The 62500-nt window shown below is 47.2% G+C and overlaps 1 protein-coding gene, 1 long non-coding RNA gene and 1 other non-coding gene across 3 annotated transcripts; all 3 read right to left on the bottom strand.

Moving 5' to 3' along the window:
* Positions 1 to 28108: 28108 nt before the first annotated feature.
* On the bottom strand, positions 28109 to 32199 carry LOC112588497 (uncharacterized). Its single transcript, XR_003112889.1, has 3 exons — positions 32117 to 32199; positions 28492 to 30594; positions 28109 to 28418 (listed from the first exon to the last, which is right to left on the bottom strand). It is a non-coding gene; the product is annotated as an uncharacterized LOC112588497 (long non-coding RNA).
* Positions 32200 to 36788: 4589 nt separating this feature from the next.
* su(f) (cleavage stimulation factor subunit su(f)) lies at positions 36789 to 42404 on the bottom strand. Its single transcript, XM_011148626.3, has 13 exons — positions 41993 to 42404; positions 41635 to 41826; positions 41429 to 41461; positions 39589 to 39686; positions 39185 to 39338; positions 38825 to 39058; positions 38336 to 38719; positions 38014 to 38260; positions 37863 to 37932; positions 37653 to 37749; positions 37308 to 37566; positions 37092 to 37226; positions 36789 to 37003 (listed from the first exon to the last, which is right to left on the bottom strand). The coding sequence occupies exons 1-13, from the start codon at positions 42014 to 42016 to the stop codon at positions 36789 to 36791; spliced, it is 2142 nt and encodes a 713-aa protein (XP_011146928.1). The 5' UTR covers positions 42017 to 42404.
* Positions 42405 to 43440: 1036 nt separating this feature from the next.
* TRNAN-GUU (transfer RNA asparagine (anticodon GUU)) lies at positions 43441 to 43514 on the bottom strand. The gene has a single exon. It is a non-coding gene; the product is annotated as a tRNA-Asn (tRNA).
* Between the last annotated feature and the right edge of the window lie 18986 nt (positions 43515 to 62500).

Below are 62500 nucleotides of genomic sequence, written 5' to 3'. Positions count from 1 at the left end.
CAGCTGGGAAAAAATAATAGCAAGCGATGGCAAATACTTTGACTAGTGTACTTTTTCATGTTTTTTCATACTAAAGTCTTTTTTTTGGAAGAAAAGAACGGACCGAATTAATTCACCCACCTAATAACATTCACTACGTGTGTGAATAATGGCGAGCGCGAGTTAGCTCGAAGGAACGAAGGAATTTCGCTGAAAGGCGAAGGACGAGTTACTCGTTAAGCGATCGTGTCCGGCTAGATATCGATTGGAGAAACCGACGCGAGACACCTCAAGTCCGGCTCTGACCACTCGCCGTGATCTCAAGGCCGGATTGTGACTCGCGCTAGAAATAGGGGAGAGAAACGCGACTCGCAAGGGGGATGAAAGTTATTGGAGCACGATCAGTTAGAAAATCAGATATGCCGTAGTTTCGCTCCCCGGAGGAAGTGGCTCGGCCGGATGTTTACTTGAAACTCCAACCGCATCGAGCTCACGGCTAAGTGAAGTAAGGTGGGCCGGAAGCTTCTTAAGTAAAACCATCTCTCCATCCTCCCCCGTCGCGGGTGCGCGGACCGCGGAATCAGATCAATCCACTCTTCCCCTCATAAGTTCCACGACGGCGTCTCGGAGATTGTGAGATTTGTTTTCACGTCGTACTTCACGCCCGGATGAGAATATTGAAAATTATTCCCGGTAGTTCCTCGCGCGCGCGCCTCCTCCGCCTCGTGAAGGTCGTTCCTTTTCGTTAAGCTGCGCCGTCGATTCCAATCGCGGAAATCGGCAGCTGTCCGTAAAAAAAGTTCCGTACTTCCCAAGCGCGAGCGAGCGAGCGAACGAACAATCGTCATCCTTCAATTGTTCTCACAACGTCGCGTGTGTTTCCGACAAGTTGTTGACAGTCGATCGCGAGGGCTGATTGCTGTTCAGCGCGAAAATCTTCGCTGCTCGTCGTGTCGTCACACCGCCGCCGCGCCTTCGCTCTTCGTACATCTTGAGAACGTTCGTTCTCTCACGCGCTCTCGCCCTTCAAACGCCGCAGCCGGCGAGCTATTAACGACCGCCAGATTCTGAGCGCTTCGCGCATGTTGCAACGTTTCATAAAAAGGAAGAAAAGTAGCCGACATTTATTTCCGCGCACGGTAAACGCGCAGTATTCGGACGTACGCGGAAGTATGCGAAACATTCTTCGGTTGCTGCGAAGCGGCAGTATCAACTAACATAAACGGGGTTGCTTCGTCAACCCCACCCCGCCCCGCCGCGCGCGCCGCGTCTCCTAACCTTAAATACACGTTGCGCACCCGCGCGTTACTTCTTTCGCGCGTGAGTGGAAGTCGCTAAATTTCTAAGCAGGCGTCCAAGGCGTCGAAAGAGCTTTGTGCCCCCGCCCCCCCCCCCGAGGGGTTTTTCCCCCGCTGTCGATGGGTGCGACGCGCGCGCGCGCGCGGTCTGTAAAATTGAACGCTTCAATTTTACAGGCTACTTGTTATTTGGCCGAGGGAGGAAGAGGGCGCGAGGCGACGGTGGGAGCGAGCTGCGGGGCGCAATATCGAATCTATTGGTCGGCTTCCAACTCGAGGAGTTTTTACTGTTTGCGCGAAATCCGAGACTGCCGATTACCTTCGCATTGGACCGCGTCCAACTTCCCATTCTCGCCGATTTAAGTCTGTCCCCTCGCCCTCGCTTCTGCCGATGTGCTCATCTGCTCGTGTTTTTCTGTCCGCTTCGCGAGTCCTCCGCGTCCTCTCCCGCCGCGCCGAGCCCGCCCCGGAGGGAGATCTATAACCCAGTTTACATCCGCGCTATGAACGTACGCGTCGCTTGTGCAAACCGCGACGCGTGTATATTCCACGGATGCACAAGCGCGCTTCGGCTCCGGAAGACGACGCGATCGGAGATATAAGAGCCGGGAATTTCCGCCAAATTCTGATTAAGCTGATCGAGACGGGCGACTGACTCGATTGGCAAAATCGCCAACATTACGGATCGTCGTTGTCGCGATGAGAGAACTCGCGCTGCCGGTAAATGTGCCGATGAATTGTCGATTAATTTCTCGACGGGGTGTCGCGTGAATGAACCTCGCGAGAAGTGAATCGTACGCTCGTTCTCTCATCGCGCTTCGGACTCTAGAGAGAGAGAGAGAGAGAGAGAGAGAGAGAGAGAGAGAGAGAGAGAACCGGTTCTCCGATTCTTACTCTGAATACACACTCGAGGGCTGAATGACGCCACGAGAACGCTTCGCTCGTACATTACATTTCGTAAGCTTCGTCCCATTCATCCCGAATAAGGCGTCCTTGAAGGAATAAGGAATAAAGGAATAAGGATGCAATATGCAGCCCAGTTTATTCCGGCTTTACGTTAGGGCGCTGTTACGTGTCCCGCTGTGCTGTGACATATGGCGACGCACACACGCCGCCTGTAATTCGTATTACCCGCGGCCGCCGCGCCGCCATATTTCGACTTTCTCTCTCGCGGTGCGGCTCTAGTAAATTTTTCATTACTCTCTGACACATTCTACATACGAGGAAATGACGGACGCGTTCACGTATGAAATTGAAACGCGTCTGCCGATCGGCGGACGCTCCGATCCGATCCTCTCCGTCGCCGCCGCCGCCGCCGCCACCTCCACCAGGAGCCATCGCGAACGTGTCATCGTGATATTCGCCTCCAACGTGAAAAAAAATTTGATGGAGCTGCTAGCGTCGTTTCATTATTTCCTCTGGTATCGGAAATACGTGGCCAGGTCTGTGGTCAGATCGTTTTCGATTTGCCCTCTCGCCGGTTCTCCCTCTCTCTCATTCTCTCTCTCTCTCTCTCTCTCTCTCTCTCTCTCTCTCTCTCTCTCTCTCTCTCTCTCTTCCGTCTCTACTTGAGGCGTCTCTTCGGCATTTTCAAAAGGAAGAAAGAAAAAGGAGCGCGTTCGCCTTCTTACTTTGATGAGCGCAGCCGAGCGGCGGATAGCCACGAGCGGATTTTTCGAGAGTCCTGTCGGTCCTGACCTTCCCCGTACGCCGACGAGATTCTCCCTTCATCCAATTTCCCCAACGATCTCTCGTTCTCCAGGCTAGGACCGCTTTCTTTGAATCTCCCCGCGTAAGGTAATGGGAACGTTAAAGGAACAGCTCGTAGCTCCGTGACATTTCGGTCTCGACAGCGGGATAGGGACGCAAATTGGCATGTGAGAAACGTATCACCGTTTTATTAATCCCGTCGCTTTTAACCCCGTCAAAAGAGTCGCTCCGTATGAGCGCGCGGGCTCTGCCTCTGAGATTAGATCGCGAGCCGCGTCCGCCAGTTGTAATTATTACTGTTTGCGCATGGTTTGTAGCGCTCTCTCTCTCTCTCTCTCTCTCTCTCTCTCTCTCTCTCTCTTCCTCTCTCGCGTATCACGTAATTATAATCGCGGATTGTGAGAAAAGCCGCAGTAATTATTCGGGTAATAGCGCATTACAGGCGGCGTGTCTGCGCGCGAGCTGTGAGAACAAACGTCGAGTGCAAAGTATTATTCAAATAATTATTATCGAGAGTCGCGCGTTACCTTGATCACACATTCACACGTTGAAAGCATTTATAGCGCACGCGCGCTCATTTTAAACAAGGGTGTTATTGTTCCAAGGCTGGCTCGCAGAGTCGCGAAAGCGCGAGCGCGCGCGGAACGATATAATAAATAGGCGATGAGGTTTTTCGCGGTTGTTGCGAAAAGTGCGCGGGACTTAGGCGGGCCGGTCGCGCGCTTTTCAATTATTCATATTCAATTATAACTTTCCGCCGTCGATTTGTGCCTGCATAATAAATCCGGCGATCGGCTTAATTACGAACCTAGCTACGGGGTATACATGAGGCGTGGCGCGGCATTGTGTGCCATTCCGCATACAGCCGGGGAAAAGATTCACTCCGTACAAATACGGCTGAAGACCTCAGGGGATGCTCGTTCGCTCGCTCGGCGAGCGAGCACCCTCCTCGCTGCGCTTTTCATGTTAATTAAAGGAGGCAAATAATATTTACAAACACACACTTGCCGCGATTTTTATACCGTTCCGCGCGCGCGCGCGCGCCGAGCTCTCCTCCTCTTTCAAAGAACTTTCGAACTCCTCGAGGGATCGTATTAAAAAAGGGAAAAAACAGATGCAGAGAGAGAGAGAGAGAGAGAGAGAGAGAGAGGGGCGGAAAGGAAGATACGACTGCGAGCGTTCTGCGTTAAATACATCTTGAAAACGAGACGAGCGCTTCTCCGCATCCGCGTCCGAGAGTCTAATTAGTTTCGCGTGAAGATTCTTAACTTTCGAAATACGCGTCCGATGTAAAAACACGATACCTTTCGTCTCATGCGCGAAGTATAACCAGCCGAGATAAAAAGGGAGATATCAAACAGGATCCCGAGGGAGGCCGGGGGAGTAAGACATCGGTAATATATTGCGGATCGAAGTGCCGGCGGAGCGGCCGGAGAACGTTCTCGGCGTGACAACGAGGAGAATGTAGTGTGTATCAATTTATCCGGCTTTCCGCGAATCGACTTAATTTACTATGCTCACGGACGGTAAAGGAAATGGGAGGAAAAAACACGGGAGGAGGAGAGAGAGAGAGAGAGAAAGAGAGACGGAGAGAGAACACATAGACACACACACACACACACACGCGCGCAGCCGTATCGGAGGGGCAACAGATTTCATGGCGCTGTATTTCAGAAATTTCCTAACGTTTCCTATCCCTCTCGGAAACTGAAACACTTCGGACGTGCTGCGTACGGCTCGTTTGAGAAAACAGCGATCGCGCAAGCACGAAAGGTAAGCGCGTTTCTATTTTATCCCCCGCCCTGTATCTCGTATATCTAGTCCCGAGACAGAGGAATGATGAACACTGAGGAAGTGTACCGTCCGGCAATAAGGCCGGCGCGAACGAGGTCTTAGAAATAATTCCGGGGTCGGGGCAGTTAATTGAACGCTAGCTAAACAATTCCGGTTACGTCATCGATAACGCCTCGGACGTGTGAACGTTTAATTACAGAGAGATCACGCGGATCAAGTCGAAAGGGACGGGGGGCGGGGAGAGACAGAGAGAGAGAGAGAGAGAGAGAGAGAGAGAAAGAGGGGGAGAGAGAGAGAGAGAGGGAGAGAACGACGGTGCGCGCGGCGGTCAATTTTCCATCGCGGTATCGAAACGCTCCGCTCCGAAGTCCCTTCTTTATTTAATCGAATCAGGTTTCGTTTGCTGTACGCGTTGAATTATTTTGATGCGCGCTCATTCGCTAAATATAATTTCGTGATATAACCTCTTTTTGTTTTCCCACTTTAATTCCCCATACTTAACGAGCTTTCGATCACGAGTTCGATCAGTTACATCAGTGTTCAATTAACCTCTCCGTGTCCGCGCGTTTGTCCACGAATATCTATCTCTCTTGCCTTCTGTCTCGCTCTCACCCTTCCCTTCACCTCTCCCCCTGCCTCCCTTTCTCACTGCCACTAAAATATTGACACAATTTAGTAAATATCTCGCGCACCGAGTATCGTTTTTTGCAACAACGTTGCACGAAATCATTTATCAAGGCGCGCATTTTTCACGGATAATCCGCCATTGCGACGCGGGCTGATTCGTAGCATTCTAGGAAAACATCGCGCGCGCGGAATTTGGCGGAGATTTTAAGATCTCTGGCAAACAGAGGCGAGTCGACGGTTTCTCCGGGTCACGGCAGCGCCGCGTGGTTATCGAGCCAAAACGGAAGGAAAATTTGACGTTAGTCGGCGAATCGTATCGATCCCGTGTGAAAACTTGCTCGGTACCGCAGTATCGAGATTCAGCCATCTGGCACGAAGAGCTCGTGGCTCGTTCGCGCAAGTCATATTTCCTCTCTCATTTTTGCATCTTTTGCGCGATCGCGATCAGAACGCGTTGTTTCGTCCCGATATAGCAGTCTCGATACAATCCCGCGCGATGCGCGAAAGTCCATCATTCGAATCGTGCAACACGTTGCAGTTGTCACCTCACGACACGACACGGTCGTCTGTTCATAATTTTAGCGAGAGGCCGCGCATCTCTCTCACAGACAGCGACGGAAAACCTTTGTACAGACGTACGTCTGTACAAAGTCCAATGACGAACTTAACTCGATCGTAGATATCGACTGTCACGCGGCAGACGACGTCCTCAATTAGACTCGCGACAGCCGATCGCTCGTTAATGACATCCGACGGCGATAAATGAAAAATAACAGGTTTCAGCGTCGCGAGTTGACGTTCAAAGGGGCGGCTTGTCGCGGCAGCTTTCGAAACGGCAGCGCAGCGGCCGTTCGTATCAGTGTCGCGCGCGACAAATTTCGGCGAAACGGCGCTTGACGCGCGCGCGGCTGTCAAAATTCGAGGAGCCGATACTCGGCTCGTAAAAGACGCGGCGCGCGTCGACGTGCAGCTCTGTTTACACGGGGCTCACGCGCACGCCAGTATTCGGCCAATTTAGCGCGGGCCTCAGCTGAAGTTTCTCCTTTACGAGCTGGAATTTCTTTCGCGTGTTTATGGCCCGGCAAATAAGGGACGGAATTAGACGACCCCGGAGAGAGAGACCCTTTCCGCGCGCGGTGCGGACGCGGACGCGGGCGCGAGCGCGCCGGCGACGCCGTAATGGAATAAGTCAAGTCGCGCACCGGCCGCCCCCCCTTCCCCGCCGGGGGCCCGAAAGTGAGGAGGTGTTGCACGTACGCGCAGGTGTGCGTGCACGCGCTCCGGAGGTACTCCGAAGCGCGTTGCCGCGGTGTTTCGCGGCAAATTAGCTATTCCGTTGTCGGGCTTGCTCGCGGTGAAATTTCCCGCTTTTTATGCGTCGCGCTTGTATTTCTTCCGCTTTTTGTGTATTTTTCTCTTATTCCTGTCGAGAGGCGCGAAGCGTAGGAAATTCGGCGGCGTTTGAGGGCACGTTCGCGACGCCCTTCCGGCGCGCTCACGCGCGCTCGCGCATTCGACGAGAAGAAAATTTCTCTCCCAGTCGTCTATTTTAATTTAGCTTCCTACGGGGCTTTTTACTCAGCCCACAGCGCTTTTTAAGTCTCTCCCGGTTTCTCCAGTTGAATGTCAGCTTGCTTCATAAGTCGGGAGTATAATGCGTGCGTGTGTGTGTGTGTGTGTGTATGTATCATGTTCCTTCATTTACGCATAAATCTCAAAGCGTCGTTTAATTAATTATCTTCCGCTAAAACATTTCTGTTTCCGGGCGGAGCTTCCGTCATCCCCCCGATTTTCCCTGCCGATATCATCCGGCGGATCGAAAACGGCTCCTCTGGTCGGTAATCGTGTCGTGTTACCAGCCGCGTCGTTTGTACCGCGTCGTGCAGTTACATGCATTGCTAATAATATCGGATCCGCCACGAACATGACTGAACCGCCACGTGATCGACGCGACGCGACGCGACGCGACGAGTGTAATCCATACGTTTTCCCAAACATCATCCACCGTTTACGCAGTTTATCTCGCTGATACACCTATTTCGGCCGCGGACACGGATCGGAGTTTACGCACGCCGGGCATTATTGCTATTCCGCGGACGGACGAGCTCGAATTGTGTTAATACCGCGCCGATGAATAATTCGACAACTTATATTGCTCGTTACCGCTAATTAGCGCTCCATTCGCCGGAAGGTATTCACTCAAGACCGCGTACGTAGTCCGCTTAGTTTATTTAATACACACCCCCACGAGCGGAAACTCCATCTATCTTCTCTCCCCTGCTCTGTCCTATGCCCCCGCTTCCGCCTCCATGCCACCCTTTTGCCGCGGTTTGAATGCCCCAAAGTGAAAACGCGCGCGCCCGCTATCCCTTTCCGCAACGCAACGCAGCGCAACGCTCCTGCGAATGCCCACGTGAATTTATCGCAACCAATTATGGCGGTCAGTCAGACGCGGCTATTGGACAAATAACGTCATAACGAGACACGTGTTAAACGGGAAAGCTAATTAAGGAGCTCGACTTCGCGACGGGGTATGGGCGAAGCCGAAGCGAGCTCGCAACAACGGTGGATCCGTGAGACGTTTTGTTTACGTATTTATCGCGAGTGATAACGAGTGGAAACGGAACCGTTCCTAAATGTTCCTCTCGGAACACAAGAGCCCTTCCCCGAGTCTCATTAAAATTGGAAAAATTATTTCATCTGGAGAAACAACTTTCTGCCTTAACGTCGGGCAAGCGTTTCAGCCGAAAACGAGAAAAGTGCGATTTCACTGAATGGATTTTCGAGCATTTCGAAATTTCGCGCTAGCACTCTCCGTCGTGAATAAGTGGACTTGAGCGACGTGTTATTAGTTGGAACGAAGTTTTCCGCTGCTGCACTATTTTGCTGACGCGCAATTTTGTGCAATCAGAGTAATTTTCACTCGTGAAAAAATTGATATCGAAGAAGGGAGCGGACGAAGGGTGGATTAGTGCCTGCAGATGACCGCTGAAGAGAGTACCGCGCGAGATGACACCCGTCGACCGTGACGGATGAATTTAGCGCGATGACAAGAGAGCGCCGGAACGATGTCTCGATCGAAGGAAACACATGTTGCATCAAATGTAAATGGATAAACCAAAGTCCTTGTATTCCGGCAGTCGAAAGCATAGCTTTTCTTTGGAAACTATAGCGAACCATGTTCATTGCAAAATAATTCCAAACGGCGAGGCGAGTTTCGAGCCGCGCGAGCATTGCATCTCACGCGTCGCCAGCGAGCCTGCGTTTGTATTTCGGTTATTCGCGAGGAAAATATTCACGCGGCTTTGCAAACACGCATGGAGCGTGCAAACATCGAGGAAGCTTACCCCTATCCTCCTCGTACATTCAATCGCCACGATCGGCCGATGGAGGAGTTTCACCAGCAACATTCTCGAAAGTTTGCGGACGCACCGCTGTCGTACTCTTCGCGGGCGCGCGAAAAATCTCCGCGTCGCGCCGGCGATTAGCTTCTCGCCGCGACGATGAGGTCCTTCGCTGCGCGATCGCGAGTCGGGCCGCCGGATTCAAACTCCCGAAGCTCCCCGCCTCGGCGGCGCGTCTGAACGAGATAAAGGCCGAGCCCCGTGACGGTCATTGTCTCTCGCGATGTGGTCTCCTTTTTTGTTTTCCTCCTGATTCAATTGTATATTTTACGCGCATGGAGGCGCATCGGAGGAGGAGACGGCGGCGGCGGTGGCTGCGGCTGCGACTGCGACTGCGGCTGCGGCTGCGGCTGCGGCTGCGGCTGCGGCTGCGGCGCCACGACGCTCGTAGCTGTGTCGCTTTTCATTTTTCAACCGCCGGTGCCCGGCGCTTTTTACGTTTCCTACGCTTTTGTACCGTGAGTAATTAAAACATTTTGGCCGGAATCCACGGGCGGAGGTCCTTTGAGGTTTAAACGCGCCAGAAAATTCATCCTTCTCCCGCATTTGCGCGCCGTGCGCGCGCGTCTGCCGTGCGGATACAAAACGGCGCGCGGTCGTAATGGAGAACGCCGCCGCCGCCGCCGCCGCCGCCGCCTCCTCCGACGCATCGCTCGACGAGCTCCGCGTGTCACGTATTCGCCTCGTGAACCTTTGCAAGGTCCGCGGCGAGCTCTCGGCCCTCCCTCGTTTGGCGCAGCTCGCGAGCTGCGTCGTGAAAGCGCGTCTCTTTGATCCGCGGGTGATCGTTACGATCTTCTAACTTGCGCCCGGATTGCGTCTCGCTCGCATTCACGTGCCGCACAAAGGATCTTCCTCCCCGGTTAGGCGAGTTGGTCACGTATATTCCGTGCGTTGGAAATTTGACGTGCGAGCCGCGTTGCCGAGTTTTCGGTCAGGGCAGCGAAGTCAGGGATATCGTTTACGGGAGAGCGAACGAAGCACTTTGATTTCGGCGGAGGAAGAACGCAACGGAGGAACGTCGCTGCCGCGACTCTGCGCTCTTTCGCGCACGAACGGGGGTGGACCCTCCCTTTCTTTAGCGCGAACTTCGTTCTGTCTCGGAGAAGAGGTTGATTCGAGGGACGTATGAGCAGATTTTTTTCCGCGCTCCTGTTGTTAAGCAATCCCATAAATGAGCGTTGAGTCTAATTAGACCGCGAATCGAAAGAGACCGCGGGGAAGTCCATTTATCTGGAATCTAAGTGGAAGATAAACTTTTGTTATTCGAATATACCGCGAAAGTTTCGGAAATTCCGCGAGCAGCCCGCGAAAGCGGAAATTTCGCGAAAGCGGAATTTACATTGGCAAAATTTTAATTCAAAGAAGCGCTCGGAAAGGATAATGCTTAATGAAGTTTCCGCCCAGGGCAAATCGATTCCAAATTGCTCAAAGTGTCCGCGGATGAAAGGCAACGAGGTGATTTCTGCTGAGCGGCTTGTATCTCCCTTTCTTTTCTTTGCTTCCTTTCTTTCATCGTCAAGGTTGCAACGATCCCTTTATTATATATTACGTCCGTCCGCTTGCTCGGCCCGGCCGCTCGCTCCTTTATAGTCATTCCTTTGCACGCTAATAAGATGTGTACACAATGTAATTTATGGCCTCTGATATCGTGTCATTCAAGAACAACACCCGCGTAATAAACCGGACGCGCGGTGGACATGTTATAAAGTTAAAAGTAAAGCGCGCTGTCTCCTGACAGGATCATAACTGCTCGCGCCTCCGTGAGAGGGAGGGGCTGCGTCCGCGCATTCTTCTTCTTTCTTTCCGCGCTTGTTTCACAGATAAACCTCGTATACATATATTCATTTTTCATAATCTAATGCACGCGCCGAGATGGATGCGGATTATCGCGTTTAAGCAGTTGGGCTTTGTCGCCGCGCGACAGGAGAGGGAAAATTATCTCGGCAACGGGAAAATCAGGAACGATGCAGCATTGGCCGCCGTCGACAATCGCCGTCGGTTCCGACCTCGTAAAAAATCGCGGTAATTCTGGTGAACACACGCGCTAACTGCGCGATGTCCCGCAAAAACGCCGTCGTAAATTCGTCCGTTCCCGCTGCGACTCAATTTGCCCCGAAAGTCATCTCAATCGTCACTCGCGACCCCAGCCCCTCGTGGAAAAGGACGAATTTTCAGTCATCTCGCTCGTCGTCTCGCGCTCCTGCTACGCAGGGATACGGCTGCCGGGAGAGGGGGGGGTCCATTACAACCCTCGAGAGTGCGGCGCTCTCGAGTTAATACTCCCAAGCGCACTACGCCCGGGACCGTGGGGGCGAGGGAAGAGGAAGTCGCGGGGCAGGGGCAGGGGCAGGGGCAGGGGGAGGGGAAGAGGGAGAGAACGCGCGGTTGTACGGAGTGAATTTCTCATTGAACGTAACTAGCGTTTCGATATTGCGAAATTAAAACGCTCCCCCTCGATCAATGTTTGAGGAGCCAATGCGCGATAACGAGAGGAGAGGGGCTAAGCGCTCTCTGTGTACCTTGTAAATTTTATTTGCCCTTTCGTTTCGCGCGGGGCGCAATCGCGCCCGTTCGCCCGAACGGCGCGGCGGAGGCGGAGACGGAGGCGGAGGCGGGCGTTGTGTTTTCGCGTGATTCACGCGGTCTGTCACGTAGCAGGAAGGAATGAAACGTGGCCGTCAGGACTAATTAAAGATTCCTCCGATTCTCTCTGCCGAGGCGAGCGCCTTTAATTCTTCCCCGGCGACGGCGGCGACCGGGCGCCGGCGGCGCGGTGGTTGCGCAGCGAGAGAGGTATCTTCCTCCTCGCGCAAGAACAACAAAACGCCCGCTGATTAATAGCGCCGTCTCTCGCTCGCGCTTCCCCCGCGCTGGCGCGACTTTGCTTCCTTCGCCGTTATCGGGCTCCGGCGAAACTATTTATCATAGCGCGCTTCCGCCTGCTATCAATTCCGCTGACCGCGGCTGTAACTGCCGCGTGTTTCGGGCCTCTCTTAATTCCTCGCGCGGGATTCCGCCGGACGAGCGTGCGAGAGCCGAGCCGAGCCGAGCCGAGCCTAACTCGGCATCGCGCGAACGCTTCCACCGGGTGCGATAAAGTCGCGTCCGCCCCAATCCGGGAGAGCGTCCCGGTAATTCGAGAAACGTGCTCTCGGCGAGACGCTCCACTCATTTTTCGGACCGCCCTTGGGAATTCTGTGTATTTTCTTGGCGCGTTCGCGCAATGAGCGCGAGAGTCTACTTACCCGTGCATTTTCTTCTTACAGGGAAGACGTAAATGCGAGGGGGGGAGAGAGAGAGAGAGAGAGAGAGAGGGAGAGAAGGAGGGAGGGAGGGAGAAACAAATGTCAGTGTTATATTGTTCCGCTTGCAAAACCCGATCGATCGCTCGACGAAATCGCGGTCGACGCGTTCCCGATCTCTCCGCGGGGCGATTTCTCCGGCGAGTGGTGAAATTTAAACGCTTATTCAAAGTTATTGTAATGGAATGGCGCGCATTTATTCAACGTTGCTGTAACACACCTCGATTTTGCGAAAAGTACACATCCGATATGTTGCCTCATTTCGGATTAAAATATGAAAACCGGATGCGTCGCGCCGTTGCCCTTCCCCCGCCTCATTAAATTTCAATGCGCTCTCGCCCTTCCTCTCCTCCCTCACGAGTGCGAGGAACGCACTTGTTTTTCGCTGTTGATTTGATCGGCACACAATTTGGTAATATTGTTGCGCAATTCAACGCGGCTTTCCGCGAATAACTCGCCGAATCCCGCGCTTCCGCGCAAACGGCGCGAAGGGTAGAGGGTGCCTTTTGGAATTCGTCGGGTCGCGCGGAATTCTTCATCGCGAAGATTACACTGATGCGGCTGTCATGTGCACACTAACTTGCCTTTTCAATCGAGCAACGTTCAATCGTACGTCGACGCGCCGACATCTCGAAGAAATCAATAAATCCGAATTCGAGCGGGGAGCAAAGCGATTGTGACGCGCCGGTGCCATCTCCATCTGGGGAGTAACAATGCACCGCGCCATTTTCATTATTAACGATCGGACTAATGAGACAAGAGCAATCTCGGGCGCCTGAAATATCTTCTAAATAAATATAAAATCCGATAAGTGGTGCGCATGAAGTCTGACCACGCGCGCGCGCGCGCGCAAAACAACCCCGGCTGAGTTACAGAAACGCTCGCTGATAAGATAAAATGCGGATAAAAAATTTAACGCGCGATAAAAAATTTATTTACCCTGTCGCTTAATCTAGTTCTATATCTGGCTGACGAAACCAGTGAAAAATAGCATCAGAACATCGCGGATATAAATGACGGCAAGAGAAAGAGCAAGAGCGGTTCTTCGTTTATAGGGATACTGCGAGAACTGCCTTGGGGAATAATTATAGCCGCAATCTCTACGAGCCAAATTGCCCGTCTAATTTTTACTTGTCTCCGTAAAATAACTATCCGCAAGAACCCCTCCCCCCCTCTCTCTCTCTCTCCCTCCCAAACGCAAGCAACACTTCGACGCATACCTAGGAATGCGACGATTTCTCAAAATATCGATAACGATATTATCATCGTCATTTAGAACCATCAATATCGATAATTTTGAAAAATATCGATATCCATATAAAAAAATGTATACATACAGGCGTATGCATATAAAGGGTATACACGAAAAATAAAAAAGAATCTTTCAAAAATGTTTATCTTCATATAATTTATTGTCATGTTCTTATTAGAAAATATATAATAAACCGCAGTCGTTTGACGGAGATCACCGCGTACATGGGAGCAGGAGATCTATCACGGTTCAACGGATCGAGGTGAAAATGATAAAAGTGAGCGAATTTACCATAAACATCGACCAATTACATAATATATATTCTAGCGAATTCACTTTTGTAATTTTCATCTCGGTCGTAGAACCGTAATAGGCCCCCGTAATAGCTCTGTGACTGAAAAATACGAAATATCAATAAAATTCATATCCATATATCGACTTTATCGGAGATAAAAAAATATCGATAAACATTCGATACTTGTCTCCCGATGTATCGACATTTCGATATTATCGATTTGTCGTTGCATATCCCTTCGAAAGGACAGCTGAATATCGTCGCGTAAAGCGACCGCGGACAGTCGGTAGACGCGCGACGGCGCGCGGCAATTTTTGCCGAGCGCGCACCTTGCTCCGCTCCGCGGGCTAACGCGCGCGAATTCGAGCTCAATCGACGAGGCCCTCGAACGCGACGAGACAATTCAGCCGCAATTTGCGCGGTGCGCATCAAATTCCAAGCTGACCGTGTCCCGCGACAGTTGAGAATTTCCGCGGACGCGTGACCGGCATCGCGATACGCTCTACAAGCTGGTCGCGGTGCAAATTGGAATTCCTTGAGGGTCCTTATGCAGCGATCGATATCCTTCTCCCCCTCCCTGCCCCTTCCCCTCCTCTCCGTCACCTCCTACCGGCGAGAAGTTGGGATCAAACCCCGCGCGCCGCGGGAAAAACGTCGCTGCACAAAGCTCTTCTTAGCGTCGTCCGCCGCCTGAGGAGTCTAAACATATCGAGACGGCCGGCCGCTCGCTCGTTTACACGCGTGTATATAATATACGGTATGCGCATAACATATGGATTTATCGCACACGCACACGTGTGTGTGTGTGTGTGCACACGGGCGACGTATGCCAGCCGGACTGGCCGGAGCCACTCGAGCCCGTATCGACGATCGTCGACGTCGGACGGTCGGACGTCGGTCAAGTGGATGCATCGGTTGCAATCGCTCCGATTCGCTTCTCAATGGCATTCGGCCGGCGATCGCAGCAGTGTGCTGCCGCGGATGGGACGACGGAAGTGGTCCTCTTAACCTTCTTTTTGCCACGTGTGTCGAGGCCGAGGTCGTTTCGACTCACTCGGCGGAGCTGGCCGCGCGAAGGGAGGACTTCTCGGCTGTGATTACCTCGTGCGGCGAAATACGTAATTGGCCGCCATTGGGCCGCCGGGTGGCTCGAACTTGCGGGCGTGCGGCATGTCGACGCGTCCGTGTCCAATTCGAAGTCGCCGGAGGAAAACTTGCGATATTGCCGGCCTGCCTAACCGCGCGCGGGGGCGGGGAGGTCCTTTGATATTCGACGCGCATTCCTCGCGAAGCGAAGCTTGCGGCTCGAAATTCTGCGCCGGGGCTAATTCGGCTCCACTCGAAATTGTGCAAACGAACGGTAAGATCGACGGCTCACGTGTATTCGCGCGTCGCAGAGCTATGCTCCTCGCGCGCACAGCGGTTTGGTTCGACGTTCACCGGCTGCTAAAATAGACCGACCAATCTGGAGCGCGGCGTGTATATTCCCGTGTTATTTACAAGCCGAAATGGATTTTCCAGGCGCAGCGCGCCATATTTTGCACAGAATGGGCTGTAGATTGGGCTATTCATCGCGAATCCGAAACTGCCATGTGCGGTCATTAGAGCTTTCTTTTTTGCCTTCACGGGGATATCCGCCGAATATCCGCGACTGCGAGGACGACGGAAATATTTCGCCATATGGGTCGTACACGTGTCCGCGACTTTCCTTCCAGTCGCGTCATTACGTTGTCTGTCATTACGCCGGCGCGGACGAATCTGCAAATAGGACGGCACTGCGCGACGACATCGGCTAATCAATCGCGAAATAGAAGCTTCGGTCCGATAAAACGATGCTAAAGCTCGCGCGCGCGAGCTGGTTTTCGCGCAAATCTCCTTGCATAAGTTTACACCGATACCTGATTTAAATTCATAGCACTTGAAAGCTGGCTTACACCGCTTTCAAAGTATAAACGGCTTATACAGGAAAGTAAGAGAGGAAGGGAGGGAGGGAGGGAAAAAGAGAGAGAGTAAAATTGGATACGTAGCTAGAGCGGTTTAGTCTCGCGGAAAGAGAAAGAAGTGTCGTAGTATATCGTTGAAATTTAATAAGTTGAAAGAAAAACGCACTGCCAAAGTCGGTCAAGCGATATCCAAAGTTTAGCCGACAGCCACACTTGGCGGTTTCTCATCTCGTGAGAGCCGGTGGGTCGATTAGACTCTCGATCTTTCTTTTATCCGTACATCTTTCCCTGCACCTTAAACGAATCTCACTACAGCTCACTCCATTTTCATCGTAAATAGGGCGACCAGAAGCGAAGAAAATTAAGATCCTTTTATCCTCGATCAAACAACTGTAGAAATTAATATAAAAGTAACACGAAGTCATTTCAGATTTGCCACTGATTTGTCACACGTGTAAGTGTCGCCATTCTTTTCACTCGTATCATCGTCGATGTCTCACGAATATTCTTTTCTTCACTCGGTGACGTGACGTAAATTTAATTAGGCATTTATCGCCATATTTACGTGATATTTCAGTAAAACATGCTCCAACGTTTATTTTATTATTAGTTTATCAACACGGTTTCTTAAATTTTCGTCTCACGCACAAACACGTTAAAAGAAAAGTTTCTTTTAACAAAAATACAAAACAAGTTCCTAATCAGATATCTCGCAAACGGTACGACGAAGACTATTGAAATTCCCGTTTTATAGCAACTTTAACATCTCAACAGAAATTAATCTCTTACTCGCCCGTATAGAAAATGTTTTAGAATCTATTTGGGTTCTATCCCGATTTCCCAAAATATGTTTGGGTTCTAACTGGGAAATATATACAGATTCTAGTTAGAAGTGTAATGTTTTAAAAATGCGATTCTAAATGGGAAACACAAACAGATTCTGTTTGGTTACTCCCAACGTTTTCCCAAAAATGTTTCTGGTTTTCATTTTACATTCTATGATAAGAATGAGATGTACAATACCTTAAATATTTACACTTTACATATATATACATACACACGTATGCTTGTAAAATGTAAATATTTAAAGCATAAATACTTGAAGCAATGTTTCGTGAGAAGTTTTTATAAAATAAATGAATATTTAAAACCATATATATTTTTTATTGTAAATATTAATATATAATAATTATCTCTTATATATACAACAATAATGCATATACATAACCGAATTAATAATATGATATATATATATATATATTAATATACATATATATATATATATCGTATATATATATATTAATTCGATTTTTCGAAATAACTCAAATTGCTTGCGAGAGAAATAATTATGAAAAAATATTAATAGAAGGCTTTCAAGCTAAAAAAGTAAAGAATATATATAAATATCCGACAAACTCATCTAATTTACACATGTACGAATTAATCAAATTAAAAATATAAAAATGTATTCTATACATTGTATAAAACGAAAATGTATTATATTACGTCCGAATACGGAACAATTTAAGACCAAAAATTGTATTATCCCTATTGCATTAATAAAAAAGGGTTGGAATTTACACGTTATTTCTGTTCCGATTCTAGATAGAGAACCCATTTTTGGGACAAGAATGGGATTTCCAAGTGGTATCGTGGTATGGGATAAGCTATTTCGGGACAAATTTGGATATTCTAGTTGGAATCTAAACTGTATCTGGGAAAATCCAAAGAAATTTCTATACGGGCGGTCAATCGTCGGTACCTTCTTGAGACGATCGACTTCCGCAACGCCGTTTCGTCGGTGGGTGTTTGCGCCACGGGGTTAGTTTTTGCGCGATTACCTATGCATTGGCCGCGAACACGCGCTACATAACCATGTGCGTGAGTTCGCGCAAGCATGCCATTATCATCCCGCATAACGCACGCGTTGCCGCCGGCGGTAAACTCCGGTCCGACGGCCATCGCGTCGACTCGCATCTCGCTCTCGCGAGGTTCCCGTTTCCCTATCTATCCATCTCCCCGTGCTCGTCCAAAGCCGAGTCGAGCTGGTTGCCGGTCGCCGGCTCGCCGCCGGTGCCTCAAACAAATTACGCCCAAGCCCGTATAACATGCGCGCTACGCGCGCATCCCGCTCGTAATTTCGACGACGTCCTCGTGCGCCCGCGCGCACCTCGTCCGCGAGGGCGGCGAGGATCTGCACGACGTTGCGAATTCGGTGCGTAAATATTGCACCGCCCGGGCGGCTACAAATGAGTGCGCGCCTGGCGGAGACGCGCCATCGCTCGCTCGCTCGCTCTCGCGCGCGCGCGCGCGCGCGCGAGAGCTGCGTCAGTAATTTGACGGAATATGCGCAATTACGGCGGCTAATTAATATTAACGGCGCACGTATCGGCCTAATTAGAATTAGACGAGGTCTGTGTAATTAACACTATTGTTTCCCGACGCATTGTACGAATCATCGCGCGCGTTCGTGCGACTTGCCGCGTGCACGCGCCCGCCCAGACGGGGCCCGTTGCTCTCGCATGATCGTTCGATTATGTTAGTCTACGGCGAATAAGCGAAACGTTCTCATCGGGCTTGCGCCGGCATTGCTCTTGCCACGGCCTCTCGATAATCGCGGAGAATCCAAAGAAAGGAGAGACGACGAGACTCGTTACGAGACGAAATTTTTCTCTGCGCGTTATCAGTTACAACGACGTGATTCTTGTTTGCCCTTCACGATGACGACGGTCGAATCATTCTGCAAAAATACTCGCGCATCGGCCGCCCCGTTAGACGCGCTCGCACGCGGCAAGAACTCGCGCGCGTGTTTATTCATTTCCGCTGCATACGATATACATGTAACGAGCGAGTAAATAAAGGATTAATTTTGCAACTCTGATGAATTCCGCCGCGATCTGGAAAGCGGATTTCGGCTCGTGTGATTACTCGTGTATCGCCTTTCTACATCAACGCGTGTAAATTTATTGCAGCAGCCGCGCGCCAGCAGCTCGCGCATAACGAAATCAGACTTAATGGTGAATGCCGTGACTATTCGCGCGCGCGGATTGCCTGCCTGCAACAGTCTCGCGAAAACGGATTGCGTTAATTCCTGGAGATCTAACAATCCGAGAGAAACTCTAGTCTTGTAATCTCCCCTTCCAAAGTGAACTCTGTATCTGTCAAAAAAGTAGCCGGGCTCCTCGAAAATCGCTTTTCACCGTGGACAGGGTTTTTCGCTCCAAACCGACGAAGACAAGAGATATTTCCCATCGCGATAATTCAATTCCGCTGATTGATCCTCGTCCCGAAGCGGAGCGAATTCTCCTTCGTCAGACGCGCGGCAGTCTCAGCTTCGCGACGGTTTTCGTCTCAAGTCGCTACGATCTCTGCAAGTGAAAATATCGGCAATTCTATCGAGTCGCGCTCTCGATCGTTTCTCGGCACCGCCGCGCGACGCTCGCTCGATTTAAATCGCACGTGTTTACATCGAGACGTGACCTACCCTCACTCCCGCTCTGCCAACTAGGTCGTTCGGTCCTATCCCCACTCCCGCGCACTCAGCTGACCGCTCGACATGCGGTCGTTGACACGGACTGAGGAATAGAGAGACGGTGCGCATAAAAGTATTATTTGGACGAGAGGGATGTAAACTCATAGACATGCGGGGGGAATTGCTTGCCGCCATATTGGTTTCATACCAATTCACACATAGACACGTGTCTGTAAAATGTTGTGACTATGAGGTTAGGTGTAGGTAAAATTATGAAAGTTAATATTTTATAGCAAGTTATAGTGTATAGTGTGCCAGGGTGTCCAATAACAAAGTATATAAGATAAGATATCTAAATATTTAAATAATTACAAATTAGAAATTCTAAAACATTTTGAAATGTTTAAAGATTCATTACATCGTCATTTATTATATTTTTAATTGTTAAAACGTACTAAATAAAAATGTTGAATGTAAAGTGTGTGCAATACATATAATGTGATTTTTCATAATTTTATGAGCGATATTTTTATGTAAGTTTTATATTTAAGATCGTCTTAAATTTATCCTCAGATACTTCCTAGCTAATAAAACTATCCGTACAGCGTCTAAAAATGAACTTAAGGCAATTATATTAAAATATAAGATTCGACTAATTTTGTTAATTGTTACGTCCACGTAACTTTAAATAACGTTATCTTTAAACAACTTTTATAAATTCGATCATAAAATTAATTCAACAATAACATTTAGACCGGATATTTTGGCTACTCGATCCTCACTCTAGACGTGATAAATACGACACCGAATGCTTCTTCACCGGAGAAGACTAAAAGAACAATAGATAGATAATAAATACCATGACCACGATTATTGATTATTACTCTTACGTCGTGCGAAACACCTTACCCCTTCTTCTATCAAGGTGATAAGAACTCGCGTGGGAGTGTCTCATCACTTGTATATAAAAGGGCAACGCGGATGACAGCGAGCGTCTTTAGCTCTTAGCTTTTAAATAGGACACACAATTCTTGCGCACAAGGGTGACACTTGGGAAATATTTGGGCACTTCAAACTCTTATACCTGACGAAATTCTTTTCAATTCTTGGCAATATTCGAATCTCAGTTTATTAGTAACTTGTCATTCATGCTCAAAATCATCTTTGATACTTTACATCAATTGTTCGTTGTAAAATTTAATTGCCATCTATATTTCGTTCTAATTTAATTGCCATTCACACTAGTTACCATTGAATTCATATACAAGCCTCTCTCGGTTGTATTCCAGTACGGTTGTATAGCCAGTAAATAAAGGTTTGTTTGAAGATACAGTTTCGCCCAGTGTCACATAACCGAACCTCTCCACTCTGACTCCTATCCCCTATTCATTCGTACGTCAATCGTTGATCAGTACGTAACGCTCCTAAAGTCCGCTAACCAAAAAGCCTAAACGTAAGTAAATCAGTTGGTTAAATTTACTCATTTCTCTCTTCATTCTCTTTCACACCCATACATCACACACACACACACACACGTTTGTCGATCCCAGAGTAAATTGGTTTAATCCATTGACCCAAAGACGACAATTCATAAACATTCACGATCAAGACGTGACATAATTGGCAGCGACGAGCATGAGGGGTTTCGATTATTTGACTATTTGTAATACCAGGGATGGGATGCGACTTGGGAGACAAATCACCGCGTATGTCAATCCAAAGGATAATTATATATTGATTATTATTATTCTTCCACGAAGAATCGTCCTTCAGGAAAATCCTTTATCGCGCTAAACGATCGAATCGAATCCGGCTGTTAGAGGCCTTATTGTCTTAACTCAATGGTAGTAACACATCGATCAATAAGTCCCGGGACTAACCAACAAATGGCGCCTCTAATAACAAATCCATACCATTCTCAGCTATAGTACCAACCTTTAGAAGTTACGTGTCAAGTTTTCATGACATTTCGACATTGTGTCATTGAGTTACAGTGGTTTTAGTGACGCTACACCGTGTCACAAGTCGATGATAACGATGGCCAAATTGCATGAGTTGAACTTCGAATTGCTTCCGCACCCACCGTATTCTCCAGATCTGGCCCCCCCAGCGATTATTGGCTGTTCGCAGATCTCAAAGAAAAAAAGATGCTCCAGGGAAAGAGATTTGGCTCCAATGAAGAAGTGATTGCCGAAACTAACGCCTATTTTGAAACCAAAGATCGTTCTACGCGGCTGGCATAGAAAAGTTAGGAAAGCGTTGGAATGAATGTATCGCTCTTGAAGGAGACTACGTTGATGAATAAAGAAGAATTTTGGCAAGCAAATGTTGTTTTAGTAATTAGTCCCGGGACTTATTGATCGATGTGTTAGTTCATCAGTAGAGAGCCTTTTTAAATCGGACATTCGTTATTTGCGCTGCTTTTTTCATTGTTGAGAACAAGCGTGAGCAAACATCGCGATGGATTTAATTCAGGGAGATTCCTTTCACGATGCGTCCTCTTTCGTTCGCAGCAGATTTTTCCTGTCGTTATGGTTATCATCGTCCCCCGACGATGAACATCTAATTAGTACCTTTCAGCGTTCAACAAGCACGTTGCTATAGTGATCTCGAAAGCGAGCGTGAATACATGACGGACTAATTTCGAGATTTCTTCATCTGTCTTGTTTCAGCTTCAAAGTTGTCCACGGCTGGGAACATTTAATTAATGTTCAGCGACGTGTATCATTCTATACTTCTGTGTAAAAATATCCATTTCGCACTAGACGCATCAGACGGAGAACAGAAACTCCGCGCAATGTCCCTCATTCGCACGTTCTTTCGCTTTCGCCACGTGAATGTAGCGCGCGGCGGGAAAGGGATCCGCCGTTGACGGTAGTAATTAAAATTCAGCCGGAGATGTCTAAAAAAAAAGTATATTAATTCGGCGAAAGAATCGCGCGTATCTCAGAGAAGCGCGACGTTAAATCGCGCGCGCGCGCGCAGTAGTTAAAGGCGATGAGCGGGAGTGCAAGTTTATAGAGACAAATAGACGGCCGCCCAGTTAGCCGAGTATCAGGCTCGTCCGCGCGACGGGTAACAAAGAGATATCGGTATTATAACTCCTTAAAATCAGCAAAGAGAGTCGGGGGCGGAGGAGAGAGGGGGGGGGCGGCGATAGACGAGAGAGCTCGCGCGGCACAGCGCTGTTTTTTCTTCGTTAAAGCCTTCGTCGCGCGCGCGCGGTTACAGCACGCCGTCGCGTCCAATTGCGCCCCGTAAATCCTGCCAGCCCGACTAATATCATCATCTCTTCAATGCGCCGTTATTATTCCATAAAGTAAGTCGCGCCGCTATCCGCCGGTCATTTCCTTCTGCCTTTCGCGTGTTAATACATTAGCCGTCGTCGTCCCGGGGTGCAATTTTCCCGCGCGAATGAGCATCCCTCACGTAGGATAACGTGGCAATCTCGCATAAATATCCGCTGGAAGTTTATTACGTCGATAATGCATACCGAGGGAATAAAGTGGAACCGCGAGGAAGGGCTGAGAGAGTGCCGAGCTCTCTCTCTCTTTCTCTCCCTCTCTACTCTGTTCCTCTCGTTCTCTTCCTCTCTATTCCTTTCATTCTCTCCGAGCGAGTATCGCATGTATATCTCCGGCGCCTCTCCTCGGTCGAGCATTTTTCTGACTCGAGCTGCCGTCGACGACGACGACGACGGCGACGACGGCGACGACGATCATCTGAGGGCTCGCCCAGCCTGCAGCGGCGACGGGCGCAATCCGTTCATTTTACGAAACGCCATTATCGCGCGGGACGAGCGCGCGGTTCAGATAGCCATTGTGAGGATAACGATGCCGCCTCCGGATGACGAGTGCTATTGAATCACTCCGCCAATACAGCCGCGTTATCGCGCTCATAGATCTGTCGGCCCGCGCGCCGCGCCGGTGTCCCGGTAATACGAGTAATACAATAAATTGCCGGCGATACGAGCTGGGGGATGACGATAAACCGGCGGCATGTTCAATTAAAACTCCAGAGAGCTCTATTTACGAGGTAAAATTCATTTTAGGCGGCGCTTTATAGGGCACGCTTTGCAGAACGCGGTTTACGCGCTCTAGCGCGCGCGCGGGCATATAGGGCCCCTCGCGCGATGAGGCGCTCTAAACTTGGCAAGATTACGCGTAAATGCGCCGGCTGTGTTATTGATTCGCGCTCGACGGTCTCCGACTGACTGAGAAAAATACGAAAGCCTAGATAGTACGTCGCTTCATGTTGTGCTTGGCTCGGTCGCACGTTGTTGGGAGCGAACTTTCTCGATGTCGCTTCGCGACTTTTGCTTCATATGTACGTATTATTACAATTACGTCGTAATGTGTCGTGTGAGTATGAACGTGGAAAACTGAGACCTAGATCATGCGTCGCGATACGAAATTTCAGCAGCGAATGCATACTAGGAAAAAAGTTTAGTATCTCTAACAAAACTGTTCAGTCGAGGCATTTTTCAATAGCAATCAAATATCTTGTTTTATATAACAAAACATTTAGTTAGTCTCAACTAAATATATTTTTTCTATTTTGTTCTCTGGACCAAATGATCTTGTTCTCAGACTTCATATATAAAAATTAAGCATTTCAGTTATTCATCCATAAAATCCATAAAAATTACATAATAACGAAATATTATTTTACATAAACTAAAATAATGCCCGATGGATACTATTTTGTCCTCCTGTGCACTAAAATTTACATTTTGTGTATTAAGAAAAAATTATAGCATTTTTAACGAAATTCATATAGTTGAAGCTTTTTGGTTGCTATAACAAAAGTATTACGTTATACACGAACAAACCGTAATACAAACAAGATATTTGTTTACAGGAAGTAAGCAGTTTTGTTGGGCATATTTTAACCAAATTATTTCGTTGTTACAACAAAGTTTTGGTTCGTGCAACAATACATTTTTCCTAGTGTGCGTCGCGACGAAATAAACGTCGTTAATCGCCGATCAAAGTTATTGCGCCGAGGAGCCCAGAGTCGTCCTCACGCGCCTCGCGCAATTCGCGAAGTCGCAATGCCGACGCGTGCGTCGCGTCGGGGAGCGCCTCTCGCCGCCCGGCCGGGAATTCCAAAGTTCGACGAGACGAAGACGATCACGATCGCGATCGCGTTGTTAGTCTTGTCGTTACCGATGCGAGGAAGAAATTACTCTCGTGAGCTATCTCGGAGCGGTCCCGGGCGCACTCTCCTCTACCCGAGTACGAGAGTTATGCGTTAGCGTTCTATGAAAGGCCGAGTACGAGCTGCCGGGGGCAGCCTGCTTTCGGCTCTTGTCATTTGTCTTCCTCCGAGATAGAAGCAAAGTTCCAAAGACCGCCCCAAGTTGCGTCCCGGGCGGATAGGGGCCGACGTCACCCTAAATTTTCACGCTTGCGGAATTAATGGCGGCGTCAGTTTGTAAAATCTTCGTTAACGTCGCGGGAAGTCGCGGCACGATGTACGTTCCGATAGTTTAAATCGAGTAGGTCGAGGTAGACAGCGAGCCAGAAAGAGAGAGAGAGAGCGGGAGAGAGGGGAAGAGAGAGAGAGAGAGAGAATGAGCAGGTAAGAGTGAAGGCAAGAGGGAGAGGGCAGAAAACCGGTCGTACGTAATGGTGAGATAGATCCTAATTCACCCGTCGGAGTCGCGAAAGCGGAGAAAAATCATCGGCGGCACGTTGCTTTTATTTGCGAACTTTCAGCCGGACGGTCGCGATCTTGCAGTCAGCTACGAGATAACTCTTATTTGACAGTCGATGTATTTATCACCGCGTCAGGGATGAATCGTTAAGTCGGAAGGAACCGCTTTAAGTTTTAAGTGGCGTGTCCGCTAGTCGCACATGTAACGAGGCTTCCGTCGTCTTGTTAGAAGCTTTAGAATTGAAATTGACATCTGGTGTTTTGGAATTGTTTCATTATACTTCGAGATAAATTCCATTCGGTTGATAAATATAGAAAAATGGGACAGACGATCGATGTCGGGAGCGAAAAGAATCAGATTAGTTAGACTAAATATTCGAGCAGAGAAAAGAATGGATAAAGAGGAGCAGTAGATAAAAAGAGAGAAGGGGAATAGAATAACAAGCGAAATGAGACAGCGAGATACAATGTAACGATCAATTTTAGCTTGCAACGACACGTGACACATTTCGATAACGAAATGCCCGCGATTCGTAAAGCAGAACGACGTTGCTTGTGGAATTTTCTGCGCGAATGTTTACGGTAATGTGGACGTTCGTTATATCTCCGTCGACAATGTTTGCGAGCCAAACAAGACAAGTTATACCTGTCTAAACGTGCACATATGCGTCACGGTATCTCTGGAAAGATTAAGCGCGAGTTCACAACCGACCGTTTAAGCGCGTACCCAACCGCGCAGGGTTATCGTCTTTAATTCCCTCCGTCGTGTCTCCGTAAATTTAATACTCAACTAAAAACACAGCCCCGTCTGCTCTTCCGTCTTCGATGAAATATGGACGCGGAATACGCGCGTTCGGCGCTTTTAACGATCCGCTTCAGCCCGCGCGCAATCCCGAAGAGCTACTCCCGACTCGCGAAAATCGCGGGTTCGAAATACACCGCGGGAGTGTCCCGCGAGCGAATCCCGCGAATTGTCATCGCGTCGCGGACGCGGCCTCCACGACGACGCGCCTGTGGTGCGATTCTATAATTCGTTATTGGAGTTTTTAACGGTGCTTTCGTTATCGTTGCGCAGCTTTTGTATATATACCGTAGAAAAGCTGCGCGAGGATAACGAAATTGCCGTTAACTTCAATAACGAGTTAAAGAATCGCTGGCTACTGGCCCCCCCTTTGCGTCGTCGATCGCTCGCGACTCGACGGTTCCGACTGCAAGGAGAAGGAGGAGGAGGAGGAGGAGGAGGACGAATAAAAAGTCGTAATTGTCGAGCGTCGTGAGAGCGACCTGCCTGCCGACGACCGCCGGCGCTGAAATTTTTGTCTCCGGGTGTAAGGCGCAGAATTACATTTCCCCGTGCGCCACGAAATGCAAAAAGGGCAGCTGCGACCTCCCCCCCCCCCCCGCTGAGCGATTTACTCGCGCGATGAAAAGGGAGTGTTTCGCGATCGAGCGCGTCAGGAGCGCGCGGCATAATGACGTGGGCGAGAGAGCGCTGGCGGATGATGATTCGAGAATTCTGTAACGCTCGCGCCGATTACGCGCCGCGCGCTGCCTGTGGAAGAGCAACACGTTAATTGCGGAGGGCGACGGGTCTCCTTTTCCCCGCCGCGCCGGCTTGATGCCGGCGATGTCATGCGAAATCGCGGCTTGCGGGACTCGTGGAATGCGCATAAATCAAATCGAAACGAGAAGCCCGCGGCGGATCGCTGCACGTTGTGACACGCGTTTGGCTCGTTAAGAAATCGTTAGTGACTCGGTAACAAAACTGCGGGAGCACCGTGAACACGTAATATCTCTCCCGGGCGATCTTAATCGCTGGGCTATTTTTGTAACGTTTGTTCCGCGATATTACGTAGCAACTTACGTTGTCAATTTTACGAGCACGCGATGCTCGTAAAATCCGCCGGAGTTGAAAGCTAAGGTCAGAATAAAATTCTCATCCCCGGGAGAAATCGAAATATTAATTTCGTTGTCTCATTGAGGGAATATCCAATATTATAAGGAATAATAATGAATGAATAATAACGATGAAACATCAATTATCGAGATTACTTTCGTCGCGATCGTCTCGGTGGGGCGCGCGGCAACCGCTTGGCGTTTTACACGACTTTTTAACGACTTGGACGCGAGTCCGCCGGCGAATTCACAGCGTGCGTGCTAATCTTTCATAATTAATTTATCGAGACTCGCGAGATTCTCCCAGTCGCTGTGGCCACTCCTCCTCCCCCCCCCCCGCGGTGGAGGGAGATCCGGCGGATGCGCGTTTAAGCGCCGTGCCGGCGCGTTATTAAAGCGGCGCAGAAACACCTGGATCCACGAGTTTGCAGGTGGCTGCGAGGATCTTCTCCCTTCGCCGTCGGTCGGGGTCGCCCTTCGGAAACGCGTGCGGCGTTACCGCGACGAAAAGCGGGCAAGTATCGCGCCGGGTAATAAAAATAGTCGACCGATTTTCCCCTTTCGCCATCGTGTCGTGACCGAAACGCGATCGATTAACCCTTATGTACACACCCGAGTACCCGGGTGCCCACCTCGTCATATTTTTCCTTATAACTTGAATAAAAATTGAATCTCGACCTGAGTCTTCAAATCCCCATTATTTAACTCTTTTAACACATCGATCAATAAGTCCCGGGACTAACTACTAAAACAACATTTGCTTGCCAAAATTCTTCTTTATTCATCAACGTAGTCTCCTTCAAGAGCGATACATTCATTCCAACGCTTTCCTAACTTTTCTATGCCAGCCGCGTAGAACGATCTTTGGTTTCAAAATAGGCGTTAGTTTCGGCAATCACTTCTTCATTGGAGCCAAATCTCTTTCCCTGGAGCATCTTTTTTTCTTTGAGATCTGCGAACAGCCAATAATCGCTGAGGGGGCCAGATCTGGAGAATACGGTGGGTGCGGAAGCAATTCGAAGTTCAACTCATGCAATTTGGCCATCGTTACCATCGACTTGTGACACGGTGTAGCGTCACTAAAACCACTGTAACTCAATGACACAATGTCGGAATGTCATGAAAACTTGACACGTAACTTCTAAAGGTTGGTACTATAGCTGAGAATGGTATGGATTTGTTATTAGAGGCGCCATTTGTTGGTTAGTCCCGGGACTTATTGATCGATGTGTTAGAAGCTAAAAATACACTGGTAAATTTTTTTCAAATTTTTTGAACCTAAACCAAAAATGACGTTAAAGTACATGTGCTTAGCGGGCACACCCGGGTACCCACTAGATGAAAAACGATGTTTTGACTCTTGGAATTAATTAATATCATTGATAAATATTTCATTGAGGTAACAGAGGTTAATAAATAAACAATTACAATAATTTTCAAGGTAAATTAGAATGTATTTACATTTATTTAGCGCAATCAATACATTTAATTGTCGATACACAGTGTTCATCGCAAACAGGCTTTTCGCAAACTGAACAACATTTTCGCGTTTTCCTGCGTCTTTTGATCGTTTCTTTGTAGCAAACATGACAAGAACCTGTAATTTTTTTTCCTACCAGTACTGTCTCGAGGTTGAGTTTGTTCTTCAGAAACAGCGGAAGGAGCAAGCTGTAGCCCGTGTCACGTCGTGAATCGTGAATGTATATGTGTTTATCCTTTTTTGAGGTCAATAGATTTAACTAATTTACCTCGGGACGGACTGGTTTGTGTGAATTAGATTTTAAACTGGAATGAAGAAGGATCTTTAGGATTTAATCTAAGGAGACGAATATTTAAATATCGAATCTTTAATTTTTACCTTTTACAGTTGAGAGTCAATTGATCAGAGTGTTAAGAGTGTTTTCTCTGTGTGTTTGAGTCGTGAAGTGATTTGATGCAAGAATGAATGAATGAATGAATGAATGAATGAATGAATGAATGAATGAGTCAATGAGTCTATGACTGAATCGCTCCACTGGTTTGCGCGTCGCCTTTTATAAGCAGGTGAGATAAGGTGGTGAGATACCCCCGCGCGAGTTCTTGTCATCTTATTAGTAGTAGGGGAAAGATGTTTCTCATGATATAAGAGTGATAATCAATAATCGCGGTTATGGTATTTATTATCTATCCATTGTTCTTTTAATCTTCTCCGATGAAGAAGCATTCGGTGTCATATTTATTACGTCTAGACCGAGGATCAAGTGGCCAAAATATCCGGTCTAAACGTTATTGTTGAAATAAACGTTATTGTTGAATTTATGATCGAATTTAGAAATGTTGTTTAAAGTTACGTGGACGTAACACCCGATCACGCTCTCAATCACAATTTTTGTATTGTAGTTCACAGAACGACCTTCAATTAAAGGTTTTGCCAGTTCCTCACTCAGTTGACGCAAGAAAGTACGTCGCTGATTAATTTTCTTTTGGATCATTTTGTTGTTCTCATAATAAATTATATATGAAGCAAGAGCGCCTACGTCTAAGATATTGAAAAACACAGCAAGAGGCCATCTCTCAGTGCGCCTGTGTGTGATATATCGCCTTACCATTTGATCCATTGTATCTATGCCTAGTTTTGTATTTATTATAATAAGTGATCATGTGAGGCTTTTTCTTTTCATCGTCATTTACAACAGAATCAGAGTGCATTGTCGATAGTAAAACTACAGCTTTGTTTTTCTTCGGCACGTACGAGCAGAGTGCAACATGTTTGTACCAAACCAAAGAGAGTAGAATATTCTTCTCTAGATTTATAGGGAGCCATTTGTTTTGGAATGTAAGGCTTATTTTTTCCCAAAGTACCAACAATAGTTAATTTCCATGGCAATAAGTGTCTAGCAAGAGGCAAAGTAGTAAAATAATTATCCATGGTAATATTTCTGCCACTCCCTTTGAATGATGCTGCAAGTTCTTTTACAACTCTCCTTGATTTTTTTCACGAACATTTCCAGTTTTTCCTGAGTAAATAATCCCATACAGAGGGTAGGCATTCTCGGCATCGCAAATCCACCAAATTTTGATCCCGTACTTAGCTGGCTTCGAAGGTATATATTGCGTAAACTTTGTCTGGCCTCGGAAAAAGGATAAAGCTGCTCATCAATTGTCAAATTTACTGTCGGCTTGTACATATTACTCAAGTTCGAATTGTCCAAATGTCACGTATAAGAGCAGCTTTATCCTTTTCTGCTTGTGTCTGGCGTCTATCGACGTCGTCGAATCGAATAAATCACATTAGAACAAAATTTGCCGATACCCATTGACGCGCGGTAAAGAGGGTACAAAATACTTTTTCACATTTCACTTGTATGATCAACATTTGAATTATTAACCCCAGAACAAATTAAAACCCCAATAAACGCATACATTTCTTATATAGTTACTGGCATCCACAATCGCTGCGAATCCGCGAATTCTTCGCGTTATAATTATCATATACTGTGTTGGCTTTCTTGTTAGTATACCAAACAATAAGATCTACCATTTCGACTGTAATAATTATTTTGAAAGTATCTCCTATTGAAGTTTCTGTAGATCTATGTGAGCCACTTCTTTGGCGTAAAACATTGCGAGAAGGAGTTTGATGTACTTGAGGCGACGTCTTACTCCAAACGGTTTTGTCTTTCGCTATGTACGCATTTGCATTTTCTATACCTGCTTCATCTGCCACTGGCGCCACATCTGCCTCGCCGCTGCTGATGTACCTGCCGCTTGACTCTCGCTTTCACTCTCGTCGGACTCAACATCGCTCTCTCCTTCTCCTTCGGACGTCTCGCCTGCAGTTTCCACATCTGATGGCGGCTCTTCGGCTAAGGCCTCACCCGGCAGCCAGTTCTCGTCTTCACTGTCGTCTTCGAACTCTGATTCTTCATTGCAGTCTTCAAGTAGATGTTTCAAATATTTATCTCTTCGAGCATGACACAATCTGGATTCAATAAAAATGAGTTTTTCAATTGAAAAATATGATAAAAGCAAGAAAAAGCAAAGAGAATTATATCAGGGAATAATATTTATTAGGAGTACAAATAAGTTTCCGCCGTTTTCTGTCAAAAATTAGGAATTTATTGTGAAAGAACGGTACATTACGTTTTATTCAAAGTATTGTCCATCATTAGCCACTACTTTTTCCCATCTTTCTGGCAGTATTCGGATACCACGTCGGAAGAACTCTTCATCTTTTGAGGCTATCCACGAATCGACCCAATTTTTAGTATCTTCGTATGATGTAAAGCGCTGCTTAGACAGGCCATGTGCCATCGACCGGAACAAGTGATAATTGGAGGGGGCAATATCTGGTGAATACGGCGGGTGGAGTAGGACTTCCCAATTAAGTGTTTCCAAATAGGTTTTGACCGGTTTTGCAACGTGTGGCCGAGCGTTGTCATGTAGGAGAATAATTTTGTCGTGTCTGGAGTGGTAATGGGCGCGTTTCTCCTTGAGTGCTCGGCTCAATCTCATTAATTGTGTTCGGTAGAGAGCTCCAGTAATGGTTTCGCTCGGTTTGAGCAACTCATAATACACGACACCAAGCTGATCCCACCAAATACACAGCATGAGTTTTTTCGATGTTGAAGCATGGCCAGGTGGTCCCCATGATTTTCTCTTCTTTGGGTTATCGTAGTGGATCCATTTTTCATCACCAGTGACTATACGATGCAAAAAACCCTTTCTTTTATGCCTGGCAAGCAGCATTTCACACGTGCAAAATCGGCGTTCAACGTCTCTCGGCTTCGGTTCATATGGAACCCAATTTCCTTGTTTTTGAATCATTCCCAACGATTTTAAACGATGTGAAATTGCTTGTTGAGTCACTTCTAATGTAAGTGCAAGTTCTTCTTGCGTTTGGCACGAATCTTCCTCCAATAATGCTTCCAATTCCGTGTCTTCGTACACTTTCGGCCTTCCACTACGTTCTTTGTCTTCCACGTCAAACTCACCGTTTTTAAACTTTTGAAACCACTCGCGACAACTTCTCTCACTTAAAGCAGTCTCACCATATGCTTCTACAAGCAATCGATGCGCCTCAGCTGCAGATTTCTTCAAATTAAAGAAGTAAATCAAAAGTTCCCGCAAGTGACGCTTATTCGGCACAAAACTTGACATTTTCGCACGAAAAAAATTATGTGATGCTGATACGGAGTCACTAATACTTCAAGGTTATGTTGTTACCAGATGTCCAAACTTACGATATTACGTTTTACATCTGACAATTTCAATATAACCTTCTGGTGGGGCCATCTTTTGTCAAACGGCGGAAACTTATTTGTACTCCTAATACCTCGCAAATTCAGATCTTGATAGTTCTTCCTCCATGATGTGAATAATTTTGCACCGATAAACAATTATACAACACTCACAGAAATGTTAAAAATCAAGTGTTATACAAGGTTAGGAGGTTTCTCCCTTTCTCCCTCGGAAAATCACGGCGTTTATATTCGATTATTTACCAGTTTTCCATTGGTCCACGTTTCCTCTTCGATCGCGAGAAACGTCTCGTCATCGAAACTTAACGGATACACGTTATATAATAATATTCGCTCGAGACTGCCGTCTCACGACACTTTTTCTACTTGGCGATCAGTCACGGCGAGATGTTTTCCTCTTTCGCATTGTTCTATCACATATCTAACATTTGTTTTGATATCCGCGTCGTTATCTGCTTACACACAGTATTTGTCACACAGCGATAAATTATAAATAGAAAAGAGGCGACGCTCTATCAACGCGCTGCTGTGCGCTCAACACGTGGTCCCGGTTTTCTCCCGGCAGTACACGTCTGTCCTCCTCAATAGGACGATTCTGAATAACGCACAGCTGTGTAGCCCTTTGCCTTGATGCTAGAGAGAAAGCCACGTCACGCTACTATCCCTACTACTTAAATTTTGAACATCTGCCGGCCGCCGCAGGTCAAAACTGACCGCGCGCTATCTGTGCAGCGCTCGGAGACCCTGCTTCTATCTCTTTTCGTGGAAGCTGTAGTGGGCTAGGGGACTTGGAAATGGCTTAGATAGTTTCTAGTGATGTTTATTTAATAAAGTAAATTGATTCCAAACGATTCCGTTCATATGCAAACTCAGCAATTGAGAGAAACTAGTGGTGGGCACCCGGGTACCCTGGGTGTGTGACAACGAGGTAAAAGTTGGGTGTGTACATAAGGATTAAACGTGTGACATATTAACGCGACACACTGGATGACTGTCGCTCGCGCTACGTTGCTCTCGGTTGCGGCGGCGAATACCTCGTATTGCGAATCTGAAATCGATAGCGAGGTAGTACTGACACGTATTTCCCTTGACATCCTTCAACGCTACACTGAGAGAAAAGTATATGACACTTGGGACTATAGTGATATAGTAACTAAATTATAGTCCGAAATATCATGTTTATAGTAAGTATTACCATAATATCGGAAATGATTACGATATAGGCATAGTATAACCAAACCATATATTTTTACTAAGAATTATAGTAAGTTAAACTAACTAAAATTATTGTATGGATACAAATGTAAAGTGGTAGGTAAAGTAGTAACTCTTTTATATAGTCAATATTACCAGAATATTTGCTAAATGATGACAGATGTAACTATATGAATATTAAGTCTCACTATATTTGTGAATGAGAAATTACCATATATATGTGGTAAAAGTAACTAAACAATTATTTCAGACAATCATTGACTATATATTTGTGTTTATTCTACTATATTTTGCAGGTTTCCACGAACTGTAAAAATATGGTTGATGCCAAAATGAACTATAAAATATAGTGATATTATAGTTAATTCAACTATATTTTTCTATCAGTGTAAGTTAATCCTCGCGGTCGCGTTGGATTGAATCAGCCATTTGTTGAAGTAAAATCCGCGCTTTGTCGCAACGCTTCGAAATGATTTCTGCGGTAGAAGCTAGTTCAACACTAGTTGCGAGATATGAAATTATTCGCAGAGATATATTTGTACGCGGAATTGCCCTAGGTTTGAAAAGCACCGGGAAAAGCAACACGGGCTTTATTCTGAGAAAAAATCTGAAAAATACGGGCGATCAAATGCTGAAACTCGCAACCGACAAGCAGTCGCGGATTGTACCAGGTTATTCTATAAATAATGCGAGTTTTTCGGCGTAAATTTGAGAGAAAGAAAAACAACGAAATAACAGCCCCAATGGAATTAAAACGGGTTTCAGATACATTTTACAACTGCGTACGATATTAACATCATTTTCCAACTTCCGCGCTAACTTCATCGCTGTTCTTTCGACAAAACATATTTTCCTAATGGATAGTTTTAAAATCTACCACACTCGCTGTTCTAAACCCGACACTTTGCGTAGGAAGAGAGCAAGCCGAATTTTTGTCTCAATTTAATACTCTCGATTGAAGCGCCAAACTTACGAGACAAACATCTTTCGAGCAAACTTCACGCTCATGACGAACTTACGATAGATTTACGAATACGCAAATTTGCGAAAGACTCGAGTAACAATGAACGCAAACTAGGACTCAGCGCGCATCCCTCTGCGGCAATCTGTGGGGTAACGCAAAAGACGCGAAAGCATCTTTGACGGAATGTCGCTGATTGCCGATTTCTCTGCTAGAGAATCTCGCGTCCCTTTCAGCGAGCTGTCGAGGCGACTCGGCGGCGAGATCGCGACAAGCCGATGTCCACTAAGTCGCGACATGACAGCGCCGTCTCGCGCGTTATCTCGCGGCGTTTACCGAAATATGTATGATGAACGAGCAGGCGTAATTAGTCACACCGAGGGACAGGGACTGCGACATCGATTTCCCGCGGGAGAGGGACGCGCCTTACGCTCTCATCAGGGTGAATCTCGATGGCGCAGGCGGCTCCAGAAGAGTACAAGCGCCAGCGCGCGCGCGCGCGCTGTGGTATCCAGTCCTAAGATAGATGGACGCGCAAGTATGCCGTAGTTGCGCGTCAAACGCTCGAGGATTTATGCGCGGGTAATAGAGTTTGGATACCCTCGCGCGCTCATCACATGCGCTTCATTCAGCGGTAATTAAGACGATAAAGCGGCGTCCGGTGTGCGCGCAGTTAACCGCGAGCTTAACATGTCGGTCAAAAGTCTATTCATAAAGGAGCGCGCACACAGGAGGAACGATTTAGTTGAATCTAACAAATGCTTATTTGGAATAGTCGAAATAAATTTTTTGATTGATTGAACCAAATTTTGTTTGACGCAACAAAAAAACACTTCGTTGGAACTGAGCTGCAACAAAATATTTTTGTTGCGTCAAACGAAACTTCGTTCGATCAATCAAAAAATTTATTTGGACTATTCCAAATAAGCATTTGTTAAATTAAATTAAACTAAATCGTTCTCTCTGTGCAGCTATACGCCGCCGGAAATCAGACACGCTGGATCCTTTTCGTGCCCCGCAAACGCGCTTCCTTTCCTCTCTCTCTCTCTCTCTCTCTCTCTCTCTCTCTCTTTGTATCTTTCTCTCGACGCGGAAAACGCGAACATCCTTGGTATAAATTTTCATTTGCCGTGCCCCTTCCCCGCGCTCGCGCGTTCAGCTTTTTGTCCGCTCGGCGGCGGACCGATTTCTTTTCTCACCCTTCCCCCTCCCCCCGCCCCCCGTCGGAGGCGATTTGCGGAAGTGGCTGACAAACCGGCGCGCGGTTTCGCGCAGATTTCGGTCGTTTATCAAGTTTTCGGTACAGCTCTAACAGCGGACGCCCAACTATTTTCGAAGCCCGCAGCCCAATTTACCGTTAACCCAAGGGGGCCATTACCAGCCACTCGAACTAGGAATAGTGATCAAAGTTTAATTGCACCCTTATCGTAAAGTTGTACCTACTAACAAAGTCTACCTTGGCCGCGAGAAGCGCTGATGACGAACTATTTACTTCATTGAAGCGTGTTAATACCCCGAATCTGTTAACCGACTCGAGTGTCCGTGTGACCGGCGAGTGGGCTTCTCTCCGACTACGTTTCCAGACGAGAGCGATCACGCGTGGAGAGATCCTTTTTATTCTCGTTTAACGTAATCAAGATCGTTCTTAATGGTCGAATGCTCATCGATAATTCTCCACGCATTGAATTTCTACGGCGACGCATAGCTCTGTATGTCGCATTTCACTCGTCGGCGGCATAAATTTGCTGAAATTCTGTGAAATCGCGAACGAGGCCGCGGGAGGATAGTCATATTCTCAAACGAAATAACGTAATATCACATTAATCGTTTATTGGTCCTGTAGGATAAGTTACATATGTATACATGTCAGTGAATGTTACGATCTGAAAAGTCGCGGATACAATTTTAACAATTGCTGATAACGAAAGTAACAGTTTGAGTAAAATTGCAAATAGCATACAAGATTGCCGTATTATCTCCGTGTTTCTCGAACGGAAATGTAGGAAAAAGAGACGTCGGTATTATTAATGCGGTAGTATATCTGCCCCCCCCCCCCCCCCCGCCCCGTGAAAACGATTACGCTCGCGTCCAGTGACCTGAAACGATTTGCAAAAACGCATCGTAATTCTCCGACAAAAATAATGTCAACTTCTACCTGAAAACCGAAATTTATCGATTCATCGTATATGTACACGCGGATTATATACTTTTCTTTGTTACGAATCATGAGCAGATCTTTCTTTCTCTCTCCTGCTCTCGCTTTCTCCTTTGATATCGCAAATACATTGCTACGGTTTATTTAAAAAATAATGTATATTATTTGACACGAACTTTTGATCATACTTAATATAAATGAATATGTTACATTTGTGTTTCATCCAATATATTCGCGTGAAACGCGGATGGGTATACTTGATCATGCGGAATGAAAATTTCTCATGTCGTCCATCATATGTACGTATAAAGACGAATGAAATCAATATGCAATGATGGGATTTCTGAGTACATAGCACTCAAAAGTATCGTGCACAGTGTCACATGATGAATTTCAGAATTAGATACATCGTTAAGAATTCGATAATAATAAATTCTTTTCTTTGATCGGCGAATTCATATCTCTCTGATTCGCGCACGAGAAACCAAAATAATATGTAAAAATATATTCACGCTTATGATCCGATCGTCACGCAAATCCATTGCCATTAAGGGCCGTTTATGCTACATCCGTCATTCTCTCATTCACTTCACTCGCTTCTGTTGTCTTTGGCGGTAAATATCGTTCGCTGGCGGAGGCGGTAAATCTTCTTCCTCGCTATCGTCGCCGCCCAAGCGCGTACGTCTACGCTTCGGTCCCGTGCTCACGCCGTCGTTGCTCTCGTCGACGATCCAATGCACAGATTTCGCGAGGTCGAACAGCTTCGTGTCACATCCGTTATCCGCTACCGGCAACGGAGCTGTGGACAGTTTCAGTCGTGTTAAACAAAAAAGACTCTCTAAGAAAAGACCAGCGTATAATTAGACATTCTAGTATTATTTCATTACCGTGGTCGGGTAATTGGATTCTACTGAAAACATCTGTAAGTAATTCAACAGCGACAAACGGGCCCCTGAAGCAACCGGGTGGCGGCAACATTGTGCACAATTGAGCCGCAGCTGGTGGCAATGGAAACGAACCACCTATAATACACAATAACAAACACGAATAATATATAGTTTACGCCGAGTATATTTGTTAAACAAATACGCGCGAATACCTACCCGGCACCGGGTGTTCACCAGGCAGAGCGTTCACCTTCGGCTTGTACGGAATCATTTGCGACAAATCGGGTCGAGGCAAAGACGCAATCGCTTCTTCCGGGTCGGGTACGCGAGGTAAAGCGCCTATTGAGTTTCTGGCGACGTTAGATACTTCCATGTATCCTATCGATCTCAGTTCCATCGGAGTGCATGGATATAAATCCAAAAATTTATATCTATCCACTAGCTGAGCGGTCTCTTTACCTTCAAATTCCTTGATCTAATAGATGAAAAAAAAATAGCAATGATTGAAATATGTAATTAAATCGTTTCTCGATTCTCGCAACATAACGGACTAACACGAACCTTTTCTAATACTGCGCTGCGTCTCTTTTCCACCTTCACGATGCTCGCCAGATCCCCAATGTTTGACTCAAATTCTAGAAAGCGATTCCATATGTCCCTGCAAACAAAATATATCTTCGTAATAAACGTTTGCTTACAATAAACGAAAGTTACAGTATGATAAAAAGTTGCAAAACGATAGAAAAGTTCCGATATTCTCTCTATACGTACACTGATTTTTCCGGCTCTAAACTGCCGGAAGATAATACTCGCTCAAACAAGACTCTCGTATTGTTATCCTCTGTAACGTGGAAAAAATGTGCATTTTAGTGACAACGTTTGGACATTTTCCGGGTGTGAAAACGTAGAAAAAATTTCTTACCGTTCAGGTGAGACAAGTAATCGATGTAACAGAGAATATAATCAGGATTATCGCCGAATTTTTTTAAACCTAACTCAAAAATACGGAATGCTATATTTTTGTCTTTAGTGCAATAATATTCCATCAAAGCGGCAGCTACATAAACATGATGTTTGCATCTTGCGTCTTCTCGCGCTCGCTTGAACACTGTCCTCGCGGATTTGATACCTTCCGCTCTTCTCGCGAATTTCATGTATTGCACATACGCCTGTAAGAAAGCACAGCGGACATTTCAGCACGTTCCTTGTAACATCGCGATCATATAGTGTATAAATATACTAACCAGAGTGGGATCTATGTCGGGAATATCGAGGAATTTCTGATAGATCTGATGTACTTTCTCGTACTTGACTCTACCCTCTTCAAAATCCGCGTGCGCAAAGTATAACAACATATTCTTCGACAATAGCGTATTCGTAGCCCTCTCGAACATGGTTGCAGCCTCGTCACTAAGATTTTTGGAAGCATTTACGTCCCCCTTCTCCGTCAATATTTTGGAGCTAAGTTCTAAGAAATGCGCCGCCTGATGCCACACCGCGGGATGATGACCCAGACAAAGAAGACACTGCTCGATCGCGAACATAACTCTTCGCGCCACGAGCGAGGTGTCTTCTGTTCTGAGAGGATTACTACGTTCCCATGCGATGTATTTTTTCCATAACTCGACCTGAAAGGAAGAATGTCCGTATATAAGTTGACTAAAGACAAAGTGAAAGAAAGAAGGGGGAGAGAGAAAGACATAAAGAGAACAAAGGAAAAAAAAAAAAAATACCTGCTTTACTTCCTCGGGATGACCAGTTGGAGGGATGCTGGGTGCGCTTCTATTCAGTCCTCTCGTGACCGCTTCCAATTCCTTCGCTACGCGCCTAGCGTTCATGTAATCTCGTGATCTCTCGATCGCCATTTTCTCCGCGATTATTGGATTGATGTTCTGCTCGAACGACATGTAGTCTTTCCACAACTGCTCCATGTTTATCATAGGGTTGATCACACCACGTTGATAAACCTGCAACACGATAATTATTATAGTTGCATTCGCGACTTTAGACCATTCATAAAACAATAATGACAATTGGATTGATCGCGCTGATTGTAGATTATTCGGAAATATTTAGTGCAATATGCTGGATACCTTTCGTACGGCGCTGATTTTTTGGTTCTCGGCGTATGATCCGACCGCGTCCACGCTCTTCAGGAACATAACATAATCGTTCCAAATGCTGTAGGAATGTATGTCCATTCCAATTTTGTCTAATGCGAAGTCGTACGCTTGTGCCATTTTCTCCCTAAAAGAATGTTTCGATTAATCTCTCGTTTCTTGTCTCGTCTTATGAAACAGTAATTAGTTTCATTAGACAAGTAAGCTGCTTTGAGTATTACACTACCATTCGTAATTTTTTTCACACTGATCAAAATTACAAAAGAGAGAGAGAGAGAGAGAGAGAGAGAGAGAGAGAGAGAGAGAAACAAATGGACTAAATTTTGACAATGTATGTTTCTGAAGAAAAAAAAAGAAAGAAACTTTCTTGTACTTACTTATAAGTAGCTAGACTCGCTTTTGTTTCTTTGACATAAGAAAGGTATAGTTTCCACAATTCAATATTTAATATTTTCATGAGGCACCTTTGGAAAAGCTGTCAGACAAAAGAGACATTTTAGAAATGAATCATAGCAATTAATAACCAAAAACATACGTCGAAAATATAAAGCTTTGTCTTTGCTCGGTCCCAGAGGAAGATATATATATGTATATATCTACCAGGTTACTTACCCATACAGGCAAGTTTTATTTAAACACATCTTTAAACATTACATTTACATGAGCCACGGAACATATCGTACATTAGAATATTGTCAGATATATATATATGTATCAACAGGGAATTTATTAAGAAAATTTTCAATGATATACAATCACCTTCACCTAACAATAGTGTTCCTACGTATAAATTGGGATAAATAATAATGCACCAATGCATCAATTGAGAATAGTTTATTGCATAAACATATGAATTTTATCAATAGCAATAATGAAGAAAATATTCTCTATATGCGTTTCATATAATAATAATAATTATAATATGTACCGTGTTGTAGCTTAACACGGAGTAGCCCCACAAAATGAAAAATTTATTTATTTTCTGCATGTGGGGCCGATTGTAGAAGAGTGAACCTATGTGGGATCCGGAAATGAGCGATCCCAAGACATAATAAAAAAATGAAGACAAAGTGAAGCAGCATAAGGTGATGACGGCGTACAAACAACATCATTTATATCGTATAAATAATGTAAAAAATGTACATTATTTACTGAGACCACTGAGTTATATGATCACTTTATGCTACCTCTAGAAACATTCACAATATTTGAGCTTTCATCCGTGAGATTGGAATTGTCTCAAATATCGTTAAAAGGGAGGGTGAATAGTGGAACTTCCCGTACTCATAGTTGAATAAAGCGTCATAGGTATACACTTCAAAATCCTGTGCTCTGACTCGACATGTTTTATATTCACGTAGTGCAATTTTCATTATGTGTTTCTCCTATTTATTAACGATTCTACTTTTTTGTTTCCAACTACGTTCGTGTACGACTTATAATAAAACGCGTCCTAAACAAGAAACAAAAGTATATACTGTAGGAAGGAATATAAGGCTATTACATTCAGAAAGTTGCCTTCTTTGGCTTTTCTTTGCTGTGACAATGGTGCATCTTCAGAAAGTGAACCTTACAGCAAATAATGCAAAGAGGAAACTGCTTTCCACTTGCCAAAGAAAACAACCTCCCGAACATGTAAACAGATCAGTCATTAATCAATGAAATAATTGGCTTGTGGTGAAATAGTCTTTTTATTCACCTCTTATAATATGCAAACTGCTCAAAATCACATTGTATGATAATATTTGGACATTGTGTTAGTAATACCCTAAAGTTCTAATCTGTTACATTATAGCAACAGAACAAAAATGAAGGCACCCGTACTTGTGAAAACAGAGTTTAAAGTGCGTTGATCGCACAAAAAGAGAAAGGACCCATGTACTAATTATCATTATTAATTAATTAAAATTAATATAACGGAAATTGTATAAAATTATATCATTCTCCTGTATTAACAGATACAAATTTCAATGACTTTAATTGTACCGTGAGAAATAGACTTTATCGTGAAACATTCTTCTAATCCACAAAATATTTTACTTTATTGTATATTTACGATTTATTTATTTAGCTAATCAAGCTGAGTTTTCTGTGTGGCACTTTTGGGGATATATATGTATATGTATATGTACAAAGAGCTAACATAATTAACAACATATAAATATACATAAACCTATATACACTAAACTTAAATTCATAGAATTATTGTTAACATACCTTTTCCACCTTTTCAAAGTTCCGCATTTTCATCTGAAAAAACAAGCGATACATAGAAATTAAAATACAATCATAAGTTTCAATGTATCATTTTTAACAGAAGAACAAAAGGCACTTAAGAACCTTTTTGTTATTATGTCACAAAATATGGAATATTAGCGAAGCAATTTCCATCATTACTTTGTAAAGTCATCACTAGTCATTACCTCTTGCTCAATGTAAATTTTCCAATAACGTCCAGCCGACGGGAATACGGAAACAAGTTTCTCGAACACCGGTCTTACTTCTGTGATAGGCCTGTTCTGTGCTTCTCGTATAAGAATACTCCATGCTTCCAGGTCGTATGATGACTTCTCGACGGTCTTCTGAGCACGTTGTAGCTTTTCGTTCCCCCAGTCCTATACAAAAATTTTAATACGTGTTACATTCAAAATTCAGTCGTTCGACTGGTCCGTATAAAAGTCTTCAGACTTTCGTGCCACATAATCATGCAAAAATGGGTTCCATAAAACAGGAAGTTTGAGGGTTGGGCGGGCCAGAAAATTGGGATGTATAAATACTTACGAATTCCGTTTTGTCTTCTGTCATTTTATATCCTATCCGTAATCGGCGATATGCGATTTAATTATTCGCGAATTACACGTGGAAAAACGAAATAACACGCTTCTAAGGACCTACTGTACAGAGTCGCTCTCAAACGAGTCCAAAAAATGGCTGAGAATGGCTTTACGTATGCAATGCGACAAACACGTTGTACACAACTGTACTTTTTAACGTGCACTTCCTGCACTTATAGTAAAGTGAACATATTTCGAGGTTATTGACAAGAAAAAAAAAGAATGGAAAGAATATGCAGAAGTGCGATCGAAAACGACTCTCGTTATTTTGCTTGTACTTCTAAATTTTTTATTTTTCTCTTACTCTCTCTTCGACATGTATGCATAATTCTCGCGCATCAAATGCACAAAGTGCATCCAAACGAACTGAACTTATCCCAACGCTACAGCTAATTGGTCTGTTCCTTTTAGCTGCACTACTGAACTGGTGCAATAAATTAAAGTGAGAGAAAATATAGTTGTCTCATTCTAACTTACTTGCACTAGTTCCGCAGTGCAGCTGAAAAGAACAGACCAAATACCATAACGTGTCTGTTGCTTCCGCAAGAACGAAAGATGTATAGTCTGTTCTTTTTAGCTACACTGCGGAATTAGTGCAATAAGTTAAAATGAGACAACTATATTTTTTCTCACTTTAACTTATTGCACCAGTTCAGTAGTGCAGCTAAAAAGAACAGACCAGTAGGCTGTGTTCACTGCCAGCACTGAAAATCTATATTATTCGTGACACAAACTATGTATTTTCAGTAGTGGCAGTGAATATCAGAACGCAGCCTCTGATTGGCAGCCGTTACAGTTGTTTCCAGGGTACGTTCGTGCTCAAAGCGACGATTGTCGTATCGAAGTATGTACCGACTTCGATATAACGACTCTCGATATATCGAACGCACATCAATATGGCGGCCATCGCTCAAACGCGCGCGTTCGTTTTTCGTCTTACAAAATACATCGCGAAAGTCGGAAATAGTTATAAAATTTATTGGCGAATATCGCGAAATTACGATCAACGAAGTTACAATCTTGTGCGTCAGTCGATATGAAACGTCGCGGACATCTTGCCTGCAACCTTCGTCCGCAATGACAGTTACGCTGGTAATGGTACGTTAATAACCTATTTTGTGTGAATTATTTTATCTTAACCTCTAGGATGATTATTAATTCTACCGAATCTTTAAATAACGAGCTATATACGAGTAGCTAACAATCCTAATAACTAACAAATTATTTAACCTATAAACGACACAAACTTATGCTACATATTTGAATTTGTATTTAACAGTTTTCGATATGCTTGGTTATAGGCGGACGCGGAGCGAATACCTAAGACAACAAGACAACGCAAACTCCATCGCAATATCCGTGAGTACTTGCAAAAAAACTTTGAACAAAAGTAAACGCCCCCGGGTGGGCTCGAACCACCAACCTTTCGGTTAACAGCCGAACGCGCTAGCCGATTGCGCCACGGAGGCGGTTGGTATCTGGGTCGTACTTACTGTGGATGAATCCCATGAAATGTTAGCTCTGGTACATCTTATAAAATCATGTTTATTAATGCCTGCTTTTTTCAATTTATCGCATCGTTAAACACTCCTTTGTCTGTCGCGAAATCGCTTCGTACGGAAACGACTACTTGATAATTGCATTAAAAAGCGCCTTGAAGAAGGCAACTGATTTCACGAGTTTATCAGATGGGCTCCGTAATCTCAGGAGTAGTTTGTCTTTTCTTGCGCATGCATTTTACAAGACATTTTGTCAAGAAGATGGAAACGCTCTCCCTACGCAGCTCGAAGCCCTTCGCCGTGCTCCGTTGCCTCTCGGTGAACGTAATCTCGATCTGTGGGTTTTTAACAGCGTATTATCCACGACAGCGACGACGACGACGACAACGACCATAAAACGTCTCATAAATCATCATTAGATCCGCACACGATCCTTGGATTAAAATTTTCTGTGACTTTTCATGTCAATTTATCGCAGCACTAAGTGTCTTAATCAAATCGCCGGAAACAAGCGGGCGTTTTTATTCGACTCTGACTCGTAGATTTTGGTGCAAGAAATTTTACCGCGCAACAAGCCGGTTTAATTCCTTCGCTGTTAGCATTTTCTCCAGTCTGCCGTCTTCGTACACCGATGTGCCTTCGACATATGTGCGCGCGCGACGTTTTCTTTTTCTACTTCCGCAGCGTGGAACGACGCGCGTTGCCGGCCGTTCTAGTTTCAAGCTATCGAAACAACCGCGATAGTCGACAGCTATTGCCGGCTGAATGGCAGTCACGATCGAGTCAAATGTACTGTGACGAGTCCGCCGATCAGCTGCGGGGCACAGCTTTAGTTCCGACGTCAGGTGGGCGGCCACCTGTCGGTGCTGTTATACTTTAATTCAGAATCAACGCGCTGAGAGAGAGAGAGAGAGAGAGAGAGAGAGAGAGAGAGAGAGAGAGAGAGAGAGAGAGAGAGAGAGAGAGAGAGAGAGAGAGAGAGAGAGAGAACGAGCGAGCGCGGCTCCCATAATTTCACGGGTCGCGTAATGACATCTCGCCGCTACGAGAAACTATTCCAGCGAATGAAAGACCGAGATAGAGGGCCGACGGGTGAGAAGGAGGGAAGGAGAGGAGGAGAGAGAGTCTTCGGGACGGAAACAACGAAGGAGTGCGCCCTGCATTCTTTAAGATACCCAGCGTCGATAAAGCGATGAGAGGTGGACCGGTCTGTTATAGCGCGCGCGCGCGGCCGCGAGGTACGAAACGATCGATTAACGCGACAATTTGCATTTAAGCGTAACTAACTTCACTTGCGGGACGCAGATGCGCCGTATGCAAAGCGCGCATCGCGCAGTCGGTGCTTGCGAACGGCGAGATGGGCAGCGACGGGCAGCCAATTGCTATTTGCGCCTCGTACAAATTTCCACTTTGCATAGCGCGAAAGCGTCATCGCGGAAGGTCGAGGTCGCGACGTCGGCGGCACTCACTCGACTCACGATTTTAGCACTTTCGAGCCGGAACGAAAAACGCGGTCTGGAAATGGAAAGCGATCAAACGTCACGTTCAAAGTATTCCAAAGTTCCTGCGATCCCTTTCAATCAGAGGCTTTAGCTTTCTTTGATGTCTCGAGGCAAAGACATCAAGTTTCGATCGAAATTGGGCCCGCTCGTAGATTTTAACGAAAGTTGGAGATCTCTTCTCTATTCTGACAGATTTCTCAAATTTTGCTTATAATCGTTTGTCGCAATCTGAAGCGTCAGTGTCAGTTGAAGCGATCATATTTTGTCCCCAGACTTGAACGTTTGAGTTTAAGACAAAATTAGTTCCATCGAAAATTTCAGTATATACTCCGAACCCTTAAATAGAGACCCGAAGTTTTCCGGGCTTCGACTTCAAACGTCGCACGTTTGAAAACAGTCCGGCTGTGAAATTAACTTGACAACGAAGTTAACGCATTTTGCTCGAAGGAAACAGCTTTCCTTCTTATCACCTCAATTCGCTCTCAAGAACCGGAAATTGCGTCTCCTTCGACTCGGCTCATTGTCATACCTCAACAATTTAAGCACTCACTTCCGCGTGAGTGTACTGAATCCTCCTTCGGACATACTCGTATCAAACAATCCGCCACCCTCATACCTTCCTCGCGCCAAACAACGAGTTTCGTCCTTGCCGCAGTGCACGCAATAACACCCCGCCCGCGAACTGCGGAGTCATAAACCACCGGGGTCGCACGCTCCGTCGGGCATGGCCGCCGCGGCCGCGAATAATGCAGGCAGCAGGGATCGGCGAAATGTTTAAATTAAGACGGCAGGGGCGGCGAGAGCGGCGCGAGGTGTCGATAATGAATCTCCGCGTTAATTAGCCTCCGGAGGCGAGGCGATAGGTAGTTTCGTCGTGGCATACCGATATCTTCCTCCTCGCTCGAGTCCCGCTCGAGGTAAAGCCTAACTGAAACGTCACGCCACTTGTTACTCGTTAGTGCGCACGATGCCATCTTTACTGGCGGCCGTGCGGCCCGGTTACCTCGCGGCCGGTAGCCGCATCGATATCGGCACGACCGTGTAATTAACAATGTTCCCCGGCCCGGAGCTAACCGGCTCCACGCTTCGGCGGAACGCGCGCGAGCGCGCTTCTCGACAGATTCCAGCGCGCGCGACGGAGATGCCGCGACGCGCGTGTATCGGCGCCGATCTGCCGGCCGAGGCCGGCGAGCCTCGGGGATGACAAACGCGCGTGGCGGGCGAATTTCAGCTCAGCGAGCTCTCGACAGATCGGTCTCGACGGCAAACTTTTCCGAAAGAAGCGCGGCCGTCAGGATCACGCGCGACTCGAGGAAGTGAGCTTTCACAAGTTTTTACACCCGAGCACGTCGCTCTGTATTTTTCCATTGAAATGTTAGGAAATCTCTCGCGACCCGGCGACCTCGGGAAAATGTCGCGCTACGAGCTAGAAGTAAAAACCAAGCCGGCTCGAAGCGAGATTTTCGCAGCGTCCACGGCTCCGTCGCTCCGTCGCGAACAACGGTCCGGCGTGATCCGGAAAGGGTTAATGACGAAGTCAGGTGTAGCCCGCACGCCCTCGCGGACAGGTTCGTGCAGATCCCATCTGCGGAGTATCTCGACCGCGCGTCGACAGAGAGCTCCTCCATTACGCTGGGCGGTGGTGGCTCGTCGTTATATCTGGGACAGCGGAGTCGCGCTGATCTGATAGTCCCAGGATTTATGGTGACCCTGATGGTCCATTTAGCGGTGACACGAGCTGGACGGGCACGGGCGGGGGCACGGCGAGGCGCTATCGCTTGTGTGAGCGTGCGCATGAGCGCGACAATACGGAAATATCTTGTTAAAAACGGGTCGGGTAGGCCGCTAGATTGGACGACGACGACGACGACGACGACGACTCGGCTGCACGGGTGCATCCAACGCGTGAGTGAGCGCGAGCGCGAATTGAAGAATGGCACCGTGCACTCTTCTCAACGAGGAAATGCTCGCTCTAATTTAACGGGACTAACGGGGCTCGAAGTAACGAGCGAGCAAACGTCGAGTCGGCCGAAGCTGAGAAGCGAGCGATGCGAGGTAATTTTCTGCGGGTTTTTTCAGCGATCTGACGTTCGACCGATTTGACCGGGTTTTATCACTCATCTATAGTTTCCTCTTCCTTTCTCCCTCTCTCCTTGTGAAAACGTAAAAATTCCCGTGTCGAGGAGGATGTCGATCACACCGCTGCGTCGGCTTGTTAGCCGCCACGGATGAAGACGTTTTAGGAGAATTAATATTTCAGACGGCTGTATTACGTCTCTCCTCCCCCCTCCCCTCCCCTCTCTCTCTCTCTCTCTCTCTCTCTCTCTCAGGCCGCGATAGTTAGCACGGTCGTACTTTTCTATCGGGAGTGCAATACGCCTCTGGCGATAAAACTAATCGTTTATTACGACGCACTTATACGGCGGTTTTGAACGGGGCATGTTTTCTGATAGGGGGCATTAAGGAGCTAATTATCGCTGGGGGGCGATCGGTAAAGCAAGCTCCGAAGTGCGCGCGTTCGCGTTTAACGGCGGGCAAGTTTAGTGCGCGCGGCGCGACGTATTATACTTTCGCCGGATGGAATCATCAAATAGGTAAATAAGTACCGCGATTACCGTTTACTGCGGCGATAAAACGCCGCTGCGTCGCGAGCACTACCTATGCGAGAGGAAACGCGAGAGAGCGCCTCGAGAGAGACCGCTCCCGCTCCCGCTCCCGCTCCCGCTCCCGAGCGGTCCCGAGAGACGTCGCGAAGCGAATCCGAGGATATCGTCGAGGATCAGATTCGCGATCGCGCACAGCGCCTCGTTCGAAGCGCATCGACGCCGGATTTCGGCCGGAGATTCCACTTCCCGAGCTCCGTAATATAAAGGAAATTCTCGCGCGCACGTGCAGGAGAAAAGTTTCCCGAATTCACTTGCCACTCTCTCTCTCTCTCTCTCTCTCTCTCTCTCTTCTAGAATTTTTTTATCTTTCTATCGGCACTGAACTTTCAAGATCAACTTTCTGGGAGATCGATTTTTGTTAGATCAATTCTTTACGAGATTGATGTTTTTAAGATCGACTTTTCTCAGATCAATTTTTTTAGTCTGACTTTTGAAGCTTATCTTTGCCGAGATCAGTCGCTTCGTCCAAAATCAAACAATCTTGATATTTTTAAAATCGACTTTTCTCAGGTCAATTTTTTTAGTCTGATTTTTCAAGCTTATCTTTGTCGGGATCAATCGCTTCGACCAAAATCAAACAATCTCCGAACAATTAAGGAGACTGGAGGAGGGTCAGGTTACTGAAAAATCTTGTGCTTGTTTTTGATAATGATTTTGTGACGAACTGAATAAATGTGCAAGAATGAAAATTTTACATATATTTATATAACATATGAAGAGTAGAAAAATTTTATTTTTAAACAAATACTCGTATAAATATATGTTCACTTAAATTTTAAACGTGTTTTTCTCGAAATTTTATTATTCAACTTTTTGCACTGATTTCTCCGAAATTGAGCTTCGTATCGATTTGAAATTTTAAAGCAATAATATTTGTTCATATGGCTCTCAGGTAAACCATGGACAACTCCGTCAAAATATTTCATTTCGAGATATTAATTTTTTTTATTGTAAAAGAACTGAAAAATTTGAATTTTTTCCCAATAATAGCTACCATTTTGTTGATTTTATTCGATTTTTTTTTCTATAGTTCATCGGATAATGATAAGCCTCCTCAAGATTTCTAGTTAAAATTCGCTCTGATCGGACCACCGAGAGCCGAGATATTACTGCAAAAACGATAACTTGAAAAAAAAGGAGAGTATATTTCAGCTATGTATATCGTATATTTATACGAGTATTTGTTAATAAACAAAATTTTTCTACTCTTCATACGTTGTATAACTATATCTAAAATTTTCACTCTTGCACATTTATTCAGTTCGTCACAAAATATTATCAAAAGCAAGCCCGATTTTTCAGCAATCTGACCCTCCAGTGCCCTTAAACGGGTGGTCTTCGCGCAAATTCGCACATTACGACGCGGATAATTGTATTATCGCGGCGCGCACAGTGACATTAGCAATCCCCCAGCGTGCTCACCGCGGGCGATACTTATTATTAAAGCGCGGGGCTCTGAGGAGAAGGCGGGTGTTTTTCATCGATGCCGCGACAGGTGATAAAATCCGCGCGCGATATACGGCCCGCTCGCGGATAAATACTGACGCTCGCCGGCGCCCATGACACCCAGGGATTCATACGCGATAAATGTGGGATCCAATGCAGAGATCGCCTCTAATTCATTAATATATAGCCGCGCAAATAATAATTGGCATCGCATAATAATTATCGCGCGGGCGCGCCGTTAACGCGCGACTCGCTCGAGCGTGGGATAGCTACGGCGAGAACATCGTCGCGGATTAGTGACCCTCGGCGGCCGAATTCTCGATTTGGACGAGGGACTCCTCGTGAAATCCGCGATGTGCTCGAAGAGAAAGGGGGGGGAGGGAGAAGCCCGTGTATAATCGGCTGATTAAATCAATTCTACGCCCCGACGTGGAAGACGCGAGCTCTCGCTCGCGGTCGTCCAGTCGCTCGCGGATTTCGCCAACGGTATTCGGTGAGCGAGCGGTGTAAAGAGCGCGGAGTGCCGTGTTGTATGTGTGTCTCTGACTGCGTGTGTCCCTCTCCCCCCCCCCATCTGCGTGAACGCGAAACGCGCGAGGCGTTTTACGCAATCGGACGAAGAGACCGCTGGACTCCCGCGAGAGTGTTTCGCGATCGCTCTCTTCCTGGGAGATTCTAGATACGAATTAGTCGCTTAGTTTTATAGTTCTGCTCTCTCTCTCTCTCTCTCTCTCTCTCCCGGCTCTCTAAATATGGCACCGAAGCTCCAGCGCCGCGTTCGCTCCTCCGTTTTTACACCCGGCGGTCTCTCGCCGAGCAGTGCTCCGCGCGCAATATTTATCATCGCGCATATATATATCGGAATTTTTTGCCGGCGCACGCTCGCTCGCTCTCTCTCGCCTGGGAAATCGTCGAATAGGTGCAACGTTCTCGTAACCTTGGTGCCTTCGAAGTAACTGGATAAGGTAAAGGTAGTGTAATCGCGCGAGACGGGCGACGGTGATGGCGTGTACGGGCGCGCACCTTTCTACGAGCGCGCCGCCAGTCGTGCCAGTGAACTGATTTCCCAGATAATTGTGCAATTGAATCGGCCGGGTGCGACCTTGGGCTACCGCGAGCCACCACCGGCGCGGCGCGGTGATATCATCGCGCCGATTTAATTATCCGTCCGTTGCCGTTTTCGATAGCCGCCGCGCGCGAATACCTCGCGCCATGTACGATGGCTCAATAATAGCTGCGATCGCGGCCGCATCGGCGGCTCGTGGACGCGCTGATCAAAACCGCCCCGCGATAAGCCGGAAAGACGATTTAGGCAGCCGCATTCTCCTTTGCCTGACGATCGCATCGGCGATAATCGCGAACGACAGTCGTCCGCGCTGTTGTCGGCGATCTCGCGGATGAGCAGCAACGACCGATGAGAGAGTGACGTGAGGACGAAAGAGAGAAAAAAATGACAGAGAGAGAGAGAGAGAGAGAGAGAGAGAGAGAGAGAGAGAGAGGGGGGGGGACTGAAAGAAACATCGACTTTCGCACGGAACTCCCCGACGCGGCCCGGGAGAGCCGCGAAATGCGTGAGCCGCGTTTTACGGCGACGTTTCTTGCATGCGCCGCGTAGCCACGTATGCAGTCGCGTCGCCGCCACCGCGTTGCCGTGGGAAACGCGACACGAGCTCACTCCTAAAGCGAACTCTGGAAAGGCCGTTTCGAGACCGTAGATAGAAGTCGGTAGACCAGGGAAGACCGGGGGGTCTACAGGGAAGAGACCGTAGACTTCTTCAGAATTTCGCTGGATAGAACTCTCCCGCCAACCAATTCTGCCGATTGACTGTATAAGAAGACGAACTCGCGTTTTCGCATGCTGGGCATGCTAAATTTTGCGAATCTCTTCAGATAATTACAAAATGTCTATTTTTCTATATGATTGAAATGCGACATGTGGGGCATTTCATTATGAAGCTATCTCGATTTGCGCACGTTCCTTCTCGATTTCAGTCTTCAGATTTATGAATAAAAATTACTTTTATCGCGCGATGTGGTCACAGCTGCGGGAAATGTTATTCTTGCTGAAAACACGCCACTTTATTCACTCACGATGGAGGGGATGTTAAACGCGAAATTTCGAAACGTTTGAGAATTTACTCGGCTGCGCTTTCTCTCTGCGCGAATGTAATATTTTTCCGATTTTCGATGAAACTCAGAGAAGAGTAGTTGTGTTGTGAAAGAATTATCTCGTGCGCTTCCGTTTCCACTCGCGATAAATACGTAAAGCGCAAATCCCTACAGCTCCATGCTGGAATTTTCGGCTGACAGTCGTGATAAGTAAAACTTATTTAGCCGCGCAATCACTCTTCGCAATTCGCTCTTCCATGCTTGATTGTCATCGTGTCCATCGCGAAATCAGTTTGATCGAAGCGAAGCCGAGCGAGCGAGTACGAGAGCGAAGAGTAAGAGACCGCGCGAAACTTCGCCACGCTGCGAACGATAATTGGATATTGCGCGTACCGCGCGCAACAATAAAACGTGGAGGTTTAATGCGCGCGCGCGCGCGATAAATGTACGCGCGTATTGCTCGAGAAAGTAATCCAGTAATGCGATGAGCCTGAGTTACGCCGACACGCGTGCGAAACCGCCGAGAGAGACCGAATTCATTCGCGCGATACACGTCACACATTTCTCTCTCTCTCTCTCTCGCTCTCTCCCTCTCTCTCCCTCTCTGAGAGGGAGCCTGTTATAATCGTGCTAAACTCAGTACTTGCGACCGTTTTCACTCACCGACCGCCAAATTGTTGCTTTATATTAATCTATCATTATTTATACTACTATACTTTTATATGATTTTTTTTTCTATATTATTTTATTATTTTATGTTGTTCCATTTCTAGTGTATGCTCACCTTGCATATTTTTTCAACTGATGTAAACTCAACATTTTTGTATTATTTTTTACTTCCTTGCGCTTGAGGGGACTCTGTCCCAGAGCGCTCAATAAATAACGCTTTCTCTCTCTCTCTCTCTCTCTCTCTCTCTCTCTCTCTCTCTCTCTTTCTCTCTCTCTCTCTCTCTCTCCCTTTGACTCTCTTTCTCTTCCTCCTGCCGGGAACGCATAATTATGTTCCGCTAATGCCGCGCGATTAGTTTGCATACGTATAATGTGCAAAGCTTAACAGTTAGTATTTTATCAACAGTCAAATATCTGCCGCCGCTGTCGCGCAACCGCAGCCGCAGCCGCAGCCGCAGCCGCAGCCGTTGCCGCGCTGCTGCCTTTAATCAAGTAGCGACTCATTACGTGCACATTCATGCGCGGACCTCGCACGATTCCGCTTTGCAACAATTTACAAGACTGTTAATCTGCATCGAATCGTGTCGTAAAGATCGCGGCGATATGACAGCTGTTACAGCAACGGCCGTGCAATTTCCGCGATGCTGCGTCACGCGAATACTATTATGCGCGCCGCTCGCCTTCCACAAATAGATTCGTCGTCTCGGCGGAGTCTAGCGACTCCGACCAGCGTCCAGCGACTCCGGCGAATACCCGTCGATACCCGAGTCGAAATTTTCATCTCACCGTCGGCCTCTGTATTCTATTCAACACGCTTATATCAACCCATCTTCATTCTATTCAACCTTCCACAACCTTAGCTTGCTCTCAAGATGCTGCAAGTGGCAAACTGTTTCTTCTTCTTCTGCCATTCAGAGAGGCGCTGAATAGGATTTCTCTTTCCATATAAATGAAATCCCCACTGATCGCTTCGGAATCTATAAATGTCTCGGGCAGTTCAGGTCAGCGCGAAGATGAGGCTAAAATCGCGGCTCGAGCGGAGATTCAATTTTCGTAAAATGGCGACAGACGAGGGACGCATCTTCGTGAGATGGAGGTCTTCTCGATCATCGATCGAACGTGCGACTCTGCGTACGTAATCGATCGACACAGGCGATCGGCTTAGAGCGCCGCGTATTACCTTGGAAAATTAATAACATTTCTCAAACGGATCGCTTCACGAGACACTCGTCGTGCGCACATCCCGGTCCGGGAGTTTTAGCGTCGCGAGTGCACGAGCGCTCGTGAAGAATCTTCGCGCGCGATTGTCCGAGGAGTCAACGACGACTCGATTTTTCGAAAGCGGCGTTGGGACGATCCGGAAACCGCCCGACCGTAATTACCGTAATTGGAATAATTGCCGCTAACGAGATATTTATCGTCGCGCAACCACCAGTCCTCCCCCGCCCCTGTGACGAAAGATTCTTTCAGTGTCGTCAGTTTCCGATAATGAAATTAGTGCCTCATTACATTCTCACGTTCCGTGCGTGGCGTGGAAAAGAAGGGAACCTGTTTGCGCGGCCGCGCGATCGCGCTCGTCCGCCTCGCGATCTTTTTCTCCCGCGACAAGGCGCGTCAAATTAAGCCGACTAAAGCGCAATAAGCGCCGGCGGACCCTTTTACGAGCGGCTCGCGCGCGCATTCGCTCGCTCGCTCGCTCGCTCGCTCGCACCGTTTTCGTAATTCACTTTCTAATGCCCAGCTGAAATTATATCGTCACTTTTACCTGCTGTGCGCGCGGCTTTACCACGCCGCACACACACTATCCCGTTCCCTTCTCTGCGCACGCACGCGATCCGATCGCGCGCGCGGCCACGCCGCGAACGCGCCCGCGAGCTATGATTTATAACGCGCGATCGCGCACAGAATCCTCGCTGCCGCAGGAAATGCGCGTTTCGTCGGGACGGGCTTCGTCGTGTTCCCCCTTGCCCCCCGATCGCCGGCGCGCCGAGGCGCCCTGGTCTGAATCTGCTCGATTCCTGATTTCGTAAACCCGAAACGGGACCGTCCGCGCGAGCTTCCCGAGAATCGTGAGATTTTATTTCGGCCGGCTGGATGATGTTGGGAGACGGTAAGCAGGCTCGACAGCTTTAATGCAGTGGCTGCGTATGATTCGGATTATGCCGCGTATACAAATATATGTACACCTCGCACCCACTAATGATGACAAATACATGCCCGCGCGGAGTACTACTCGCGATTAATAACGTTCGCAGACACATTGGCCATTCGTTACGTTCAAGTGGATGCGCCGCTGGGTTATACGCAAACATATATTTTACCGTAGCGGTAATCGCGAGCCCATCGCGAGCTTTATGCCGGGATAGCCTTATTCGCGAGCGCGCGCGCGTTAATCTCGACGCGTCGCTCGCTCGCGCACGACTCGCTGCTCGTCGAGCGATTTCAGCTTCAGCTTGACACCCGTGTGAGCGAGTCGCGCGCGACGCGACGCGACGCGACGCGACGCGACACGTCAATTTATAATCGTCAGGAAATCACGCCGCGATTACCGTCGGCCAAGTGTCTCTCATTAGCGCCGCGGATCGGCGCGAGTCGATAGGCGCCGTCGGAGTACGCCAGCGCGACTTCGTTTCTGCTCCGTCGCGATTCACTCGATCGTGCAAGCGCGAGCGGCGTCTGGATCGCTGGAGAGTCACTTTGTGTCGAAATATTCGGTCCTCGCGGCAATTTGGTCCTCGGATCGAATTCTGCATAGAAAAACTGCGAGCTCCCCTCGGAGCTCGCAATCGCCTGGAACTTCTGGATCCTGGCGCGTCTATCGCGATCGGTTCGATTCGGTCGATTCCTCGGCGAGGACTTGAGAAGTGAGGAGAGGGAAGATAAATTGTCATTAGAAGATATTTTATACGTGTCTGTCGTTTATTCATCAGGATATATACACAAAAGTACAAACTTTTGTCGTTTCGTATCTTTCCTCGGAATTGTTTGCTTTTGTCCCGTGCTCGACGACATGTTGAGATTCGACGTCTGAGAAAATCGCGTTTTTTGGAAAACCAACTGCGAAAACAGGAAAGGAGGAAGCAAAAGCCGGAAGATATTTTACACAGTCTGCCGTTATTATTGATTAGGATTATGTTTATTGCCTGTCGTTCGTGTCGTTTACGTACCGTTTCTCGCGTGATTGTTTCTCCGATTTCTTTAACCTTCCCCAACGATTTAATGAGATCCAACGTCTAAGTAAATCGTCCTCGCGTTCTTTAAATCGCGTGATTTAAGAGCGAGGTATCCCGCGGACCTCGCGAGGCCCGCGTAAGCCACACACGTGCGGAGTATTTAATGTCTACTTTATAGCGACTACACCATTTTCTAATAGTAATGGCCGTCATCAATCGCGCAGTGACGCGGAAGACGTGTGGACGCGATACGAATGGTATGGCCACCAGTACGAGTTTCTTGCGGCCGCTACCATAAGCGTACTTGTTGCGTATTCTTTTTGTCAACATTGTCCGAGAACTTGGCATCGCCGGTGTAACGTTTGTTTGGCTTACGATGCAACTTGTAAAACATATCGCGTCGACTGTACCGCGCATCTCTCTCTCTCTCTCTCTCTCTCTCTCTCTCACTGAGACGCGTCTCCTTTTCTTAATCCGCGTATTTCAATACGTCCAATCGCCGCGCCGCTCGGAAACACAGCGACAAAAATGCGGTACATGACTTCTCGATCGTGCTGCGTACGAGGGAGAAAAAATCTGATTGAATAAACGCGACGTTGAAAGAAGCAATCGTATTTCGGTCGAAGGGAATGGAATTTCTGGGTCTTACAAGTTAAATTCGGTTCCGAGAGCCGGATGCTTTCTCTCTCTCTCTCTCTCTCTCTCTCTCTCTCTCTCCCCCTCCCTCTCCCTCTCTCTCTCTCTCTCCCTCCCTCTCTCTGTCAATGAAAACTTGTTCAATTCGCTCATTCTCGAGAGTGTTAATTCAATCAATCTTCTTTCCGTGTGTAACGAAAAAAGACGATGAAGCGCGTTGTTTATAATTCATCTTGTCGACAAAAGGATCTGATTTTATTATTGAAATTAATATAACACGGTGATACAGTATACCTTATATCCTTCCAATATTTTTAAAATTGCACGGGAGAAAATGTTGTGCCGTCGTGCAAATCAGAATTGCTTGACCACGTAATAATTAATGAGATAATAGTAGTAAAATATTGAATCCAGACCTTCACGCCAGTTTTTTTTAGCGCCGTCGAGCGCAATTCTATCGACACGTCGGCGAAAATATTTTCTAAAAGTATCTAAGAAATATAAAATATATGCACTCGAATGTATCTCGTACGGTTCGATGTGGACAGAATCGTCGCGCGTCTGTCGGCGCTTCTCATTGAGCCCGCGATGGTGGGCTCGTTCATCCATCCACGAGAGCGACGTCGTAAGAAACACTCGCGCGGCCGAAACGAATTCAATTAAATCATCCAACGATGTTATCGGCGCGCTTACGGCGCGGCTCGATGCCTCGCGGCGGTTTCCTCGTCGTCGCCTGGGCCCAGGCTTCGTCCACGCGAGTGGACGTCATCGTCGTCGGGACCTGATATCCACAGGACTGCGCTCCGACTCTGTAGAATTCCGCCGTGGACTGGAATCAGCGGCGGTATTCCGCTTAAGTTACGGCCTCGGTTATAGCCGCCGTTCGAACTACAAATTCTCCCGTTCGCTCGCTCGCTCGCCCGCGCACGCGGTGCTGCTGCTGGCGATGGTGGCGATGATGGTGAGATGGTGGTGGTGGTGGTGGTGGTGGTGATGCGTATGTATACGCTGGGATTTGTACTTGCCTACTATGGAAACTACCTACAACTCAGGCAGAATGCCAGCGCGCGGAAAGGCTCGTTGCCGCGGCGGGACAAATACGCGGGTTACCGCGGAGATACCGCGTCTCGGGGCGCTACGCCGCGAGAAAACGGCTCTAATGATCGTATTGTGGGCTGCCAGCTTGTCGCACGGTGCTCACTCGTCCGTGAATTTATCCGCCGTCTCGTGCTCTCGCGTTGGAATTCACGTTGCGCGCGAGTCCGCCCGAGCGACCGAGGATGACGGAGGCGCCCCGCTTATGATCACGGCGACGGCTGCAGGATTCGGACGAACACGACTGTAGAGCGAACGGGTTCGCAGATCAAGAGCGTCTAATCGTGGTCTAAAAGTGCGGATGAAAATAATTGTTGGTCAAAACAGGCGTTGCGCGTTTGCCGAACGCAGCCGGGAGGTCGTGCGCGGCGGGCCGAGCTCGCGTCTGCCGCAACGGGAATTACTGTTAATCTCGCGCTCCTCCACCGTACCATTAAGCGATTAATGCGATACGAGCGGAGTGCGTAATTTCAGAGAACGCTCCGACCGGCGCGATCACGCGCTCCGTTAGTACACCGCGTTCGCGCGGCTGTAACACGTAACATTACTTTTACGTTAATATATTAACGTAATTAACGCTCGCAACGCGCGAGGCGCGATCCGACCGCACCGCGGCGCGGCGCGGCGCGGTGGGCGGGAGGGGAGGGGAGGGGAATAAAGCAACACGTGGTGTCGGTTCGTTTTTTTTTCTTTTTTTTTTCGGTTTTAATGTCGTAACCCTGCCAAATACAATAATATAGTAGCAATAGTAGTAATTATAATAAGAATCGTAATAATGATAATGATAATAAGTATTATCTAAAATATGTAACCAACATCTCCCTCTCGATAGTGCGCTTACCGAGACAGGTGCGCGGTGCTGTAGCACACACAGGACGAAGCACGGCATGCCATGTGTATGTACATCACACGTCGCCGCGGCGCGTCGCGTATTTGCTGCTGTCGAGTAAATCGCGTCGGTCGCCGCGACCGGCGCCGCCCGGATTTCGCGATATAAGATTCACTTCTCCGTGGGGTAGGAAATTGCAGGTTAAATCGTAATCCACACGCGCCCGGCCTCTCTGTGCCCGATGTCGAAGTATACTTGTCTCTCTCTCTCTCTCTCTCTCTCTCTCTCTCTCTCTCTCTCTCTCTCTCTCTCTCTCTCTCTCTCTCTCTCTCTCTCTCTCCCTCCCCCCCTTTTTTTCTTTTCTTTTTTTTCTGTTTTAGGACTGTTTCTCGTACAAAAACGTCACTGGACGCGTTTACGATAATGTCGTATATAAATATATATATATATGTAATATATATATATGTATATAATTTCGTGCGCGTATAATATATATTTCACTATCATTTCACTTTCCGCGGGATACGTTAATTATACATTCTCTCATATTCTTTCTTCTTTTTTTCTCTCGCTGCAATAAATAAATTATCCAAATAAAGGACATCGATATCGATAACAGTAATATGATTACAACCACATTTACAATATATCTATATTCATCTCTCTCTCTCTCTCTCTCTCTCTCTCTCTCTCTCTCTCTCTCTCTCTCTCTCTCTCTCTCTCTCTCTCTCTCTCTCTCTCTCTCTCTCTCTCTCTCTCTCTCTCTCTCTCTCTCTCTCTCTCTCCCTCTCTCTCTCTCTCTATATATATATATATATATATTCATATGTATAATATATCTTTTTTTTTTCAATTAATGTACTAACAAACTCTTCCCTGTGCGCGGTACGATAGGGACCACCCTCACAAGCGCCGCGTGGTACAATAGAAAATATCAAGTTAGCATATAATGCTTTCGTTTATACAGTGTGATTCATAATATATTATTATTGTTGTTGTTGTTATTATTATTACTATTAATATTATTATTATTATTAATATTAATATTATTATTATTATTATTATTATTATTATTGATCTACGTGTTCCTACGCAACATATACAATTATGCTTAAAAGGTAATAGTTAGTGGCGCGCAATCGTTTCGCCCTTCTTCCGAATTTCAGCAGCTCGCATTGTTCGCGGTCGTAATCGAGCGGCGGAGTCGCCGAGGAGCACAACTGTTGTGTTCAAACTCGTGGAGTCATTTGGTCGGGGATGAACGTATCTGCGGCGAAATCGAGAGACGAAAGTTTGTAATCTTCGAGCGTCGCCGCGCGACTCTCGCGCCAGCTAGGCTCAATTCGCGTGTGAACGTCGAGTGCATTCGTCGCGAAAGCGCCCGCAACGCGCGCCATCGGCGCGCGAACCAATCGCAGAATGACTTTAGAATAATCACGAGAAGCTGCGCTGAAATTTACGATCCGGGCTACGCTGCGCGCACCGCAGTATATAAATCCGTGCGAGATCCGAGAGAGAATTACTGGCCCCCATTGATTACATTATCCAAGTAAAATCACGCTATAACCTAGCCCGTCGATCACCCGGCCGACGAACGCACAACTTTACATGCTATGTACAGTTAATTATTGCTCCTCTAAGTTGCTACCTCTTAAGAGCTAATAGTTCCGTTCTCGTCGAGTCAAATGTGAGAATATCCGCGTTCGAGCCCGGCGCGCGAAGCGCGCCGCGATTCGCTGTAGAGAAGAGATTATGCGATTCTCGCGACTTGCTTCTTAGTGCCACACACGCGTGTTCGGTTCGGCGCGGAAAAGAAAGAATGACATGATAAAAGAGAGAACACCTGCGCTTTCGGCCGCCGCATTCCGCGCGGTGTCCAGCGAGAGAGGCGAATCGTCCGGAGAAACGCGCGGAGTCCGCGAGCGAGAATTCGGTCTCCCTCGCGGGGGAAAGAAAAAGAGAGAAGAAAGAAAAGGTAATAGACAAGTCGTAAAGGAGACGCTTGGACGTGAAATTACGCGGTCTCATTGGTGTAAATTAACGTCAGAAGTGCTTGTCAGCTTCAAGTACCCGGCGATCAAGCGAGTTTCGCGTTATGAAACCGTGAATCGGCCGCTTCTCGTTCCGTCGCCCTTCCCCTCTCCTCCTCCCCCCCCCCTCCGCCCCGGACGTACCGTTGCACATTAATAATGCGTGCGCATGTGACGTTTCAACGCACGATCATCGGCGGAGGGAAATGTGCGTGCGACGAGCAACGCGCGCATCTTTCTACGAAGACAAACACGAAAACCAGATGATACTTCTCATCGAGGCCGGAGAACGGAATGAAGAAGAGAGACGACCGCTCGGGGAACGTACGTCCAACCACTCTCGCGACCCGTCCAAAGTGATACACTCGTCCCGTCGCGCCCGTTTGTTTAGCACTCGATGCGCTCGCGATCCTGCTTGCGCGTGAGTTACACTTGCGATGTCGGAAGATTGCCGCTGAAAAAGAAACGATTAAGCCGCGAAAACCGCGATGAGACAACCGACTTATCCGCCTGCCCTCCCTCCCACCTCTCTCTCTCTCTCTCTCTCTCTCTCTCTCTCTCTCTCTCTCTCTTTCTCTGTGAAAAACAACGTGGCCAATTACGACGACAACGAAAGCTAAACCCGGGCCTTCGGGGTGAAACGTCACTTTCTCTCTTGAGCGCGGCTAATACGAGGCATTCTCTGCCGAATTACTACTACCGAAACGCCGATGTCGTTTTGCATCAGGCCAGTCCGCCCCGGTTCCTCCCCGAAACAGAGGGACCGAGGAGACGATCTAACTCGTGCGCTCCGCCGCGCTCGCTCGAGATCGCGGAGACGCGCGGAAAAGCGTCGCCGCGACGTGCCGAGCTCGCGACTGGCGAGGCCGACTCTTCGCTAAACGCTAAGCGTGTCGCACATGCAAATGGCCCGGTATCTGTCATCTCGTGTCATCGTCGGCCGCGAGCTCGCCGAGCCGCGAGAGGTGTGCCAAATGTATAAATGACGCGTACTCGCGAGAGCCCGACGCGACTCGAGCGGCGATTTCGAGCCGGCTGCGCGCGCAACCTCGTGATTAGTCGGCTGTCAGTTGACGTCTGTTAAGGCACTTGAAATGCTAATTCCCCTAGGCGGGGCACCTCGTCGAAGAAGATTCAGCTGAAGCTCGTTTACCTACGTCCGCACATCCATTTGCGGCTCGCCTTTTTCTACGGAAAACTGAACAGTCGTGCGTTAACATGAGAAATAAGCGCTGATATATATATATATGTGTGTGTGTATGTGTGTGTGTGTGTGTGTACAAAAAGAGAAAGAGAGAGAAAGGAAGAAGGACAGAAGGGAGGGGAGGGAAGAGGAAAGGAGGAACACGCTGCAATGCGCGCAAAGCGGATTGGATTTCCTTCGAGCTCCACGTGCAGCCCGAGCCGTGAGGACGAGTGTCCGCCCTCGGGGAATGTGAAGCCATCGGCTCTTTGACGGAATATCGAAATTTCTAACGACGACGACGACGACGACGACGACGCGCGAAAGACTCCCCGCGTCGTGAATTTCAGCGCTAGGGAATTCGCCGCGCTAATTGCAGCGGGAATGTTCGGGCAACGGGCGTTTTATCCCCTCGTAAAAAGGACGGCAGTTAACGTATACACACAGAGTAGCTACCCTACTACGGCACTTCGCGCGTCTTAAATCTATGAACATTGATGATCGACGTCGCGGCTCGTGTCGTGAGTATATATATATATATATATATATACGAGAAACATCCTCGATAAATTTAAACGTCTCTCTAATACCGTTAAATACCGAAAGTGTGTGAGCGAATGAGCAAGTACTCCGGGTGAAGAAGACGCTGCTGCGCGCGCATCCGTCGGACGAGTGTTCTTGCCTCCCCCTTTTTCCTTTCCCCGATTATTGCGTTGCAAATCGCGTATCGATGTGTGTGTGTGTGTGTGTGTGCATATATGTGATTTTTTTCTATGTACAACAGCTGTGCGAAACTTGCTACATATAATATTCACCGTACGACGAACGAGGATTCGCTGAAATTTAAAAGACGGTTCGTCGCGGCGCACGAAGGGGCGCACGAGAAAGGGAACGCTCGATGATGAGACGGCGATTCGTGGTGAAGTCGCGTAAATTCGTCACTATCACATACACATTTCACTTATTGACAGCATGCCTCTCGAGATGCGTTCTATACAATACATAGGAGTTATCAATTTAGCCTATCGGAGAGGGAACGAGTGAAATATCAATTTATAGCGCAATATACAGTCGTAAACCCCCCTTGCGTCGCACCGGTGCTATTGATCGTTGAAGACTGACAGTCGAATTAGATAACTTGGACATTGAGCGGTAATCCTCGTCGGAAGATTACGAAGAACAAAGCTGTGAGAGCGTACGCGTCCCCAACGTCGTCTAACGTCGAGATGCTCGCGCGAGCGGTTCTCTGTCGACATTTGTGAACACCTTAAGAGGGATTTGGATATTCCGATGGGACGAGATGTATAAAAGCGCGGCCTGCGCGCGACGGTCGTCGCTCGTGCCGTGCAAAACGACTGTCTGAGACTCGGATGAGACGACGGAATACGCTGGCACGGATAAAAAGAGCAGGCTTACCCGATCGGTAGCTACTCGATCGCGCGACGTTCGAGTCGGTGAATTTGCCTATCATCGAAGAAGGGAAACCGCACGCGTCCTTTGTACCGGAAACGGAGATATGTCGAATACACGTGGGCCACGGAGCTCTCGCAGTATCGATTGATATAGCTCGCTCTCGCGAGCATCGGTCTCGTCGAGGAGATTTATCTGGCTCTCATTG

Source organism: Harpegnathos saltator, unplaced genomic scaffold, assembly GCF_003227715.2.
Source record: "Harpegnathos saltator strain DR-91 unplaced genomic scaffold, Hsal_v8.6 scaffold231, whole genome shotgun sequence".
In the NCBI taxonomy this organism is placed as follows: Eukaryota; Metazoa; Arthropoda; class Insecta; order Hymenoptera; family Formicidae; genus Harpegnathos; species Harpegnathos saltator.
Note: the sequence above shows the minus strand (reverse complement) of the source record. Positions and strands in the feature narration are given on the sequence as shown.